Source organism: Mustela lutreola, chromosome 2 (assembly GCF_030435805.1).
Source record: "Mustela lutreola isolate mMusLut2 chromosome 2, mMusLut2.pri, whole genome shotgun sequence".
NCBI lineage: Eukaryota > Metazoa > Chordata > Mammalia > Carnivora > Mustelidae > Mustela > Mustela lutreola.
This window is the reverse complement of record NC_081291.1, coordinates 111,274,753-111,346,841: the sequence shown is the minus strand read 5'-3', so window position 1 is coordinate 111,346,841 and position 72,089 is coordinate 111,274,753. Positions and strand designations below refer to the sequence as shown.

General features: G+C 37.3%; 1 long non-coding RNA gene across 2 annotated transcripts; it reads left to right on the top strand.

Moving 5' to 3' along the window:
• The first annotated feature begins 18,086 nt into the window (after nucleotides 1–18,086).
• LOC131824723 (uncharacterized) lies at nucleotides 18,087–52,524 on the top strand. 2 transcript variants are annotated; one of them, XR_009350957.1, is made up of 4 exons: nucleotides 18,087–18,424; nucleotides 37,972–38,085; nucleotides 42,619–42,758; nucleotides 51,622–52,524. It is a non-coding gene; the product is annotated as an uncharacterized LOC131824723 (long non-coding RNA). The 2 variants fall into 2 exon arrangements; XR_009350958.1 differs by lacking the exon at nucleotides 18,087–18,424 and adding an exon at nucleotides 36,610–37,178.
• The last annotated feature ends 19,565 nt before the right edge of the window (nucleotides 52,525–72,089 follow it).

Here is a 72,089-nt window from a genome sequence, read left to right as displayed (position 1 = left end):
TTAGGATAGCAGTAGAGATTATATATAGGGAAGAGTTTTGTATGGCGAGAGAAATCTCAGGGGAGATGGTTTTACAAAGAGTATTCATCATAGAAATCTTTTCTAGTGATGTCAAATTTATAAACATGAACAATGGCAGAAGGACAGAACAATGGAGAGCCCTACATAAGAAAGCATGAAGCTGCTTCAGAATGGCTGTGAGCTCTGGAGAGAAAATACCACTTCTTTTCTCAGAAGACACTAGTGTGACACTGCTCTGAAGAAAAAAGGAAAGGCACTGATTCCGATGACTAAAATTGCATTTTGTCACTTTTCCTTTATTTCAGTGGCCATACTGCTGGCTTTAGATACAGACTTAGGGGATAACTGATCCAAATTCTCAACTATTCATGTTCTTGTCTAGAAAGAAAATTCCTGAGAGATAACATGTCCATATGGGTAAAGAAATAAGAAATAATCAATCCAAACAAATTAGGTTATAATTACAACCTCTATCTCTAATATTTGGTTAGAGGTTAAAAATACTATCTTGGGCAAATGAAGTCAATAGTGTTTTTTAAAAAAAAGTATTATTATGCAACTATATGAATTAATAAGACGCATATATTTTGTTAGTCTTTTATGGTTTTCAAAGTAGGTTCACATCCATATGCTCAATTACATCCTCAAAGCTTCTGAGATTATCAGGGCCTGGAATTTCAGCACCCCCCCCTTTTTTTTAATATGAGGAGACTGAGAATGAAATATTAAATAGCTTTTTAAGGAATCAAAGGCTTTTGAAGAGACCAAACAGCTAGTCCTATCTTTTCTGTTGCAGATACGGAAACAGATCTATAGAGGTGGTTGACCCTCCCAAAGACTCTGAGCTGGAAGTGATGAAGTTGGGTCTCATCCCTGCCTTCTAACTCTTAGACCAGGAAGCTTCCTGCCACACGTTACTGCTTCTTAAGTAAGAGCTTTTCTTTTGATCATTGCCTCCATATGACTCAGCAAATACTCAGGTTCTATTTCACAAGAATGTAGTCCATTCTATTAAACTTCCTGTAGCCAGCGTGCATCTGCACGGTTTGTTCCATTCTGCACTCTCCTAAGTGAATAAATTCTTCACCTACAGAGGAGTGACATTTAAAATAAAGCCAAATAATTTTCTGTTTTTGAAAATGTCAAAGATGATCAGGGATCACTTCCAGGCTTGGAGCTATGGTAGCAGTTTTTTCTCGAATGACTCTGCAATTTAAACACATACGGGTTGATACAATCTCTGGGCCTCTTCTGGTCAGTTGCAGTTTTGAAATTCAGTTACTCCATTGCTATCTTAGAATCAGTATCATGCCCTAGATGGGCCATCCAAAGTTTAGTGTTTATGGTTATATATATATAAAAATCATTGCAGGCTACAAATCAGCAGTGTACCCAAGTGCTATCTAACTGCTGGGAGAATTATTTCACAGGATGAAAGAAACAAGGGAAAAGAACACTTTGGTGCTTTACAGGCTTTAGATAGTCCAGATAATTTTGAAAATTCTTCCAACAGGGTAAAATAACATTCAGTTACAGACTTAAAGAAAGGGCTTATGACTAATTATTTATGACACACAAAATGTTCTATTTCCTAATAGGCATCACATGTAGACTATAATTTGGATATAGAAAAGATATGTTCTGTATTTCTGCCTTCCAGAGAAGATAGTAAGTGCCTTAAGGGCAATTGGAGCCATAGTTTCTTTTTCCACCCTCATTTTGTGTGCTTTTGGTAAAATAGATAAATAAGTAAATAATCTTTATGGTGCTTCAGTTTACCATCTTTTTAAAAAGGTTTATTTATTTATTTAGAGAGAGACCAAGCAAGCATGTGAGCAGAGGGAAGGGCAGAAAGAAAGAGAAAATCCCCCCAGCCAACTCCCTGCTGAGCACAGCACCTGACCCCAGGGCTCATTCCAGGACCCTGAGATCCCAGGAGACCTGAGCTGAAATCAAGGGTTGTACATTCAGCTGACTGAGCCAGTCAGGTGACCCTTAACATTTTTTATTGTCTTTATATATATATATGTATATACATACACACACACACACACACACACATACATATGCATATATACATACATATATAATATATATAATTTTATTGTATAATTTATTGTATAATTATATAAAATAACATATTTTTATTGTGTAATTTCTGTTTTCAACAAAAGTTTCTTCAGGATCTGCCAGATGTTGTGTTATAAAAACTTTACATCTACTCTTTGGTTAACAAACACTTCCCTTATGATTTTGGAAGAAGCAAGTTTTCTCTTTTATACTGTTTTATATATGTGCACAACTGCTCCGAAATGCAAGTCAGTCCTCTAAGTGACAAGATAAGTTTGTAGGCAGGCTCACATAGTACAGGACTAAAAGCCAGTCAGCAGAAAATGGTTGAAGGCAGCACCCTTTCCTCAAACCCAATGTTTGCATATTCCCTCATCAGGCTTATAATGTATTTTAGCTTATCGGTTTATGACATTTTCTTTTGTGGGGAGCATGGGATTTTGCCTTCATTTCATGAAAGCATATCTATAAATAATTGAGAAACTTCAGTATTTAGAAATCACAAGCTTTCTTCAAAGGACCTGGCATCAGGGTCTGGCCTATAGATAGCATGGCTCACAGAGGCAGAGGACTATCGTGGCAAAGTCCAAGTCAGACAAGGATTTGTTTCTTTGAGGTTTTAGGACCCTCATAGTGGCAAGTGATTGGCCCTTATCTAGAAGACAGCTGGAGTGAGAAAACTTTTGGGGGTCATTTGTAATAGGCTGGTGCTCTTCAACTTATAGCTCATGGATATTCCTTAGAGCAGATGAATTCCATGGAATGTTAAAAAAAGAAATTTATTCAAGTAAATTCAAAGACTTGATCTCCCAAATAGTCTCATACTATGGCAGAGCATAGCATAAAAATAAAATTTCCTCACCTCACCTCACCTCCTCCCTGCAAATCCACAGCAAGAGGCAATCTCTTTTACCTTTCTTTGATTTACAGTTTTCTGGTGGATACCTGGTATCTACCCATAACCATAGTAACTCATATAGTAACATAACATAGTAACCATAATGTTAAGTGACCATAAACATAGTAACTCCATTTTTTGATTCATCAATGTTTAACAGTAGCAGTTGATTCCAAAAACAAAAGATGCATTTGGCTCATATATAAATTATTCTTAACTGTCTCCCCTTCTTCTATCCCCATTTTCTAAGGAGTTTGCCATAACTTTCCATGGTTTATACACTTGAAAACTGTATGATTTGTTTATAAAGTTGTAAAAAATAAAAATAGTGTTTACATTATTAGGGTTATATAAATATTACTACTGCGGAACTAAGTTATGTGATTGGATCTGTAGAGAAAAGGGAATGTAATCCTAAAACAAATCTGAGTCACTTTCAAGAGAATTTTCTGCAAGTCAAAGCCAAATGAGTTCTCTTTTCTCACAGCCTATTAATTGCTCAAAGTCATGCCATATTTTAGATCAATTCATGTCTGAACCATGAGAAAATAAGTCTTTCAGAAATCTGCCTGGGAGACTGAGGAACCTTTTTTTAGATTTAAGGGGAAAGTGAATAGGTCAGCACAGTTTGAGCAATGAGGTTTTAGATGTCGGAGCAAAGAGGTCTCCTATAGACTTCATCTAGCTCCTAGAGAGGATGTGTACAAGTAAAATCTAAGATAATTATTTTTACAATTTCTTTAAGACAGTGTATAGGGGAGCATTGCTTTGTTAGTTTGATAACTGAATAATATACAAAAAGAGTACTGAATATTTATAGAACTCTGACCCAAAGTGAAATCTCTAGGACTTTAATAATACTTAGTAATATTGGCAATAAAACCTAATGGAAATTGTGTGATTTGATGGACATCACAGTCTGTAAAAATAGTTGGTACATGACAGAATGTAGTGAAAACAGCTACAACATAAGCTGCAGATGTGGACCCAGCAAAGGTGGTGGTGAACAGAAAGAGTTATAGCATCTACTAAAAGCAATTCATGCCGGGAGAAATGGGTAGCACTCACTAAAGTGGTTGTGCTCAACAGATAGTAATAGTTCCCAGAAAAGACACTTTAGTTTACAGGATGGAGAAGAAATGGTGGGATTTGTATGGAAGATGAACAGTTTGCTCATGAGATCTACCTGAGGACATAATTAAGAAAGAGGAGGTAGGGAAAAAGGCTAGTCAAAAATCAGTTATGTTCATTTGTTGTCTTTTATAGGCTCTTGATAAATATCATAACATCTGAATTTATATTTATACAAAGATATTTATCTATAGCAATATGACATCATGGATAATATTTGGTAAAAAAAAAAACTGTATTTGAGAGGATCTTGCACAATCTCTGTAAGATGATCAGAGCTTCATGTATTACTATATAGTCCACACTGTCTTGGCAGAATGTTCTGCGGTGAGAGTTCAAACCCCTCACTCTCAACCCCTAAGTGAATGTAGATAACCTAGATTCGTTAATAAACCTCTGGGAATTGTTGAGAAGTTTGAAAGGAAATTCGTGTTTGTTACTCTGAATTATCATTTGTATTTTTCCAATATTTTCTTATTGGGCTTTTGTGGGGTTATAAATGTGAGTTATAAATGCAAGGAAAAGCACTAGAGTAGCATTCATAAAAAGAGGAGCTCTTTCTCTTTCTGTCTGCATAATTTTGAGGACCCATCTGCCCCTCTGTGAGCCTTAGATAGCATCTCAAATAAATTATTTTCTGTTTCTACTAAGGACTTGTGGTATGGGGGACAGAGCAACTAAGTGGCAAGATTGCAGCATTGTGAGTCAGGATCTAAGCTTGCTGTTTCCTCTGGGGTTTTGGGCAAGACTTTCATCCTTTCTGAATATCAGGATTTTGTTTGTTTGTTTCAATTGCATAAGGAGGGGATCTTTGTAATCATTCTAGAATACTTGGTGTTCTTATATTTTAACTAATGTAAGCATCTGTGCTGGGTAGAGGAATGGTGCCCCAGAGATATCTGTCTTAATCCCCGGAATCTGCAACTATGTACTTTTTAGGGCATAGGTAACTTTACAGGTGTATTAAAGACTTTGAGATGGGGATATTATCTGTGTTTATCCAAATCAACTCAATCTAATCACATAGGTCCTTAAAATCAGAGCACCTTTCCCAGCTGAGTCAGAATGAAAAGGGGTGCTTATAGAAGAAAGACACAGACAAAGGACATGGATTCTCTCCTAGAGGCTCCAGAAAAGAATACCACTCTGCTGACATCTTGGTTTTTGCCCAGCGAAACCTGGGTTAGACTTCCCATCTACAGATCTGTAAAATAATAAATTTATGTTTTATGCCACCTATTTTCCCATAATTTGAAAAGGCAGCTATAGAAAATGAACACAGCATATGTATCACTCATGTTATTAGCATCTATTTAGCTCCAATATGTACTAGGTGCTGTAGAGGACCTGGTGAAGGTTCAGACATGCCCAAGGATCTTTAGTTAAGCAGAAGACATGCATATTATGCAAAACTGTGATTCAAGGGTAGGGGGAAATCCAAGTGTGAAAAGATAGCAAATGAAAGCTCCTTGGAAATTCGGAGAAAGGGGAAGAGATCCCTGTCTGGGGGAGGGCAGAAAAAGAGATGATTAGAAAAACTTCCACTGAAGTCATACTTTTAGAACTCAACCTTTAAGAATACATAGAATTTGAACATGCAAAGATGGGGCTACATTTGAAGTCACAGGAATAGCACATGCAAAGATTCTGAGGCCAAAAATCACGGCCTGGGTGTAAGAAATGGTGAATAAGTACCATTTGGCTTAGTTTGAGCCTGAGAAATTGAATGTTAAGCGGCCATTTTACATTATAATGACTATGAGGCAGAATGAGAAATGTTTCCTATTATGCAATGTAAAAAAGCCAAATGTAAAATTATATCTGAGCTGCACTTCAGCTTTGTAAATTATGTCTGCACATGAGCAAAGGCTGGAAAGAAATACCAACCACACCAACATTTATTAATAGGTGATATTAGGGTAAAAATGTTCCAGTTAATTTTTCTTCTTTTTTAATTATTATTATGTGAGCAATACTTAGAAATGCATGCAAGTAGTTTGTGGAGGGTTATATTTTGCAAATGTAAGGGTTTGGGATGCATATACATAGCTTAAAATAGAAATAACTTCCACATTAAACTTGGTGGTCATTGTGCCATCTTTAATTTCTAGGAACTCTGCAAAACAAAGACAGTCAACAGGTCTCTTTTCCCTTCTCATAATTATTAGCATTTGAAAGGAGGCATGAAATATATATGCAAGGTGTTCCTACCCACAGAAAAAGACTTATCTAAGAGGCAACCATCTGATAGGAAGGACTGATTTTGCAGCAGGACATTGTGATGACAAAGCTTAGCTATCTGCAGAATAAGTAAAATATGGGTTATTATTTAAATTAAAGGGATGAAATGCAAAGATTAAATAACATTTCATACAAGCCAACTTGTATTCAAGGGACTCTCTTATTAGGCAGTCTTGTGATAGAAAGTAAAATATATCCATCTCTCTGAAAAGCAATTTATTGCCCACCTCACTGTCTTGCCAACCTCAGCATTCTCTCAAGGTAGCTGGAAGCAGAATTAGTTGCAATAATACCTATAGGTGTATCCACCTCTATCTTATTGCCAAGATGAACTAGATCTGTTTGCCTAAAAAAAAGGAGATGTTATTAGTTGGCATGATTTATTCTAAAGCTACGTACTCATTTGGAGTTTTTATTAAATTAGCTTTTCTAATCATCAAAATGTGTGTGTGTGTTTGTGTATTAATATCTACTGATATTAATTCATTCACAGATGCCACAAACATTAATTAGAGTGCCTTACTTGACTAAAACATTAAATCCTACATCAGAATGAGAAAGATACTCAAAATCATTTATCAAACCACCTTATTTTATGGACTGGGAAACTGGGGACCAGAAAGGGCAATGTTTTCATGAAATTTCATAGGAAAAGTTAGTGGTAATGCAAGACTAGCAATAAGTCTTCCAATTCCTTGTTTCATAGGATTTCTAAGTAACATACCACATTTCCTTTGGAAACATAAGATTGGGTTAAAGGAAAACGATTATAAGCATGTTCTAGAATGTTCAAATGGGAAACTAAGTTTGACTTTGGTGGGGAAGAAATTAGGTTTACCTCCCTTTTAGGCGGGTGATAATTAGCATCTTGCCAGATGGTGGAAACAGGGGGCACTGTTGGAGAGTGATATTTGGCTGGTGGCGTCTTTCTTTTTCTTATGGTGCTTAGAACAAACCATAGCACGTGGAAATTACTCACTCATGTTTACTGAAATGATGGAGTCAATTAATAGTTAATACTGAAATCATCTATTGCCTTTCTGAGGACACTGAGCCTGGCCAGAGGCTCTGATGGGCTATGACACCATTGCAGGTCCTTATCCTTCCAGAAATTGATATCTAGTTGGAAGAATAGAATTTATAAATCAGCAACAGATACTGATGAGAAGAATTCATTTAATTGCAAGCTTATCTAGGATAGTTACTAAGAAAAGGGATCAGAGACAAGAATGATGGTAATGACCAAGAGTCATGATTTCAAAGAAAATGGGAGAGCTGAGCTGGATTTTAAAGACAAGAAGGCCTGGGGGGTGGGTGGGTGGGTGTTGAATCAAAGAAGATAATGAATCTCTTGGAGTTTTTTATACCATTTACTTCTGGAGTTCTTTTTACATTATTGCCTGTTTTCTTGTTTCCTTTCGGGCCCCTTAAATGTTGGTGTTAATAGGATCTCATTTCTAGAGGTTCTATAAATTCCCTTATTTCTTTAGTTTGATTTAGGTTAACTGTCATTTGTAACAGAACAATTGCTAACTCATCCATTGAGTTTGTCTTTCTCTCTCTCTCTCTTTTCTTTTTCTTTTTTTTTTTTTTTTTTTGTAACTTTAAACATGGTTTTCCACTGTTAAGATTTTACAATTACCTAAAAGGTGATCCCCAAATCTATTTCTTGAGTCTGTACTTTATTCCTAGACATTTGGCTCTGTCTAGAGACATTTTTGGTGAGCAGGAGAGGGGGATGCTATGGCATCTAGTGGGTTGAGGACAGAGATGCTGCTAAGCTTCCCTCAAGACACAGGATATCCCCTTATCTACCACTTCCAACACAGAATGAGGCAGTCCAAGCCATCACTAGTGATGAGGTAGGAAAACACTGTCGTAGAGCCTTTGACTGCTACAGCTACATCATACTACACCTTGGAGATCATCAACTCACCCGTTATGTTCTATAGTTGAGAAGCTGGAAACTTGAGAGACCTGAAGTAGCTAAGCTGAAGTCACATGGGAAATTTATGCCAGGGCCAGAACAAAATCCCACATCATGAAATTCCCATTTCAGTACTGCTTTACTTGTAGAAAAAGACCCAGAACCTGGCCATGGTGTGCTGGAGTGGTCTTATACTGATTTGTGAGAGTCAATTTTTAAATATTCAGAAAGTGTTCCCCTCATCAATCACAATGACTTCCTGTGCAAGCATCAAATACTGATACTATCAGGAAAATGTAGTAAAAATTTAAAATTGCATTGCTATAAATGAGTTTTCTTTTTCTATCAGTTTTTTCAATTACAGATTCAATTTTGAGTCTGCATTCTTCTCTGAAACAACTGTTAAGTTGGGTTGAAACAATTCCTCGTTTTTATTAGTTTGTTTTTTCCTTCATCATTTGTGCTTTCTCCAGTAAATAAAACATTCCTGTACCACTAATTTTTATATAATTAATCTGTTTCTAAAAATGGCCAATTTTTTCTTGATTTGATCTCTGTGGTATTTTGGCAATGCAGCATGAGTTTGATGATGTCACATCTGTGAGATTTCATGAAGTGGCAATCAGTGTAGGAAGTGAAGAATGTACTTTTTTATGCTGTTTTATCTAAATAGACATATGCTCCTATTCTTTATGCCATAAATAATTTGCTGGCATCCGTGACATTCAGATATTACCCTAAAGCCTTTTTTTTGGGTGAAGTATAATGAAGCCAAAGGAATAAGCCAACTATATGTACCCTCTTTCTGGTCAAATATAAATTTTCTGCTTAAAAGACAATTTTTCAGGAGAGACCCCGAATTGCTAAGGAAATGTTGAAAAACAAAAATAAAGCTGGGGGCACCACGTTATCTGATTTCAAGCTTTATTACAAAGCTGTGATCACCAAGACAGCATGGTACTGGCATAAAAACAGACACATAGACCAGTGGAACAGAGTAGAGAGCCCAGATATGGACCCTCAACTCTATGGTCAATTAATCTTCGACAAAACAGGAAAAAATATACAGTGGAAAAAAGTCTCTTCAATAAACGGTGCTGAGAAAACTGGACAGCTATAAGTAGAAGAATGAAACTCAACCATTCTCTTACACCGTACACAAAGATAAACTCAAAATGGATAAAAGACCTCAACACGAGACAGGAATCCATCAGAATCCTAGAGGAGAACATAGGCAGTAATCTCTTCGATATCAGCCACAGCAACTTCTTTCAAGATATGTCTCCAAAGGCAAAGGAAACAAAAGCGAAAATAAACTTTTGGGAGTTCATCAAAATCAAAAGCTTCTGCACAGCAAAGGAAACAGTCAAAAAAACAAAGAGGCAACCCATGGAATGGGAGAAGATATTTGCAAATGACAGTACAGACAAAAGGTTGATATCCAGGATCTATAATGAACTCCTCAAACTCAACACACACGAAACAGGCAAACATATCAAAAAATGGGAAGAAGGTATAAACAGACACTTCTCCCATCAAGACATACAAATGGCTATCAGACACATGAAAAAATGTTCATCATCATTAGCCATCAGGGAGATTCAAATTAAAACCACATTGAGATATCACCTTACACCAGTTAGAATGGCCAAAATTAACAAAACTGGAAACAACATGTGTTGGAGGGGATGTGGAGAAAGGGGAACCCTCTTACATTGTTGGTGGGAATGCAAGTTGGTGCAGCCTCTTTGGAGAACAGTGTGGAGATTCCTCAAGAAATTAAAAATAGAACTTCCCTATGACCCTGCAATTGCACTCCTGCCCTGCAATTGCACTCCTGGGTATTTACCCCAAAGATACAGATGTCGTGAAAAGAAGGGCCATCTGTACCCCAATGTTTATAGTAGCAATGGCCACGGTCGACAAAGTATGGAAAGAACCAAGATGCCCTTCAACAGACGAATGGATAAGGAAGATGTGGCCCATATATACTATGGAGTATTATGCCTCCATCAGAAAGGATGAATACCCAACTTTTGTAGAAACATGGACGGACTGGAAGAGATTATGCTGAGTGAAATAAGTCAAGCAGAGAGAGTCAATTATCATATGGTTTCACTTATTTGTGGAGCATAACAAATATCATGGAGGACAAGGGGTGTTGGAGAGGAGAAGGGAGTTGGGGTAAATTGGGAGGGGAGGTGAATCATGAGAGACTATGGACTCTGAAAAACAATCTGAGGGGTTTGAAGTGGCGGGGCTGTGGGAGGTTGGGGTACCAGGTGGTGGGTATTGTTGAGGGCACGGATTGCATGGAGCACTGGGTGTGGTGAAAAAATAATGAATACTGTTTTTCTGAAAATAAATAAATTTAAAAAATTAAAAAAAATAAAAGACAGATTTTCCATTATCAAAAGATGAATGAAATGGGGGCGCCTGGGTGGCTCAGTGCGTTAAGCCACTGCCTTCGGCTTGGGTCGTGATCTCAGGGTCCTGGGATCGAGCCCCGCATCGGGCTCTCTGCTCGGTGGGGAGCCTGCTTCCTCCTCTCTCTCTGCCTGCCTCTCTGCCTACTTGTGATCTCTCTCTGTCAAATAAATAAATAAAATCTTTAAAAAAAAAAGATGAATGAAATGGCATTGGATTTCATTTTGTTCCTTCTTTTTTAAAAGTAGGAAATACTGTAACAATATGCAGTGGGCCATTTTCCTTGATTATGAATTTGACACTCACAAAAGTTAAAATGAATTAATTTAACTAAAACTATCGGTTTCTTCTTAATTTCCTTTGTCGTGTAGCCCATGACAGAACCATACTTATGCATCCTAGAAGGCCAGAGCTGAGTCACCTTTTAGGTGTTATAATTGAATTTTTTGATTAAGTATTTGGAAAAACAAACTCAAAGCTAGCAAACGACTTGACCAAAATAGTATAGGAAGGGTCATGCTGCTCTTCCCACTCAGTCCCTGGACCTTTTCGGACTTATGGTATTCGCTTTTTTGATAACAGCAACATAAAACTAAAAAGCATTCTCATCCACCTTGCATACCCCATATGCCTTACTTTTTTTTTTTTTTTACCTGTTTATACTGAAGAGCCACCTGTCTCACCTTTTCTTTTCAGCAAACTTCATGTGAAAATTTGATCACACTCCTCTCTGTTTAGATTTAAATGACTTAAGATATAAGTGACTGGTAACAGATAAAAGAATACACCTTCTAAGCAGCATTTGGATTTTCACAGATATTTGAGAGACCTTTAGATTTTACTAATAAACTTTTTATTTTAGAAGGGTTTTAGATTTACAGATAAATTATGAAGATAATAGAGAGTTCTCATACCTCCACGCCCACTCCCTTCTATTGTTAGCCCCTTCCATTGGTATAGTGCATTTATCAAAATTAATAAATCAATACCAATATGTTATTATAAACTGAAGTCTATTCTTTATTTTTATTTCCTTAGTTTTTACCTAATCCCCCCCCCTTTTTTTTCTGTTCCAAAATTCCATGCTGGATAATATATGCTACACTTCTGTGGCATGTCTTCTTAGATTCTTATTGGTTAAGAGTTTCTCAAACTTTGTTTTTGAGGGCTATTATAGTTTTGAGGATTAGTAGTCAGGTACTTTCTAAAACATCTCTTAATTGCTGTTTGTCATGTTGTTTTTCTCAAGATTAGACTGAAGTAATGGGTTTGGGGAGGAAGAATGCAGAGGTAAAGTGTCATCCTCATCACATCATAGCAAGGATATATATTCTTAATTTGACATCACCATTGACATTAAACTTGAGCACTTGCTAAAGTAGTTTTTATCAGGTTCCTCCACTGTATTGTTACCCTTTGTTTCCACACAGTACCCTTTGCAAGGAATTCACTATGTGCAATGCACATTTAAGTAATAGGCACATGCCTCATCTCCCTTAAGATAGAGTATCAGCATAAGTCTGCACACAGATTTCTTCATTCACTCATTCATTATTCATTTATTGTGTCATATAGACTCATGGGGTATAATTGAACTTCACTAATTTTGTTGTTCAGATTATCCCAGAATTGGCCACTGGGAGTTCTGTTGGCTTCTGGGTACATTTGACATTCTCCCATTATTGTGTATTTTGAGCATTTCCTTATTTTCTAGCAAAAGTAGTTGCTCCAAGTTCATCTTATGTATCCCCCTTCCCAGTCCTAGAATCAATGATTTCTTGAAGGAACCCTGGTATCTTTTATTGGAAAATGGCATTTAAAACCTTTTAAATTTGTCATTTAAATAATATTTAAGACCATTTAAATTATTTTAAATTTTGTATTTATTTACTTATTTATGTATTCATTTATTTATTTACTTTTAAGTAGATTCTGTGCCCAACATGAGGCTTGAATTCATGACCTTAAGATCAAGAGTCACATGCTCTGTTGACTGAGCCAGCCAGACACCCATTAGACTTGATATTAAAACCAAGGTCTGTGCACTAATTGTGTTTATTGCTACGAGGCCATCATTGATTCTAGGTTCTCTTACCTGACAAAGAAAGGAAATATGTATGTGTGTGCTAACCAATATACATCTTTATAAATATTACTGTGTATAACCAGCTGTGTCTATATAAAGTTAAACATGAGTTCATAGCATTGTCTCCAACTCTATTCTACTGTCAATGGATCATTCTAGCCTCTTACTCCTGATTATCTATAACTTCCCACTCTAAGAGTAAGACACTTGGCTCTCACCATCCATTATCCATATACTTAATTGTTAAATTGCAGTATATATGTGCGATGGTTTCAGAACTGCTAATCCAACCCATGTAAGAAATGACTTTTGGAATAGAGTACAGTGCTTATGGACAGTTCCTTCTGACTTTTTCTTACAGAGCACACTCATTTCCAGAGTTACTCAGGTCAGCACCTTTCCTCCAGCCCCATCAGTGAGGTTATTTCATTAATTTGTAGCCCAGTTAGATTTTAGTCAGAGTCTGCACTCTGTCTTGTTATTCTTCAACCTCATAAATGCTTTGCTTGAAATTTCACACATTGATTCACACTTTCTAAATTTCCTTTGGTTTTGACAAATGCATAATGCCATGTATCCACCATTACAATATCCTACAGAATATTTTCATTACCTTAAAAAATTGCTTCTGCTTTACCTACTCAATCTTCTTCATCTTGCCACTCTACAAAACCCTGTCAACCACTGATCTTTTACAAACATCTTCTAGTTTTACTTTTTTTTTTTCCAGAATGTCATGTAGTTAGAATCATAAAAAATGTAGACTTTTCAGACTGGCTTCTCCCACTTAGAAATAGACATTTTAAATTCATCTGTGTTTTTGCATGGCTTGATAGGTCATTTTTTTAATCACTGTGTAGTATTCCATTGTATGGATGTACCACAGTTTGTTTATTCTTTTGCCTTTTGAAGGACATCTTAGTTGCTTCCAGCTCTTGGCAATTACGAATAATGCTGCTATAAACATTTGTGTGCAGGTCTTTGTATGAGCATAAGTTTTTAAATCAGTTGGGTAAATGCTTCAGAGTGAAATTGCTGAATAATATCTTAAGACTATATTTAGCTCTGTAGGAACCTGACAAACTGTCTTACAAAGTGGCTGTACCCTTTTGCATTCCTATCAGCAATGAATGAGAGTTCCTATTACTTTGTCAGCAATTGGCATTGTCATTTTTTAGGTGTTAGCTATTTTAATAGGATGTAGTTGTATCTCTTAGTTGTTTTAATTTGCATTTCCCTGAGGAGGAATTATTTATGCAGCTCTTTATATGTATAATTTCCATGTGTATATCCTCTTTGGTGAGGTATCTGCTGAAGTTTTTGCCCAGTTTTTTAATTGGGTTGTTTGTTACTGTTGAGTTTTAAGAGTTCTTTGCATGTTTTGGATAATAGCCCTTTATCAAATGTGTCTATTACAAATATTTTCTCCCAGTCAGTGACTAGTTTTCTCATTATCTTGACATTGTCTTTCACAGAGCAGGAGATTTTGTTTTAATGAAGTTCTAATTTATCAATTGTTTTCTTCATGGATCATGCTGTTGGTGCTCTATCTAAAAACTCATTGCCATAACCAAGGTCAAATAACTGTTTCCTCTATTATCTTCTAGAAGTTCCGTAGTTTTGCATTTTTACTAAGTCTATGATCCATTTTGTGCTAATTTTTGTGAAGGGTGTAATATCTAGATTTATTTTTTTACATGTGATTGTCCAGTTGTTCTGGAACCTTTGTCAAAGAAAGTCTGTGCTTCATTGGTGCCTTTGGTGCCTCTGTCAAAGATCAGTCAACTGTATTTATGGGGGTCTATTTCTGGGCTCTCTATTCTCTTCCCTCATTTTCTATTCTTTTGCCAGTACTACATTGTCTTGATTACGGTAGCTTTATAGTAAGCCTTAAAATCCAGGATGGAGAGCTTGGGTGGCTCAGTGGGTTAAGCCTCTGTCTTTAGCTCAGGTCATGATCTCAGGGTCCTGGAATCGAGGCCCGCATCAGACTCTCTGCTCAGCAGGGAGTCTGCTTTTCCCCTCTCTCTCTGCCTGCCTCTTGCCTACTTGTTATCTCTTTCTCTGTCAAATAAATAAATAGAGTCTTAAAAAAAAAAAAAAAAATCCAGGAGTGTCAGTCCTCCAGCTTTGTTCTCTAATATTGTGCTAGCTCTCCGGGTCTTTTGCTTCTTCAGAGTCAGTTTGTTGATATCTAGAACTCCATTAATCTGTGAGGATTAGTTCACAGATTAGTATGAGGATTTATTTAAAACTGGCCAGGAGTTGAGCTGTGTTTAATGTTTGTTTTTGTTGTAGGTACCAGAGGTTTTAAATGCCTCATGTGTCCTTGTGTTTGTCTCTCCTCCTTACTTTGTGGTTTCCCCGTGCACTCCTCTAAAGGGAGAGCTTGTGTTTCATAGGTTTTTCTGTTGTGACCACTATTATTATACAGAGCCCTGTTGGTGTGGCAGTAAGGTATGGTGGTGGGGAAGTGTCCTATAATGATCCAATTTGGATACACTTTTTTAGTTGGCCTATGCACTTGGTTATGACCTCTATAGGTGATTTTTCAGTTGGGCTTTTCTTTTCCTCCAACTTCAACTCCTTTCCTTGGCTGCAGAGTTTACAATCTATTCCTTTGAAGCCTGTCATTACTGACTGATTTCTGCCCCCCTTGGATTGGGTAGGAATTCTAGAGAGGATTTGAGTGGAGAGAAAGTCCATTTCCCCAGCTTGGATATGGTTTCAGAACTGTGCTTAGGCAAAATAAATTCTCCTGACATGTAGGACTTTGTTACAGAGATAACTATGGGTATGGTTCCTAATGGTTCTTCTCCCTTTCCCCTACCAAGACCCAATATTTTCTGGAATCCTCACTGTTAGAACTTTCTGGCTTTCCTGGAGGAAAAGCCCAAGACAGCATGGAGCTCCCATAGGACTGCATTCCTCAGATTTCCTCACTGTCATGTTGGTTTACAGTCAGCTTCCAGTCGTTTATCAACATGACCATTTAGGGCTTTCTACCAGCTTAGGGTCCAGTGGCTTTGGTTCCAAGTAAGCAGAATTGGTTGCTATTACTTTATGGATTTACCATCTCTCCAGATTTTAGGGGTAGCAATTTGCTCTATAACGTCAGTTATCTGGTAAATTTCAAGAGAAGTCTTTTTTTTTTTTTTTTTTTCAGTTTGTCCAGCTTTTTTCTTATTGACAGCTTCTAAAGGCTTAGCATGTCAAAGCTGATCCCAGATGATCTCTCTAGTATATTTTTGGAACTCTTGGTCATCAACTAATAGAGTTGCTATTTGAGAGTGAGCAGGGCTTTAGGGTATGCCAATGATTAATGTTACTGATCCATTCGTGTTTAAATTATTCTCAGAGGGAAAACAATGTCTCTAAGTCCTCATTTCCACAAGTTAGAATGAGACTTGCAATTTTCTACCATTAAGGGGGCTCTTGTCTTACATATTAAATCCTCAGATTCAGAATTCTCCTCTGAAGACTCAAAGTCATATGATAATTCATTGTTTCTCTCTAATGTTTGGTTCTGCCCAGAATTTTCAGGTATAAACAGGCCCTATACTGGTCCTTCACCATCAGGCTTTTTACTGGCCAGGAACAACATCCAGTCCAGCTTCAAGGGACAGGTTTCTATTGCTTTGGAGTCAGACAATGGTATTATATCCCACTGAGCTGGAGGAAGCCTGAACAATCTTCCAGTCCATATTCCTTTGGGAGACTCAAGAACCCTGTCCTTCAAGGATACCACTTGGAAAAGAATCAGCTGCTTTTCCAATCTGGCTCTTATAAATGTTTTATGGCTTTACTACCATGACCGTTACAAGCTATTATTTCTTGAGCTCATGCCATGTATAAAGCAGCATTATATGCTTTACTTACATTAACTCATTTATTCTGCATATCAACCCTCTAAGTTAGATGGATATTTAGTTTATTCATGGGCTGGTTATCATTTTGAGAGAATAACTGGCTCACCTTTCTACTGATTGTATTTACGTGACCTGGGATTTAGACTCAGGTCTGTGTCACTACCAGGCTTGGGTTCTTTCTCTTTAGTAAGTCATATGTGTTTTTCTTGTAGGCTTAAATTTGCATGTTTGATTATTTCCTAACTTCAACCAGACCATTTCTTTTCGTGATCTTGCATTCACATTTCACAACTCGGAAGGTTTGTTTGGTGGAAATATCATCCTTTATAACTAAATAAATAGAATGTCCTTCTGCTGGGTATTGCATAATGATACTGAAATAAAGTGTCAAGAGATATGAGTTGTGGTTTAGATCTTCTAATTACCTGTGTGACCTTGAGAAAGTCACTTTTTTGTATTACCCACCACTTGCCAGATATTGTTCTAAGTGCTTTATATATTTTAGCTAATTTCCTTCTGTCTCAACAACCCTGTAAGACATATAGTGTTCCTAATGCAATTTTACAGTTGAGAAAACTGAGGTACAGAGAAGTTAAACAACTTGCCCAAGGCACATCACTTGGTGGCATTGCCAGGATGTCACCCTAGCTAGGATGGTTCCAGGATCCAAATTTCTAACCATTGTGTAATGCTGTCTTATTTATGGACCAATTCATTATTTCCACAAAACTTTATTAAAAACCTACTGCACTGATGTTGTGTTAAATGCTGGGAACATAGCAAAAAAATGAGTCTTGGTCTGCCCTAATGGAGCTGATGGTCTTCTAGACCCTTGCTACTGGAAATGCTGATAACCACCAGCAGCCCAGCTGCACTTGGGAACTTTTCAGAAATGCATACGCTTGGGCCCCACCTCAGACCTACTGAATCTCGTGCTCATTAAAATTGAAAAAACACTGAGGTAGAATCTTTGGACACTCTATAGTAGGCTGTGGCCTTCTGTGTCTTCTTCTGGGCTTTGGTTTCTTCACTTATAAAAGGAGGATGGGCCTGGGCTCTCATATTCCTTCATGACACCCTCCAGGTCATAGGACAGACTGCTGCAAAGAGGCAGTGACCTGGGAGAGGGATGCCAGTTGAGTATCACTCTGTGTGTGTGGGCTTCTACCTGGGCGATGGAGTGGGTGCCTTTTGCAATAGAGATCAAATATTGATCCTGGGTTTCCATCTTTCTCCTTGTTTCTGTAGGCGGAGGAGGAGATTAGATTGTGTCCCAGCAAGCTGGGTATGGCCTCCAGACCCATTTATATGGCTTTCCTATTTATTTAGAGAGCAGGAAGCCTCGCCCAGCTCCTGCTGTATGAGGCAGTGACATGAGAATTTAGAATGGCTGTTTCATTAATTTTGGAGGGAATTTATTGCCGACAAAAGACTGCATTATTGATGGTGGGAGGACAGCACCGCCTGGTCTCCAGCGAGCTGCGGGAAAGCCGCCCCCTCTCCCTCCCGCAGCCTCCCCGGCGCTGCAGCCGGCGAGGGAAGCCCTGCGCGGGAGGAGGGAGTCCTGCTGGCGCCCAGCCCACCGGGCTGCGAGGGCACAGCCTCCCTCGGGCTGCACTGCTGCTGTCGCTGAACGGGAAGGACAGTTAGAGGTCGCCCAGCTTCATCCCCACCCTGCACAGCCCGGGGGACGACACCCAGAGAGGGCAAGCTGATTGCCCCACATACCAAGTCAGAACTCAGGTAGAAATCAGGTACAGATGCATAGCTTTGTCTCTTTGCATTATTTTGTGGAATTAAAACTGCTTCCTAAATGACAGGGACAGGATGTGCGTGGGCAGCTTCCTATGTATTCTTTGCACAGTGCTTAACTTTGTTTCTAAAAGAAAGACAATAACATTATATTTTTACATACTTCAAATCATGTAAAATGGGATTTATCTCTCACCCATCTCTTTGAAATTTGAGGAATGGAAAGGGCCTCCTGGACATTTTAAGAATTTCTTGGCACTTGTGATAGTCCATGCTCTGGGGTAGATACTTGGTACCTCATCATCTTTGATAAGGACCCTGCCCACATGTGTGTGGGGTGGACCTTACAGTCTTCCTTTACAGAGGCTCAGTAAGATTGGGGAGCTTCCTCAAGAGCTTAAAGATGGGAGGTTTGGGAGGGAGAGACTTCAACCAGCTGTATTTTTGTTTGTTTGTTTGTTTCTTTTTTATGATTTTATTTATTGGGAGAAAGAGAGAGGGTAAGAGCATGAAGAAGCAGGGGGATGGGCAGCAGAAGGAGAGGGAGAAGCAGACTCCCCACTGAGCAAGGAGCCTGATGGGGGACTGGGTCCCAGGACCTTGGGATCATGACCTGAGCTGAAGGCAGATGCTGAACCAAATGAGGGACTGACAGGTGCCCCCAACTGTATCTTTTTAACAGACTCATGAGCCTTTGGCAGTTCACCTTCAAGGATGGCAGAATGAGGTGTTGTAATAGGTGTCCATGCTGAGTTCTTGAAGGTGGGATGGTGGGTCTCTGTTGGGAACAGAGCAGGTATGGCAGCAACTGCCGTGACACCAAGGGATGCCCCCCGTGTGTGTGGGAACTAGATCAGCTCTGGAAACATCCAAGCAGTCTTCACTGATCTGGCATCTCGGGCTGAGAATGAGTGTGGGAGATGAGAGGAATAGGCTTGGCTGAGTGAGTAATGACAGAAGCCACCGCCTCCTTCCAACTTTCCGCTGCCAGGACAGAACCTGTCAGGGCTGACTAGCAGTGGTCTGGCAGTAGAATTGTGGTTTCATCTTTCCTTGGGTGCAAATCACTTCCTAGCTTTAAGATTTTCTGATTAAATCATTTAGAAAGTGAGTGATTTGCCTACTCTGGGACTTAAGCTCTCTAAGATATTGTGTCTGGAGGGAATCTTAGACCTCCAAATTCAAACATTTGATTTGGAAGATGAGGACTGAGCCCAGAGAAGGAAGGGAACACTGCAAAAGTTAATGGCAGAGTCAAGACCTAGATTCATGTTGCCAAAAACTATTGTAAAGTTCTGGGTACCACAACATGAGTTTTCCTTTTCATATTTTATATGTGTGTATGTATATTGTATATTTATGTACACTTACAATGTATACATACATCGTACATATACATGTGTGTATACACACACACACACACACACACACACACACACACACTTATTCCCCTCACCACCCGCACATTTATTTCACAAACTATGGTGATTTTACACCTACCTTGAATGCTTGAATGTGGTAAAAACAAAATTACCACACATACTCTGCAAACGCTCTACTGTAGAAACTTTAATTAGAAAAGTTATAATGATTGTAGTCAATAAAGCTGTGCTTAGAGTGCAGCTGTGCCTGTTTTTTCCCCATTAAGGATTTTACCCAAGGAGATTTTGAAGTTGGAGATAATTAGATTTTGGAGGTTGAAGGTCAGCGAAGAGGAGAGGAGAGATATCAACCCTCAGAACTCCTAAGCATTTTAGGAAAAGCAGTCTGGTTGGAACTGAACATTAGTTACCAACAACAACTAAATTACCACGAGGTTGTTTTGAGAAGACACCAGGATAATCTGCTTTAGTAGTAGGGGGAGAATTTCACTGGGAGTCAGAAGACTTGGGTCTTATTTCCTTAAGTGACTTGTTGGAGGCAGATGCCTTAGAAGGGCTTCTGTGTACCCATCTGTAAAATGAGGAAGTTGGCATCAATGATTTTATGGGCCAATGTCAAGAACTAACTACTAGTATAGTCATTTCAAGCTGAATTTTTTTTCACTGTGTTTATTTGTTTAATAAATATTTATTGACTGTCTAATATGTGGGAGATACTATGCTAGGTCATGGGAATACTGTGGAGGATAGAACATAAAATTCCATTAGGAACTCAAAAGTCTTGTCAGGATATTCTTAATTGTTATGCTTTTAAGTGTTCCTTTTGTTCTAGACACTAACACACTGTCCTCTCATCTAAAGTCAGACAGTGGGTAATAAATGAATATTGTACTGAGGTATTCAGAAGACTGAGCAACATACAAATAAAAGAACAGCAGATCCAGGGCCAAGATGTTACAGGGAAAATATGATAAAAGAGGAAAATTAACTGATTAAATGGAGCTGGGTATAAGCACACATCAAAGGTCTCATGGAGGCCAAAATACTCAAATGGTAAAATGAAATGGTACAGTCAGGCCAGTGTTCTCAGAGTGTGGCCATAGATTAGCTACTTTAGAATTATCGAGGGGCTGGTTGAAATGCATGTTGCAAGAATCTAGCTTTTCTCTGGAATCAGAATCTGGGGTTGGGAAAGATAATCTGGTTGGTAACAAATAGCAAATACTTAGATGTTTCTCATGCACACTACACTCTGAAAACTGCTGGAGTAGGTAATTGTACATATTGCAAATAATTAGAACAAGAAATGACATTTGGCAGAATATAATTAGCATTGATGAGTCTTACTCCTAAAATTCAGAAAACCAACTTCAAAATAAGTAACACAACATCTGTAAATTTTCCACTTTCAATTTGTAGAACAAGTATTGATTGGGATACTAGATAATACACGAACAATTTATGTTGCTCTGATTTATGCCTGACTATGGGAGACTATTAGAAATGAATTCCCTGACCTTCATTTTCTCCATTCATTTGCAGAAAAAAATACTATCCTTGTATCTTAGAAGAGGCAAGACAAGAGCTTAAAAGAATACTGAGAGATAGAAAAAGAAGATAAATATTTTGTCTGAATATAAAATTATATTTAAGTATAATACATAGATTTCTGTTTCATGTGGCCTTCATGATTAATATCAAGATGATTTAATTATGCTGAGAGGAAAATATTGAAAATGAGAAGAAAAATTCTCCAAATTGAGTTGCTTATAAACATACATATATATTGTGAAGGAATGATCTACTAAAAAGAGATTAATTTTTAAAACAATTTTCTTTAACGAGCTTAGAAAAGCTGGTTTTATGCTTGTTACTTTGGCAAGCCAGTTCCCTATTCTCTCACAAGATGGTGCTGTAAAATGTGACTTCCCTTTACTGCTTGAAATACAAGGTGCCTTTGGTAAATTTTGGAATAATTGCAAATTTAGCTGCCAAACCCTCTGGTTACTTGCCAATTAACAATAAAGTATTTGTCGGTGACTTTCTGATCACTTGTTATTGACCACAACAGAATGTGTAGGAAATGAGAAAAATATGACATCTATTTTACTCAAAAGACAGGGAGTGAAATCCTTACTGTCGATGTCTGTGTATCCTGAAGTGACAACTCTCTAGTTACAATTCCCGCAAGCACAACAGTGTGGCACAAACATGAGGACAGAAATCCTCACTGTGCTTGACTCATCAGGACCAAAGCCAGATTGTTTCTTGTCTTTTTTTCTTCTCCTTTCTATAGTTTTGAATATTATAATAAAAATATATAAAATCTCTCAGAACCGAAGGCTAATATTGTGTTAGATTTGTAAAAATCTAGCTTAATGTGGTGCTTTGGGAATTTGTGTTTGTAGTTGTGACTAAATTGTTGTGATAGTATATCATTATATACTTTTTGCTCATGAATATGTATATATATTTCTGATTGTTTAATTACCTTCAATGCATTTTTGTTAGTACTCTCAAAAAATATGTTTATTCTATTTATTTGAATTACCCATGGGAAAACATTTGCTATTATTTGCAGTTTAAGATAGAGTAAAATCTACAGAGAAGTCAGAATTAATGAGATTTATAGTTATTTTTGTTTCTATTTCTCTTTCTTTCTACCTAATCTTGGGAAATTGCATTAACATTGAGAATCTTTTCTTTTTGTGATAATGGTAAGGAATGGAGCCTAACCATTTTTATGCCATTTTTGTGTTGAGATTCATATAGCCCTCAAACATCTATACCAAAGTAGTTTTGTATTCAGTGGTACAGAACTTGACTTTAAAAACTGAAGTATAAAGGGTGCCTGGGTAGCTCAGTTGTTAAGCATCTGCCTTTGGCTCAGGTCATGGTCCCAGGGTCCTGGGACCGAGCCCCAGCATTGGGCTCTGTGCTCAGCAGGAAACCCCTCCCGCTTGTGTTCCCTCTCTCACTATCTTTGTCTCAGTTAAATAAATAAATAAATTCTTCTTTAAAAAGATACAGAAACTGAAGTATAAATAAAACTTAAGCAATAGCAGAATGTTTAGAACTAAAAGGAACATAGAGATAATCAAATTGATTGCCCTTTCTGATACAACAAAAATACATGTATTTATATTTTGTCCCTGGGTCCTGGCACAGAGCTCCTAAAACACTTGGAATTCCCTAGTGATAGGAGTTTCTTATTATGTATAGGAACAGCTTCTGACCATATCTGAGTTTATGCTGATGAAGTGAGTCTTGGGAGGCACTCACAGAGCTTCAGGATGGGGCTGGTTGCTGAAAGAAAAGCCAACCACTAGAATAGAGGATTAGAACTTTGAGGTCCACCTCCAACCTCTCAGGAGGGAAGAGGGGCTAGAGATTGAGATGAATCATCATTGGCCAATGATTTGATCAATCATGTCTACATAATGAAACTTGGATAAAAACTTTGAAACAACGAGGCTACGGGAACTTCCTAGAGAACACACGGATGTGCTGGAAGGCTGGTATGTTGGAGACAACATGGAAACTCTGCATACCCCTACTTTACTAATACTTTCCCCTTTGCAGCTCTTCCTTGTGGCTGGTTCCTGAATTGTAGCCTGCAGTGACTCTTGAAAAATTGCAGGGGTTTGCGGGACCAACCCCCTGCACAGCTAAGAATTGGCATACAACTTTTGATTCCTCCAAAACTGAACTACTAATAGCCTACTATGGATAGGAAACCTTACCAATAACATAGTCAATCAATCTACCATATTTTCTATGGTAGATGTATTATATACTGTATTTTTCTAATAATATAAGCTAGAGAAAAGAATAGGGTAAGAAAATCATAAGGAAGAGGAAAAACATTTATAGTACTGTACTGTTAAAAAAAAAAAAAAATCTGTGTTCAGATCCACACAGGCCAAACCCATGTTGTTCAATGACCAAACATATAGTGTTTTCCTAAATTTTGTTGAGTCATTCTAGGAAATTTTTGAACTCTGATGAGTGCATTATAGGAACCCTCCTGAATTTATAGTTAGCTATGGTGAAATGCAGGTAATCTAGGGACCCTCTCTGTAGCTAGCATCTGAAGTGCAGGCAGTCTTTGGGACCAAGCCCTTTACCTGTGGGGTCAGCACTAGCTCCAGGTAGTCAGTTCCAACACTGAACTGGACTGTGGGGCATACAGTTGGTATCAGAGAAATATTTGTTGTTGGAAAACCAAGCACCTTTTTTCTAGTCTCATCAATGATAGTGGAATGCTTCAAACCAAGACATGGTGGGTGGCACCTGAATTCATGCTGCAGACTGCACTGGGAAGTGGCAAAACCAACAGGAGCCTCTAGGTCTGCCACCTGTGGGTGCAGTGATCTTTTCTGTACATCAAACTACCTCTCTCTCCTACACACTTATTTCTGTATCTACTTTGATACATCAGTAGTGCCCAGGCTTCTACAGGAGGTAAGAGTTAAGATAATTGGGAAATTTATAAGGCGGAAGGAATTATCTCTACTTTTTAAACCACCTATGACAACAGAGGGTTGAAAGAATCAAATGATTATTCTGGATCCCCAAATTATCAGCAGATCTCCTAGGATTCTCAAAGAAACTTCCAGTGAGTTCTAATTTGGGAGGGGAGGATGCTCTCTTATAAAAAAAAGGCAAGTGTTTAAGAAAAGAGAGGAACTGGGTGCCTGGGTGGTTCAGTGGGTTAAGCCGCTGCCTTCGGCCTCAGGTCATGATCTCAGGGTCCTGGGATTGAGTCCCGCATCGGGTTCTCTGCTCGGTGGGGAGCCTGCTTCCCTCTCTCTCTCTCTCTCTCTGCCTGCCTCTCCATCTACTTGTGATCTCTCTCTGTCAAATAAATAAATAAAATCTTTAAAAAAAAAAAGAGAGAGAGAGAAGATAGGAACTGACAAAAATGCCTAATGATTCAAGAAATGTAATTTTATGAGGCTCTATGTTATCCATTACCTACTTTGTTATTAAGAAAACCATGAGATGAATGAGTGGCATCTACTTTGAGGAAACTGAGGCCTGGGGGATGTTTAGTGAAACAGTCTACCCAAGGTGAAGAGCTTTGAGTCCTCCACCGTAGTATTATATTTCATACCATCAGCATTTCCTGAGTCAGCTCTGCACTGGATGGTGGGGGCTAGGGAGATGAGTAAGATGTAGTCTCATTCTTCAAATGGTTTGTTGTTCAGTGTAGGTCACTGACCCATATAATAGTAGAATCTCATACAGTGTGATAATTCTGTGGTAGAGGTTCATTCAGAGGGCTGCAGGAACAACGTGACAGTGGCTCTGTTTCAGTTTGATTCAAGCCCCCAGGAGCTGGTACCTGAGCTACTAGCCTAACTTTCTGTCTCTTTCCCCTTCTTTGCTGTGGCTCTGCCACTCTCCATTCTCCTTACAGAAATTGGAGTCATCCTCTAAAATGTAAATTAGATTGTGTCAGTCCTCTATTTAAAATCCTTAAAAGGCTTCCCATTACTGAATTTGGAATAAAATTCAACCCCCTTTCTGGAACCTACAATATCCTGTAATATCTGACCTCTGCTTCTCATTCCAGCTTTCTATATTAGCACTTTCTACTCTGTTCACTATGATCCAGCCACATTGGCTTTCTTTGCACTTGTCAAATATAACAAGCTTATTTCAACTAATTTCCATCTTAGAGCCTCTGTGCCAGAAATATTCTGGGCCATTTGCTTTGGAATGCTCTGGGTTCATATTTTTGCCCAATTGTGTTCTCTCTCTTACTCTGTCTCTCTTCTCTCAATTTATTTTTGTCATTCAGGTCACAATTCAAAAATCCTTTTTTCAGAGAACTCCTCCCCAATGACCTTAATTACAGTACCCTGCAAACCTGAAAGTCTTCTATTGCATCACTTTATTTTCTTTATATCACTTAGCATTCTCTAAAATTATCTGCATTATTTATGTTTATTCATTTCTTTCCTCCCCACACTTTACCAACTGGTCCTTGCTCCCTTTACTGAAATAAAAGCTCCACAGGATTTGAGGACAAAACATCTTATATTGACAGTTGTATCCCCAGTGTTTCAAGTTCTGCCTGGCACATAGTAAGTGCTTGATGTGTATTTTATAAATACATATTTTTCCTAGGAGGGTTGGGGGAAAGTTTTAATTAGGAGGTAACATTTTGAAAACATGTTCCAGCCAGAGAGGCTTCCAAGAAGAAAAAGAGTTCGCCTTGTATATTGAATTTAAAATTAGATATTCTTAGGACATTATTCATCTAATCCCCAAATCTGGGACGGAAATCCCCTTTTCCGGTAAACAAGCCACCTAAGTATAAAGTAAGTTTTCCACTTTGGCTTCTCATTATTTTACTTTCTTCTGCTTGAGATGTAAACGAGAGTCTGTTCAAATAGGACATCTTTTAAACCTTTGAAGGAATTGTTGCTGATTTCACAACTAAGTGTTCAGTGGAGGAGTGGGCTTGCTGTACTCTGTTCTACCTCTGGGTTGCTTTCTCCCAGCTTCCTGATTCTCCTTCCATTCATTTCATCCTGCCCACCCCTCCCACCACAGCTCAGGTTGGCCAGAGACACCTAGAGGCTATCACTCCTGGAAGCTTTCAAGGACTATGCCTTTGTTGCTGTTACTGAAGGAGCCCACACACTGCAATTGTACCTGCCGGGTCACCTAAGTTAAAGCTAAACAGAGGGTAGAGGCTATTATTCAGGCAATTCAAATGAAATAAAGTGTTTTATTGCCAGGCAATTTTGTTTCTTTCACTGCTTTGTTCTGGCTATGGGGACAGTTTGAACTGAGCTTCTGAGAGAGCCCAAGGTACCACTGTGGAACTACCAGCTGTTCTTCCATTTTCTCTCCTATGCCATCTGTGACTTGGTAAAAAGAAAAGAAAAAAAAAAGTCCCTAGGTATATGATGGAGTGGGAATGAGGGTGATGTGAATGAAAGTATTCACTGCACCAAGCTGGCCCATATTTCTGACCTTGCATTAATGAAGTCAGGCAGTTTTATTACTGTAGAAAAGCACTGTAGCATATGCTCCTAAGTGTATTGGTATGAAAATACTGAGGCATCTTTTTAAGGTTTTATAGAGGTTTTGAAGCAACACTTATTGAGTACTTGTTATTATTAAAACCCCATGCTATGAGGAATGTGGAAATGAGTAATTGAATCTAGAAGAGATATGCAGAGCATGTGTGTGTGTGTGTGTGTGTGTGTGAGAGAGAGAGAGAGAGAGAGAGAGAGAGATACATAATATGGCAATATTTTAAGTAATCTCCTATAAGGAATTTAAAAGAGATAAAGATCTCAATATGGTAGTTGTTGCAAAATAAGAAATCAGCAGCTTCGGGACTGAAGATTCACTTGAGGTGGGTCTTATGTGATTCACTGAAGTTAAATAGGATAACCCTGGATTGGGAAAATCATTGTAGCCTTATGGTAATGGCCTGAAGGTGAGAAAATTTGGGGCATGTTCCAAAAATTGATTGTGGTACCAGTTCAGAATTGTGTGAAACGAGAATGAAAAGATAGAAATGAGATATTGCTGAGTTCTGTAAAATACAAGGAAATGACTATCTTATAGATAATGGGGAATCCAAGAGTTTTTGAGTAGGCAGTTGACATATTCAGAGGGAATGCTAAATAGATTAGTTTAGTACACTCTGCAGGCTGCCCTAGAAATGGAGAAGCCAGAATAAGACAGTGAAACCACAGAGGGTGTTTTACTTATGTAAAAGTAAAGTATTTACTTAGGTAATAATACTTTGGCTCTGGACCGGACATGAGAAAGAGAGTGGATCAGGAGGACCCAATCTTACAGAGACACTGCCTACGCAGGCTGCCCAATTTATGGTATTTAGAGAGGGAGGGGCCTCTCTGGAATCTCTGGATGGTGATAGCAACCAGAGAAAGGCAGAAATCATGACAAGGTGCTCATCTGAGGGTAAAATGGCAAATCCACTAAAAACAAAGACCCCTGGTAACTTGCTGATGTTCCATCTTGTCCTGAGACCCTTTCTACTGAGTAAGTGATTTTAAAAAGACTGTAACCAGTTTTTGAGACACGACCTTGTGCTCTGGGTTGCATAATTAGATCATACTGCAACCCAAATGGTAAATTTAGTGAGAAAATTCATTGACTTGGGATGGAATTCATTGTTTGTTCTACCTCTCAGGCAGATCTTAGTACTAATGAAACTAATAAAAAGTGCATGTGCTTTCGAGTCATGGACCTGAGTTTGAATCTTGGACCTGCTACTCAGTTGTGGTGTGACCATGAGAAAATCAAAGAAAGTATGTGAGCCAAGGCTCTTAAGAGTTTACTGCATATGATGTCTTTCTCCATTTATTTCACAAGATATTGACAATCTTCAGTTTTAAGTATAGTAGACTTTAGGTAGAATGTTTTGTTTTTGTTTTTAGTCAGGCTTTTATTGCATGTGGGCTTTTTTTCCTGCATTTTGTTTCCAAAGGATATGTTCTTGAGATGCCAAGATGGTCTTGCTATAAGACTATCTTCCCTGGAGCAGCCTTATAGCTGATAACTACTTTTACCAAAAGTGACCCATGTGAGAAAACATTGTCTAATCATGGCACCTAAAGAAATCAGAGTTAATGAAAATCAGGCTGATGGTTTGATACATTTACTAAAATGCTGAAATACTTCATTGAAGCCTTTGTTGTTGGAACCTGGAGATAATGTGTGTGTTGGAGGAATTGGAATGTGGTGCAAAGTTATCACTGACTCATAGACTGCTCTTACGAAATATGGATACTAGGTTTACAATTTAAGAAGGAACCTGGTATTTATAGAGAGCTGGGTATTTGTTCATATGGGTATTTGTTCAAATGAACATTGTTCAGGTACTTGGGACTGATGTAATAGCTTTATCACATGAGTGTCACAATTTAAGACTAATAGCAAGAGTTCTATCTAACAAATGATGCCTTGATTGAACAAAAAAATCTAACTATGGCAGCTTCCCAGACTTAGAATGAAATGTCTAAAAAGATACTGACTCACATTTAGTTCATTTGCTGGTTTGGTTGTAAAAGAAAGTGTGTATTTAGTAAAAGAAGGACTAATAGACTTCTAAGGACCTTTTCATGAATCGCTTGAGGAAACTGAGTTGCTAGTAAGACTTGAATGATAGGAAAAGGCTGGTCCTTATCCTTAATCATCTGTTTGTGCTTAAATTTACCTTTAAACTTCAACTAAAAAAAGTTGTTAGGTCTTATGGTTTAACAACTTTAGGAGATAGTCAATAAAATTATCTACTGTTAGGTTAATAAATGCCAATACATCTATTTGAAGTTAATCAGTTCACATTTACTTAATATTCCCTGTCTCATTAGATATAAATTAAATGCAGAGTTGGGAAACTAAGCTGAAAACATTTTCCAGAATTTATACAAAGCATGAATACAAAATATGTTAATGGCAGCTGGAGGCAGAGCAACTTCAATACTGTGATGTTTAGTAAAAAACATGTTTCTATGTTGGTGAGCAAAAACCAGAGTGAAAGACAATTAGACAACTCTATTAAATGTACATTTTGTTATTCTGTGAAGAAAACATCAAAGGCATGTGTGGCATTGTCATGGCAACGATGGGATTTTTTTCCATCTATAATCACTACATGCAGATTTAGTAACATTGATTTCATTTTGCCTATTTCTGGGGCTATAGTTCAGGATATTTCTGCCTGGTTAGTTCAGAGATCATTAATGTAAGTAATTGAAGATACAATATTCAGAACTGAATTGTGGCTAAAAAAAATCCTAAAGCTAAGAAAATATGGTGGCTAATTTTCAGAAAAGGAAAGAACAATCAACACATGTATACCATTTATTTCTAAACTTGGAATTTGAATTTAAGTGATATGTTTTGTCATGAACATGGCATTTTTGTGACCATAAATAAGTGCAGTCTGTTGGGAATTTATTAGGGTTCTTATTTCATACTAAGTACCTAGGGTCTGCAAAACAGTCAAGTATGACTTCTTCAACACATGTAAAGATTTTCTTCTAAATTTTCTTTTTAAATAAAGAAACAGTTTAGCAAAATGGTTCCTCCTTACTTGGTCTATAAGATTTACCCAGTAATTCCCTATGTTTTCGCTACCATGATTCTCTTTTTCTCCCTCCTGGTTTTCCAGGATTCCCAGAGGAGTGGGCGGCAAAACTGATAGCAGGATATTTCCTGCTTTCCTCATAGACATGCTCATCCTTTGTATAAAGGAGTTTTCCTTAGAAATTTTGAGAATTCTTCATTTGAAGAATTGAAGAACACAAAAGATTTAATTTGTCATCAACCTCCCATGTTGAACTCATTATTCAGTAGGTTTTTTTTTTTTTTTTTACATTCTATTTACTTATTTTAGAGAGAGAGAGAAAGAAAGCACGCGAGCGAGCTGGGGGCAGGGGAAGTAGCAGAGAGAGAGCGAAGATCAGACTCCTCACTGAGCACAAAGCCCGAAGTGGGGCTCAATCCTATGACCCTGAGATCATGAAATCAAGAGTCAGATGGTTAACCTACTGAGCCACTCAGGTGCCCCTATTCAGTATGTTTTATATTAGTTTATTTTTTAAAGATTCATGCTATTTATTTTTAGAGAGACAGAGCATGTGAGCATGGGGGCGGAAGGGGACAGAGTGAGAGAGAAACCCCAAGCAGGCTCTGTGTTGAGCATAGAGCACAACTTGGGACTCCATCCCATGACCCTGAGATCATGAACTGAGACAAAACCAAGAGTCTGATACTCAACTGACTGTACCACCTAGCACCCCTATTCAGCAACTTTTAGAAACATGCTGGGACAACAGGTAAGAAACAGAATAATTTTAATATTGAAGGATTAATTTCACTTGGGGTTCTTATTTTAAGAATATTGCAGTCACGAATAGGCTACAGAGTCATCGTGAACTAATACAATTTCTGGGACTAAAAATAGGTCCCCAGTAAATTTGACTTAGCATTTATAAATATGATAAAGATTCTGGATTTTAGATCAACAAGAATCATCAGGTGATAATGATCATACCAGTTTCAATGATTAGATGGCATGCCCTTGGTCTTATCACATGAGAAGATTGTTGCTTATCTATTTTCTAGATTAAAGTCATGACCTGGATTCAAAAAGGAAAACCAAACGAGGGATCAGGATAGAATAATAATAGAGTTCAGAGACTGGGCTTCTCTTCTGAGGGTACAGTCAATATCTTTTAAAAATATTCCTATATGTAGAATTATTGTGGATGTAGGTATTGACTTATGTGAGTAAAGAGTAGTAGATAAGAAATGGCGATAATTTGAAGCATTGAAATCTTTCCCTCATTTTTCCCCTCCTTTATTCCAGTTTAGAGGTCATTTGAAAGTACAAAAGAAGATGAACCAATGTTAGTAAGTATGCACAATGGGGGTTTATGAAGGCAGCTTGGGAAAAAAAAGTATTTTGTCAGTAAGTTAGCAATTTGATTTTTAAAAATATTTTATTTATTTATTTTACAAAGGGAAAGAGAGAGATAACACAAGCACAGGTGAGCTGCAGTCAGAAGGAGAGGAAGAAGCAGGCTCCCTACTGTGCAGGGAGCCTGATGTGGGGTTGGATCTGAGGATTCTGGGATCATGACCCAAGCTGAAGGCAGATGCCTAACTGACTGAGCCACCAAGGTGTCCCAGCATTTTGATTTTATCTACCATTTTTATAACAAGAAACTCATTCAAGACCATCTTTTAGCATCAGCTTCTCTGAAGGGAAGAGTAGAGCACAGAGACTAAAGCAGCCACCTTGGGGATGTAATACAAATCTCCGAAGTCCTCAGATAGAAGTGTGAACACCTGAGTTTTTGTCCCTTATCTGTTCAAGTTGAGTTATATGAACTTGGGTAAGATCTCTTTACATCTCTCTCTTTATTTTTAATATTTTATTTATTTATTAGAGTGAGAGAGGGAGAGAGAGAGCACAAGCAGGAGGAGCTGCAAATAGACGGAGAGGGAGAAGCAGGCTCCCCGCCCTGACACAGGGGCTCAATTCCAGGGCCCTGGGATCATGACCTGAGCAGAAGGCATGATTCTTAACCCACTAAGTCACCCAGGTTCCCCAAATCTCTTTACATTTCTGGTTCTTGGGCTTCATGTGTATGAAATGGTTTAGTTGGAAATGTCAGATGATTTGGTTGGAAGTGTCACCCACTCTGGAAACACAGATGACTATAGTACATAGGTTTTGATGTGTCTTTGCTTTCTTTCATTTCAAGGGAACTCGTTTGTATTACATTTTATAAAAGTATCAATCTTTGATTCTTGAGAAACCCTTACAAATGCTGGCTTCACTGTAGATTCATTGAGAAGCATTATTCTAGATGATAATGAACCAGCATTATTTTGAGTTCATGTACATTTAAACAAATGATGTTTCTTCTTAGTAGAGCCTTTCAGGCTTCCCCAAGTCTGGAATGTCAGAGGACACCTGCCATATTTGACTAACGTAATTTATCTTTTTTGTACTCACCAGTCCCTGCTACTGGACCCCAGGTTCCTCAAGGGCAAGATCATCTCTAAATGTCCCCCTTTCAGTAGTGTCGATCATTAAAGAGACATATAACTTGATGCATAAATCTCTTCTTAGTGATTTATTAGACACTTGCCTTACCTAGAAAAGAATAGGAACGATGAAGATCTGGGATATCTAGTGCTAGATGAATTGGCAAAGACAATGAGTCATTTAAATTTTCAAATTCCCTCACCAGGGGAAGGCAGCTCCCTTCCACATCCACTTAGCAGATGCTCAGTTGCCCTTCTTTGTGCTCTGACTTTGATGAGGGTTGCATGGTGTCTAAATTTAAATCTCCAATGTGTCAGTTATTTAACTTACAAGGTGGGGGGAAGTATCACTCCCATGACAGAAATATTTTGAGGAGCAGCATTTATAAGTGCAAGATTCTGAAGTACTTAACTTGGAAATGCCCTTATTTTGAATGTTTATTCTTGTTTATTCTTGTATTTTCTTGTTTATTTTTGAATAACTTGTTTATTCTTGTTTATTCTTGTATTTTCTCCCCATTGTGTGGGGGCAGAAGAGACAAACAGGAGAGAATTGGAATAGTTAGTATTGTAGATAGAGAAGATGAGAAGACCCAGAGAGAGCCAGTAATTTGCGTGAGGTCATCCACAAAATCAATCATAGAACTGACACCGGCCATAAGGCAGTCTCCTTCCAGTTGTGAAGTTCTTTGCTCTATGCTACCCTATTTATCTGAAGTAGTTTCAAGCCTCTACTTAGCATGCTGTGTCTAGTGTTCACATGATCCTTTTCTTAGAAATAGCTGGGAATAAAGAAATTATTTGATCTATTATCAGAATTGGAACAGTTTGTTTGTGATACAGGGACTGAAGATCACCATATAGATGAGAGCACTGTGTCACGCTCTGGGTAAGCAGCATCAGAACTGAAGATGCATCTTTGAAAGATAATCACTATCTGTTATAAAGTGATGCATTTATGCCAGCATTGTTTTAATTCCTTTACCTACTTTACCTTATCCTCACAACCATCTTATGGCAATTACTATTATTGTCATCATCCCTACTTTGCAAATGAGGAAACTTACAGGGGGTAAGTAATCTGGGTAAGGTCACACAGCTGGCAGCAGCTTAAACTAGAGTTAGAACCAGGTGGTCTGGCCCCAGTAGCTCTGCTCCTTCCCACTATGCCCTGCTGTCTCTCAATAGAAATGTTTTCTCTCTTTCTTTCTTTCTTTCTTTCTTTCTTTCTTTCTTTCTTTCTTTCTTTCTTTCTTTCTTTCTTTCTTTCCTTCCTTCCTTCCTTCCTTCCTTCCTTCCTTCCTTCCTTCCTTCCTTCCTTCTTCTCTTTCTGTTGTTGGGAAATATTTAAAATACAAAAAAAGTACAGAAAATAAAGTTCATTCTATCCTACCCCCCAGATGTAATTGCTGTTAACAATACTCCACAGCAAATCAAGGGACAGGAAGATATGAGCTAATACATTTCAGCAGCCCTATAATTGAATGCTTGAAGCTCCTTTTGAGTTCTTGTCATTGAATTGTTAATATATCCCGGAGCAAGGCTGCCTCAGATGGGTTTGGGCACTGTAAGGAGCTTCAGTTTGAAGGCTTACTTCCTCTTACCTTAGCCCCACACCGAAGTGCTTCTGGCCCCTTTGGTGTGCTGACAGTACAGATGGAAGTGGGCCTCCTAAATGAAGTCCTTACCACTAGATACATGGAAGCTTCCTATTACCTGGTCCCCCTTCAACCATTATTTAGGATAAAGGCAGGTGGGGATTGATGCGTCAGAGCTGGGGACACCCTAAATTAATGTGTCTGATGTTGACAAACATAAAGTTCTCTAGAATTTGTAATCAAAGTGGCTTTCCGTACATTAGCAGTAATGTCATTGTTAACTAATATCATGGTGATAGTAAGTCCAAAAGGAAGCATTTAAAACATAGACAGCCTTTTCTAATAATATAACACAAGCAGCTTCAAACACGTTAGGCTCACTCTTCTGAGTTAGCTCAGTAAGGTATCTGTTGATGGGAATCAAAGGAGCTCAGAATAACATCAATTCTTAGTTATGCAGGAAACAGGCATTTCTAGGATCTGGCTTGAGCATCTGAATGTTAAATGTGGGCTTCCTTACCAATATTCAGTGGCCTTGCGTCATTGTGTCACTAAGGAGAAAGTTTTGGGGCACACAAACAAAATTTATTGTGCTTTTTTTTCTTTTTGTCTCAGGAAAGAATGTAATATAAATATGTATAATCTCATGAGGAAGTAAAAAGGGGAAAGAGAGTTCTGATTTCAAATGCCAAAATCTTTTGGAGTCCAAGAAAATACACGTGGCCTAAACATTACAAATCAAATTTCTTTGCTGAAATTGTGATATTTGTGATTCACACATTGTCTTTTACTAGTTTATTATACAACCTGTTTTTGAGGAGATACTACTGAATTCTGTGGAATAAATTCAGTGTGTGTGTGTATGTGTGTGTAGAGTGTATGTATGTGTAGAATCCTAATATAATCCTTTTCACTTTAGCTTTCTGTAAATTTCTAAATAATCTGAGAGGTAGAATCTTTTTTTTTTTTTTTTTTAATTATATGCAAGTAGACAAACTTCTGGCATTTATTCTCTAATTAAATCATAATTCTTACAGCCAAGTGATGATGCAGTCATTGTGAGTTACATAAGAAAAAAGGAAAACGAAGTAAAGTAACCACAAATTTAATAAGATATTTCTAAATGGTAATTCTAGCAAGTTAAAAATGCCAAAAAAGGGACGCCTGGGTGGCTCAGTTGGTTAAGCAGCTGCCTTCGGCTCAGGTCATGATCCCGGCATCCTGGGATCGAGTCCCACATCGGGCTCCTTGCTCGGCAGGGAGCCTGCTTCTCCCTCTGCCTCTGCCTGCCATTCTGTCTTCCTGTGCTCACTCTCTCCCCCTCTCTCTCTCTGATAAATAAATAAAATCTTAAAAAAAAAATGCCAAAAAAAAAAATCTATTAAAATGTTTTTGGAGAAGGCCAGAGCTTGTGCTGGAAGTGGAGAGGAAACAGACTTCCATGAGGTAACGACATGGAACTCCTGCCCTGCTTGGATAATGAAAAATAAACACATAAGAGAGAAGGCTAAACTCATAAATTACAGTTCTCATAAAATATAATTTTATGCATACAAGGTAAATTTCCTTGCTATATGTTTTTAATTTTTATTATTGCCTTCAGTTATGAAAGGATCTCAAAGAATTTTATAATTTGAAACTAGTATTCCCATTTTGGGGACTGGGAAATTTCAGGTGTTAACAAATTGAATAACTTGCCTTATCAATGATGAAGAGAATAAATTTCCTGAGATTTAGGCCTCAAGTTTTCATTTACTTTCCCATCATTTGCCAGTCTAAATAACACACTTTATTTATCACAAAATCACAAGGCCACAGTCCACCCTACTTGACACCTGTGGAGTCACCTGACCCTTCTTGATAGAGGGAAAGCATTAATGCATGACTTTAAATTAAGGCAATAAAATCATTTCCATACTCGAAAATGAAGGAATATATGATGTAGAGATACTGTAGAACATATTTTCCTGTGGGGAGCTATACAAAGAGACTATGTAGACTTTTAATGTAGATACAAAATTCACTGGAAGACGGGGAAATGGAACTGGCTGGAAGACATTCAAACCACTTTTCAACCTTTCATGTTTGTGGTTTCTTTAAGTCTCCTCTATAGTTCCATGAGTCTGTGAGCTAATAGAATACTACTATGTGGATAGAAACAGAATTTTTTTCCTTGGCAAATCTTTATGAAGGTGAACCTTTTGAAAATGATATGATTTGTTCACAATATTCTTTGCCAGTGGTTATGACATGTAATGCTGTCTTGCAACAAAGGCCGGATTTCAACCCTGGAAAGGACACAGCTAGAATAGAATCAGCTGACATTGTTTGATAGTCCTGTCCCAAGAGGAATGGTTACCAGTGAGGCTCTGAATTGGAGGAAGAGGAGAAATATAAAAAGGAAAGTCTTTAGCTATCTTTTTGAAGGCTTATTGTCTACCCACTTTGGTGTAGATGCCCAGTGCTTGAACCAAACTCTTACTTACAGATCTATGCCATCTTCCTTCTTCACCCCCATAATATGTATTCTTATCAAATTCTTTTTTTTTATTAATATAATTTTTTATTTTTTATAAACATATATTTTTATCCCCAGGGGTACAGGTCTGTGAATCACCAGGTTTACACACTTCACAGCACTCACCAAAGCACATACCCTCCCCAATGTCCATAACCCCACCCCCTTCTCCCAAACCCCCTCCCCCCAGCAACCCTCAGTTTGTTTTGTGAGATTAAGAGTCACTTATGGTTTGTCTCCCTCCCAATCCCATCTTCTTTCATTTATTCTTCTCGTACCCACTTAAGGATTCTTATCAAATTCTTAACTTCTTATCAAAATCTTATCTATTTTAAAGACATTTTCCAAATGTCATCTCCTTTTAAAGTCCATTCTGATTAGGATCCAATCTCCCTTCAGTTGAGCCTGTAAAGCACTCAGTATTTTCTGTATACCTTGCATTTCTCTGACTTGCATTAAAGTCACTTATGTTTGGCTTTCTTCATTCTTCTAGGCCCTGAACTTTATGTGCAGAAGCTATCTCCTACTTCTTCTATGTCTTTCTGTATCTTCTCAGTTGCCTAGCAGAATACCTGGATCCTGGCAGGTGCTCAAAAGTGAAAAGTGAATATTTTTTTTTGCATTGAATTAAGTATAATTCTAATGAAATCTATCTCCATTTTGAACTTAAGGGATGGTTCACTTAACAGGCTAATAAATATAAGTAAGTATATATTATTTACCACAAAACATAGTGTTGTAGGTTATTAAGAACTCAGGCTTTGGAATTAGACAAAATACAATAAAAATCTTACCTCTACAACTCAAATTACTTGAATCAATCATGCAGTCTCTCTTTTCCTTAATTTTCTCATTTGTAAAAATGGGATAACGATTGTACCTCTCTCAAAGGTGGTTGTCAGATAATCCTGGTAATATTTAAGGTATAATTTTAAACAAGATAATTCATGGAACAGATTTTATTTTCATTGTGTCACATGCCAGGGATATATTGGTATAAAAATAGCAATTAGTGTCCTCCAGGATCTTGCAGTTTGGTTGAGAGGACAGAGAAGACCAGAGACAGTTGGGTTCCATTGCGATAGGTCTGTGTTTAAGTGGTTTGCTGACAACAAGCATTTTCTCTTTAGCTGCCAGTCTCATATATGCTTGCCAATATAAGCTGATCAGTCGGATAAGGAAGATACCTGGTTTTCTGCCCATCAGTTTAACAGCAGTCTAAACTTTCAAAGAGGAGCTCTGTAGAGGCTCTGAATTTATATTAGCACTAAATGAGTGTAACATATAATCCCATGGTCAGAGAAAACCATTTCCCCTAGACGTTTAATGTATTTTATGAGCAAGGGGAGTCATAAAAGTGTTTTACTTAGCAGTTCAAGAGTCAAACTTCTGTTAAAAATTTTCCTTAAATAAAGCAATCTGAAGGAAAGTGATAGTCATAGAACCATAACAACTTTAAAGCTTAGGGTTAATATTATCCATGTCTCACTCTGCAGATGATGACAGCATAACCTTTAGAAGGAAAGTAACTTGCCCCAAATTCTACAGTTCCTAGCTGGGAGAGCTGAGGCTCTGAGGACAACTTATATGGACTTTTACAATGTCTTAAGGTAAAATCTATACCTTTAGTTTGTTAAACTTAAGAGAATTGCATTTGTTTAACTTCTTATACAAGAATAAATTGCTTCAGGCACCTGCAGTGGATAGCACCTATCTTATGATTTATCATGTACAGTGGAGGGGAACTTACTACTTTTCTAGACCACTTTCACGATTAGACAGCTTTAAATGGTAAAAGTTATTTTTTACTTGTTCAACCCCTTCCCACCTCCACGTACTTAGAAGCAATAAAAATAAAATATTGTACTGTTCAAAATGACACTGGGAGCCTGGCAAGAAAGGGAAATTTTCAAGTGTCAGGGAGGAAGATTGAATGCATAGCTCTAAAATGAGTCGGGATACTAACTTCATTTCACGAAGTATACAGGATCACAACCACGTGACTAGTAGCATATTAAAGTCCGCACAGAGACCACAGCCATGCCCATTAGAAAGTTTCAAATTGGGCTCCCTTCATATATCAGGAAACTATAAAAGATGCCTATAATAATAATAATTATTATTATATTGAATTATATTATTATAATTTATATATAATTAAATTATTATAGTAAACATAATAACAATTATTATTATTATTATTACTACTACTACAATTGTTACTAGTAGTATATCATTATTATTTACTGGTACTAGAAAAACCGAGCCAAATGGGCTAAAGATAGATTCCTGGCCTGTCAAATAATCAAAAATAATTATTTGAGGGGTATTTGGAGCCTCAAGCTTGCATTGAATGAAGATATAGGGCAAGAATTCCACTAACTATACATGATGAGAACAACAGAGAGAAAAATAGAAATTGAAAATTTAAAAGATGTTATAGAACTAGGGATGGTTAGAAACAATTACAAACCACCCTTCAATGTGGAAGAGAGTGATCACTACAAATAACATTATAGGCAAACATTTTAACATAAAGAGACCATACATAGTTGTGAAAAGCAGCCAGTGTATATAACAGGTATATTAATATGCAAAGGACCAGAGAATATGGATTGATCTGACAGGAATTTTAATTAAGTAGGTTTAAATACTGAAAAATTAAAGAAAAAAAGAAGGGAATCCATGAATCATAAAGATTTCAAGGAGTGAATGGACTTACGAAATAAATTTGAGTAAGCCTAATAGGAATCCTAGGAATGACAAATGTAACTGTCAAAGTAAAGATAAATGGAACAAAGCAAAAAATCCTTATTAATAATTTGATAATAAAATTACCAAAAGTTAAATAAGCAATAAGAAAAATCCCTTCTATGTAATTCCTGATTATAATAATTCTTGATATATTTGGGCCAAAAGATATAGTACATTCATAATTCAAACCTCCTGGGCTCCAAACATTTAGCAACAGAATTGTATATAATAGGTAGATAGATAGGTAGATAGATAAGTGATAGGGACAGAAAGACATGAGAGAGAGAGACATAGAGATAGAGACAGAGATAGAAGAAAGAAAATAAGACACACAGAACAATGGAAATAACATCACTATCTCATGGATCAGACTCAGAGATATGCAAAATTAACGGTAGAGCAGCTATAGCAAATATTATCTTATATAAAAGCAAACAGTAACTGAGGGCGTGGTTCCTGAATGGTAAAAAGGAATAAGTCTTCCATGCAAATTGGGAATTTGGAGCCATCTTGCTATTTGTAACCCAGAGATGGGGTGTGATATTCTTTCCTTATCTAAGTATGTTGTATCTAACAATTGTCCATGGCTGCCTGGGTCCATATCTTATATGGAATCCAAACTTGGGTGGTGAAGGGTGGATTACATATATCACTGTGAGAATAGGAACTGAATCAAGCCACTTTGTGTCTGAATGTTCTGCAGAGTGCCTATATCCTTGCAGGCTTGGATCTGGGACATGCTATCATAATGTGGTTCTAGACTGATGTGATAGAAGATACAAGAAGAAATTGCTGGATAGTGAGATGTGAGTTCAGAGTGATAATAGGGAAGTCATAGAAAAATAAACCAACCATTTCCCTTAAAATGAACCTGGAGTTTCTAATTGCATTAAGTTATTTAATGCTAAGAATTACAGCAAGGAAATTTTAAAAATTTGATTATTAATTTGCTCTACATGAAATTAATTTTATCAAGCATTTTTGACAAAGGCTAACATAAGCATCCTATTTAGTTCTAAAAATTCATTATGATAGTACTAATACATTCATTCAAAATAGAGCTGATTAAGAAAGAGGTTAAAAAAAAAAAAGAGTGATTGATGATAGATTGAGAGGATCCAATATATATTTAATCAAAGTTCCAAAAGAATAAAGAAAATATTACTGAAGCCACTTTAAAGAGAGATTGAGATTCTGGCTGAGAATTTCTGAGGATTGAAGAAACCTATGATTCATGAGGTTTAAAGGACAATAACAGCCAAATAAGATAAATAGAAATACCAATAAATATACAAACTAGGTTTTCTGCTCAGGGTCTTATTAGATTGAAATTAAAATATTGACCAGAGCTGAGATTTCATCTGATGCTGAGTTCTCTTCCAAACTCAACAGTCATTGGTAGAATTCAGTTCTTCATAATTATAGGGCCAAGAATTTCCATCTTTTTCTGGTTGTCAACTGAGAGTTGTTGCTCTTTGAAGCCACCATTTAATACCCTGACAGTTGGCCTTCTCTACAGCTTGGCAGTTTGCTGTTTCCAGGTCAGCATTAAAGTCTCTCATCCTTCCCGTCTCTTTGTTCAGGAAGGGCCCAGTCCCTTTTAAGGATTAGGTCAGGAGAGTCTCAAGTCAGGATAATCCCCCTTTTGATTAACTCAAAATCAGCTGATTTGGGAACTTAATTACAGCAGTAAAATTCCTTAACTTCTGCATATAACAACCTAATTCTGGACTTGAAATCATCATTCACATAGTCTTGCCCGGATTCTGTTGGTGGTCTAACTCTTAAAAATAATGCTTCTATATATTAGGGACAACCAATTAGAAACCTTCACAGAAAATAAAAGTTACTATTCACCATACCTATAGAAAATATGAAATGCTGTGTTGGTCAGGATTCTAAGACGTCCCCCCGTATTTTCCTACTCCAGTATACATGCCCAGACCATGAAAATTTAAAATTTTACTTTTGTAATTAGATAAGGTAATATGGTACAGCTGATCTGGTCTGGGTGGGCTTGATCTAATCCTATGAGCCCCGTAAAAGTAGAGTTTTCTCCAGGTGGTAGGGGAAGAGAAAGTTAGAGAATCACACTCTACATGACCTGAAATAATATAAACAAACACACATGCTATGGACTGTCAGTAGAGAGGGGCAGCCTTAAGGAGCTGCAAACTGTCCAGCACCAACAACCAGCAGGAGAATGGAAATATAAGGCCTAAAACCCTAAGGAAATGAATTCTACCAACAACCTGTATAATCTTGAAACAATCACAGGTGACTTAATTTAGAGAGTCAGAATTAGAGCAGTCTTTCCAAACTTGAAATAACCTGCTTGTTTAACAGAAGACAATCAGGGCACGAGGCTGTAAAGCCACCATTTGCTGGCAGGCTATAGGAGAATCAGGCTATGCATCCCACAATGTTGGCCATTTATTATTTTGAACTTTTGCTATTGATATAGCGTAGAAGCTTGTTTCCATACTTGCAAAACAGAGACAGGGATGTGCAGTCTCTCAGAGCACCTCTACTTTAATATGGGAGTTTATAAGGAGTACAAACAAATTATCTGACTTTTCTATAACCCACCAAATCAGTCTGCCTTTTAATATCTGAATCTACAAAGCAGCACTTAGGCTAGGTAGAGGACAAAAAGTGATGTCTAGAAGTAAACAAATAAGATGCACTGTGTAAACAATTCCAGATGGATCTCAGGAAAACAGCTTGAAGGGCAGCCTTATAGAATCACACCTCTGCAGCAGGAACAAGCACTTGATAATGGGACAGGCTTTATTTGCCTGCACACTCTGCATTTGCTTTCAATCAGATGAGAAGGCGAAGTTTCTGTCAGCCCAACAGAACAAAACTCTGCCTCTGTTTATGTTTTAGTCCCCTAGGTAGAAGCTTAACTTTGGGGATGACAGATGAAATGCTTTGGTTTGTCATTTATACCACTGTGCACAGATGGCTCTCAGGCATCTATATGATCTTTCTCCATACTATTTACTGCTCCTCCATCCGGTCCCAGGAGACCAGGTGTGAAATCCAGCACTAAGCAGTTTTTGCTAGCTGTGAATTGCATTGAGCCAAAGAGGCCATGTGGCTGGACTTTGGAATGTAAAATAACGTCATTACTTATACCATGAAATTAAACTGCATGTTAACCAAACTCCTAAAATATGCTCCAGGGAGAAATTTTGCTCTTTTTTAAAGATGATATCACCAACTTGGCTTATCATATAAAAAATATGACAACTTACACATTTTAATTCTCTTGGTAGAAATATGAATATTTTTAAAATTTCTTTTTCTTATTTGCTAATGTAATTCTTGAGTAATGTGTTTTATTTCAACCCATTAGATATTTGTGGATATCTTACTATATATAGGTAATGCTTAAAGAACTACTAAGGATTCTGTGATGGGAAAGTTACAGTTACCATTTCCAAGCATCCCACAGTTCTTGGGAAGGAATATGGCATGAATGGAAAAAACTGTATAAGAAATGCATGAAGTGCCTCTTTGGAAGGTAAGAGGATGGAGAGATGGTTAGTTGAGTGATATCAGGAATAGTTTTGGGTGAATTGTATTAAGTCTGCTCAGCCTTAAAAGATGGTAAGAATTTCAACAAATAGAGATGGGAGAGAAGGTCATTTCATATTCATGAAAGTCAGCTTGACTGGGGAAGGTATAATGTACAGAGCAAGACATGGCATATAGTTCTATATAGCTGAAACCTTCAAATTGGAAGAGTTTAAAAAAAATTGTTGCATGGAAACCATTCATCTTTCAAATAGAACTATATTCCCCATTTCACAGAAAGTGGAACTGACAATGCAGATATTAAAAACTGTAATTAACACTTTGCTGGGGCATCATGTGCCAGACACTGTTCTCAGACGCTTTCCAAGGGTTCCTTCACTTAATCTGTAAAACAGCCTTATGAGGTAGTGCTCTAGTAACTTCACTTTACTGCTGGGGAGCTTAGATACAGAGAAGTTAAAACATTTTTCCAGAGTTACAGACCTACTCATCATAAACTGAGCACTGGCTTTCCCAGTCTGTATTTACTGTTTACTTCTTACCATTTCTGAGGGGAGAAAGTGGAAAAAAAAAAAAAGTTAGGCTCAGAAACTGGAAATTAATCAGACCATGAATGAGGCATTAAAATTTTTGAACAGAAAGATGCTCAAAGCTAGGTTCAGGCAAAATTGGAAAAAAGAGAGAAATAATAGAAGAAATGATTTAGAAAGCCATTACAAAAGTCAAGGTTTTTGTGGATGAGATCTGTATTCGAGCTGTTCTAGAAAAACCTCTAGCATGGCCAGGCTATGGATGGCTGACTCCTGAAAGAATCTGAAGGTACTCTCAGAAGTTTGCTCTTTATTCATCAGGTCAAAGTTGGGCACAGATCCAAGGTTCTTCATGTGATTGATAGACTTGTGGCATTTTCTGAGTATTTTAATTTGTTTCTATTATTAGTTTTAAAGAGATTTATTGGCATGATTTTGCTTCTGTGGCCAACTGAGTGCATTAACAGATTTACTTTGCCAGAGATAGCAACTACAAAATCTGGAAAAAAATACAAAAATGTAACAACTTAAAGGAGAATGAGAATGAGGAGAATCAAAACTTGGAGGAAGGGGTTTGCACTTGGTGAGTTTTTGCTAGTTTAACTTGAGAACAGGGCAGCTGACATTTGGTGTCACACATCAGAAATAAAGCTCTAATAATTTGCAGACTTTCTGACCTGAAGAATTAGAGAAGAGAGTTCAAGGTGATTGATTACTGGTTCAAAACGGTAAGGACTGAACCTTGAAACAGATACAGCCAGAGAAGAGGACCCCAAATCTTTGTATAAACTTTTCTCAAATCTCTGGCTGGCCCTGAACTGTTTACATGTGGGAAAACTCTAAGCAACCTTATCTAGATAGGACAAAATAAATAAACAAAAAACCAAACTGAAATTTGACCTACTGCCTAGGAGACAAGGTTGCTGTTTGTAGTCAACAAATTATTGCCTATTAACCAAAAATATTACCTACTCACCATTCTTTGGAAGAACAAATGTGACCCATTGTCAAGAGAAAAAGCAATGGAGGCCAAATCTGAGAAGACCCGAATGTTATAAGTAGATAAGTCCTCTGTCAATTAATAAACTATGCTCAATGAAATGTAGGAAAATATACTCACAATAAATGAAAAGATAGGATATCTCAGTGGAGAAAAAGAAGTTCTAAGAAAGGACCAATGGAGATTCTTGAACTAGTCATTATGCACTTCATCCTGTAGTGGGGGACAGACCCAAAATACGATGAGAACAGAGTAGACTAGATGAGAACAGAGCAGAGTAGACTTGAGAATTATGTTTTCAGAAATGCCTAGAAGACCTAGTAACTATAAAACCTCTCAGACTTACTCCAGTATGCCTACAAAACAGTGCGGACAAAGTTGTAGCCCAATTTCAATGGTAGAAGAAATTCTCGAGTGTTTCCTAATGAAATCCACTGTTGGAAATTTCACCATTAGCAAAATAATTCTAGGGGCTCCTTTGCCTCAGGTCATAATCTCAGGGTCTTGGGATCTGCCCGCATCTGGCTCTCTGCTCAGCAGGGAGCCTGCTTCCCTCTCTCTCTCTGCCTGCCTCTCTACTTGTGATCTCTCTCTCTCTGTGTCAAATAAATAATAAAATAAAATCTTAAAAAAAAAAAGAAAGTAACTCTAAAAAGCTGTTGTCTTTTGTACCATATTTTGAAAGCAAAGCACATGTCACTAGAATAAAATGAGAATAAGGTAGAACAGGATGGTGTACCACCAAAGACCATGCATATTTTGAGAGCAAAGCACATGTCACTAGAATAAAATGAAAGTATGGGAGAACAGGGAGGTGTACCACCATCAGATAAGGACAATAGAATGAATAATGATTCACTCATTTCTGCCTGTCACCGCCTTTGTCCCTCACCTAGAACAAACTCCAAGCATGTGATCTTTAGGATATGTCCATTTGCTTGCTTATCTCATTTAATTATATGCATCCTCCATACTTTCAGGGATAATACTTAATTATCTTAATACTTAAATTAGCACATATTAATAAGAATGAGGTATAGATATCAATATAGTTTTCAGAATTCATGCAGAGAAATAAAACAAAATAGTAAATACTCCCATAATCTGTGGTACAGTGGTTTTAAAATTGTATATTATATTTTCTTTTGATTAAAATTTAAGGGCAAGCTTCATGGATAATAATAAATGGTAATAATAAATAATTATTTTTGTCATTAAAATCCTAATTATGAAGACTTTGAAGTAATATGGAAAATGCTTTTGCTATGACTGACATGCAAATTACAAAACAGTTTGTGTACTTTAATTATAACTAAGTTAAGATCATCCTTGTTAGGCAAGATATAGAAAACAAAGAAAAAAAGAGGAATTTCAGAACTGAGGAAATAAAATTAGAATAGGTTTTTCCCAATTTCTGTCATAACTATGTATATGTAATAAATAAACTTCAGCTTTGCCCTCTAGAAACCAAGAATATACAGGAAACAGCTCTGGTTTTATTTTAATCATTAGGTAAGTGGCAATCTCTGAATAAAAGAAGCTATTAAAATCATAAGAGTTAAAACAGCAACAACAACAAAAATATAAGGGTTTTAGAATTCTTCTGGACCGAGAGGATCCTTGAGATTCACAGTGTGTGGATGAAGCTACCCTGAGGTGCTCTGATGACACACATGGGTTTGGAAGCCCCACATGCCCCTATCCCTTCAGCTTCTGGAGAACTAAAGACCTCAAGATGGATGTAGAATACTTGAACTGTTGTGTTGTTGGATGAAGCTAATGAGACCTGGAACTTTTGTTTTGTTTCTTTCAAGATGTTCTTAAAAAAAGATTTCTCATGAAATCATCTCTTGTGAGATGACTCTCATCTCACAAACCACTTCAGCACAAAGGCAATTTAAATTGCATTTTTAATCAATAATGCAAATCAAGTGTTCCTTTTCAAGCTCGAGAGTAGGAAGATAGCACACTATAAATGACGTCTCAAGTCTCCGCTGGAATCTGCAGATTTTTGCAGTTCTTGGAGAATATGAGAGGATGGCAATTCCCACAGTAACTTCTTTTCTTCTCACTAAGTGTGTGTAAGTCCCAAAGGCAGTGCCACACTCATAATTCAATTGGTAATTTGACTAGCATAAGAGAGAGCTTGAGGAGATTGAACAAAAATCCCCTAAGACACAGGGACTTGATGGTACTTTTATAATAGTTTGGTTTACATCGTCTGAGATACTACTTGTTTTTTAAAGACTTCTATGAATCTGTACCAAAGAGGTCTCTCTCATCTTGTGATCCAACAGTTCTTAATTTTCCACATTCTTATGGTGCTTATCATGTTCTGACTGCCATTATTCTTGTGCAAGGCAATAGGGAAGACATCTACTTTGCTAATAGTTGGATATCATATGGCCTCAATCCTCTGATTAATATTTATATGATGTGAAATCATATAAAATCAGAATATTTCTCATTAATAAAATAGAGATACCAGAACTCCTATGTTTTCATGAGGATTACATAAAACAATATACGGAAAGTGTTTAGCGGAGACCTGAAAAGGAGTACATGCTCAATGAACTGTAAGCATACACTTTTCTTATTTCTTTTACTGATTTTTAGCTTCTTGAGAGTCAATCTTTTTCTGCACAATAATATTGGAGAAAGTGAAGAAATAATACTGACACAGTTTCGTAAAAGAACATTCCTGAATCATAAGCACACATTATAAAAAGAACTTGTTAACTGCCCTCTATGACATCTAATCTCTCTGTCTCCATGAGTATTATGGTTAAAGATTTTATTTATTTATTTGAGAGAGTGAGCAAGTGAGCACAAGTTGGGGGGGTGGGGAGCATAGAGAGTAGAAGACTTCCCACTAAGCAGGGAGCCTGACAAGAGGTTTGATCCCAGGTCCGCAGGATCAGGACCTGAGCTGAAGGCAGATGTTTAACCAGCTGAGCCACCCAGGCACCCTCTATCTCCATGCATGTTGATCATGGAAAAGTTCTTCATCTTTTCTGTTGGATCATTGGTTTGTTTGCTTCCTAGGTTTTGCTCTGGTACATCTGATAGATGAGCCTGTGTGACTCCTAGGAAGCAATTTGTCTCCTACACAACAGAATAAGCAGAAAGGCTAGAAAGTGTGACTGGGTTATTGAAAGGAGCACTTGATATCTGTTTCAATTTGTATATATATATAAAAAAAGAAGCACATCATTAAAGACTACTCATACTTTATTATTGTGCCTAAATTATTTGTAATGTACTTCACAACTGATCAAAAATCAGGAATGTGTCAAGACTCAGTGGTTGAAAGCTGCTTTAATGGTTTCCTCACTTCCCTCTATTATTCTTTTTAGAACATTCTAGTAATTACTTTGATTATCCAGTAAGATCTCTTTCCTTTTCTAATTCTTATAATCATATTTGAGGATGTTTCCTCCATGGTTAACACACTTGCATTAATTGTGAACTTTTAAAAATTTCCGTATTTTAAATGTTTTGTTTTTTCTACATGTTATTACAACTGCTTAGGTCAACCACCTCTTCTTTATATTCATTCTCCTTATAGGAAGAACCTATTTATTTTATCACTTTTCCTCTTATAGTCTCCTACATAGTAACCTTTATTTCATAGTATTCAAAAGTCGGTAGATGGAAGATTATCCAGGAAGGTCAATCAGGCATTGAGAATTTACCAGAGACTCACATCCAGTCAAAGGTATTGTTCCTTACACAAAAGCTGAAACCTTTCTCTTTAGTACAGCGGAATGATTCAAAACTCCAGAAAAATTAAAAATTTCATAAATTGGATAGTTTCCATCATGTTGTTAACTTATCTAGCTGTTAAGTTGCCTGTGTATTTACTCACAGTGGAAATTTGGCTCATTCATCCTTCAAGGATAGATCTAGTAGCCCGAATTTCAAGATGTAAAACAATGCAAGAACTGAGCCAGAAAATAATGTCTTTTTCTGTAGTCAGTGCATTCTTCTTCAGGGGCGACAAAACAGTATACATCGCTGAGAAGGTGACTTTGAAATCCAACTCTGAAGGAAAAAAAAAAAAAAACAAAAACTGCTTTAACAGGAAATATATCTAGAGACTGCAGGAACTGCAGCGTCAAAACCCGGCCCACATCCTTTGCCTAACAACTCCAGCCCACGGACAAACTCTGATAACCACACAGGGGGATTTAATGATCCACACTCTGTGTCCATCTATAGTGTTTCCAAGGAACAGACTCTCTGCTGAGAGAGAAATCTACCCAGTCCAGATGATGGACAAAACTGTGGGAGGTACAATTAGCTTCACAAATTGTCAGGGGCTTTTAAGACTTATTCACTCTTAAAATACTTTAATGATTAGGTATCTCAGGATTCAGAGCCTTTATGGAGGCAAAAATAAATGTCAGTTTTAATCTCCCAATCAGTAATTTCTCAAAATGAGTCTGGCAAACCACCTCCCATCTATCTTCCGCCTTGCCTGTGAGGAAGAAACTGGAGCAAATAAGATGGAAATCCCAGCAAGGTAGATGAGTAATGATGATTGCCTCTTTCCCATTTATCTTTTCTCTCATAAAATAAGTGCCTGGAATTTGAGATTACCATGGAGCTGTTTGTTAGTGGTGACAGCTGTATGGTCTTGGTGTAGAAAATGTGTTCTGTACAGGCTTGTTGATTCATGTAGGTCACTTGCAGTGTTTTTTCTTTAAAAAAATATGACAGAATGATCATTTAATTTCTGAAGTCTGATGGCTACCGAGAACTTAATGACCAGTTCTGCCTAGATTTTCCCTTTTGTTGGACAAAAATATCAAGTCATAATTTTTTGAGTTTTTATTTAAATTTCAGTTAGTTAATGTACAGTGTATATTACTTTCAAGTATGCAATCTAGTGATTCAACACTTCCATACAATACCCATTGGTTATCATTTAAGTTCCATCCCCTCACCTACCTGGACTTAGGTGTGACAGCCTTAGGATACTGCACAAAAAGCATCTTGCACAGCTAGAAAGAGGGGACAATTAAGCATAGGAATAGAGGATCTATATTGGCAGCAGTGATTACCATAGTTCATAATTATGTATCTATTTCAGTACAGAACCTATCCCTGATTGATGGCTTTTCTCCATTTTTGAGATGTTTTTCAACAATTGAAAGTTATTTCCTGGCAAATACAATTGTTTCTTATAAGATATTTTCCATGTAGTATATAATACAGCCAATATTTCATTGGAGAGCACATGGAGTCCAAAAGGAGAAGCTACATGAATGTCACGATGAGCAAATCAATGTTGGCATTAATTTACATTGCTTATACAGTAATTTTTATTCATAAGACTTCTAAAAAGTTTTTACAATTTGAGTCACAAGCTCATGCTCTCGTTGATCATAATTTATTTAAAATCAGCTATTATTGTGACTTCCATAGAAATAAACCATGACAAAGAAAAAAGAAAATGTGAATCAGTCTTTGTATGTTATAGGACAAGTAGTAGTGTCTGCAATTAGTGGAGGGTAAAAGTGGCTATTAGAACTGTATTCGGACACCTGGGTGATTCAGTTGGTTAAACCGCTGCCTTCAGCTCAGGTCGTGATCCCAGGGTCCTGGAATCAAGTCCCACATTGGGCTCCTTGCTCAGTGGGGAGTCCACTTCTCCTTCTACCTCTGCCTGCCTCTCTGCCTGCTTGTGCTCTTTCTCTGACAAATAAAATAAAATAAAGTAAAATAATAAAATAAAATAAAATAACTATATTCACTGAGGCAGGGAACAAACAGTCAGCATTCCAGATGGCTGTAAGAGGTAATGGGGGTAGCACCTTAAGTGGTGGTAACTGTGTATTTGTTTCCTTCCCTTCTTGAAATGTTTTGTTTGTTTGTTTGTTTTAATTTGCCAGAGAGAGAGAGCAAGCATAAGCAGGGGGAGTGGCAGACAGATGGAGAAGCAGGCTCCCTCCTGAGCAGAGAACCCAATGCAGGACTCTATTTCAGGACCCTGGGATTATGACCTGAGCCAAAGGCAGATGCTTAGCTGACTGAGCCACCCAGGCATCCCTGGAATGGGCTTTTATAGGACATTTATTAACTATTATGTATCAGTGCCCTGTTAAGTAGGTCATCTGTATGCAGATTTAGTGTCTGATGTCCAGGAGAATTTCCTGAACTTGGAGAATATCTAATAGAAAAACCTGAAATAAAAAAAAAAAAATGGTGAAGCAGAGATTAGGCTTTGTGACAATAGTACACCAAGGTTTAAAAGGTATATTGAAATTTATTGTTGAGCCATTTGATTGAAATTGCTATTGTTCAACCTTGTCTGCATCTTAAAAATATGTAAGAAAATTTAAAAAATTATTGATTCCCAGGTGACATACAAGACTAATTACATCTTTGACAGTGGGATCTAGGCATTGATATTTTATAAGGTAATTTCAGTGTATATCTTGAAACGCTGGTCTAAATGATAACAAAAATGTTGTTAAATCCTCTGACAGTTCAATTGGCAAAGATATTTATGAGTAATTAAAACAAATGAAAAATAAAGGCTTATGGCTAGTGAAAGTTGTATAATAGGTGAAATTTTTCAGTGTCATTGTAACCAATGATTTAGAGGTAGTGAAGTCTTATTTCAAAAACATCTGAAAAGACAAAGTAAGACAGTATGAAACATTTTTATACTAAGAATCTTTATCATTTTAGTCCATGTGTTTCTGGAATCATCAATATAAAAGCTAAAAGAAATATCTTTTTAGCCTTTCATGGGGAGCAGGAACAAAGGACATAGTCATTGGGATTGTCTGGAATATGCAGTCAATAGAGATAAATGTAGATATCAGAAAGACATAAATATATCTGACCTCTTTTTCGTAACCTTTAGCTATAGAGACTAAGCTGCTTATTCCCTCCATTCCCTTTGTCCTCCATTCTAAAGTCATCTAATAGGAAATGGAGGGACACTTTTTCATTAGCTTTGACAAAGGCCTGTCATTGCTGCGAAATAATAACAAATTAGTGTCTACATCTCTATGTCTTTTTTTTTTTGGATTTTTCAACATTTATTAAAATAGTATGGAATATCCTAACATATTTATGAAAGTAGTTTTAGAACAACTGATCAGAAGTATCTTTGCAAATAGCCAGTCAACTTTGACATGGTTTCTAATGAATTCTGAGACACTAATTAGTACCATCTGTTACTGCAAGCTCTGCAGCTTTCTTTGTTGTTGTTTCTCATAAACAGAAGCTTCTAAGACTTTGGAGGTGATGAAAGTATTTTTCTAATTACTTCCTCTTTTCTCTTTTATTTCATATTTCTCAAGGAAGAAGAGTAAGATACATTACATTCAAGACCATGATGAATGCAAGTTTTTCCTAGGATAATTTAAATTCAATAAGTACTTTTTAATTTCTTTTATTTCTTTTTTATTTCTCAGATATAACTGATAGTATGCTCCTTAACTTCTTAGTTAATCCACCTGGAGCACAGGAGCCTCCTGAGTAATATGTATTCCAGCCTTTTTGTTGTTATTTTCTTGTTTTCTTCCTGTGATGATGTCTGGTCTCAAATTTTCACCCAATCATCCTGAGGTCATACTGTTGTGATATTCTGATCTTCTGGCCAGGACTTCCATGTTCTCCCTGGAAAGGAAGAGATATTGCTATGTCTACGTAAACATTGAAAGCCTGAATAGTCCTAAATTTATCTTGGATGGCACAGGATTCATTCGCTGTTATTAAAAATATCCCATAATGTACACAGACCTGTACCCCTGGGGATAAAAATACCCTATATATTTATAAAAAAAATTTAAAAATAAAAATATATCCCATAATGTGTCGTGTAGAGCAAAGAATGCTCATAAGAAGAAGTTCCTTAAAGAAGATGTTTGGGTGCATATGCCTGGGTGGCTCAGTTGGTTAAGCATCTGCCTTCAGCTTGGGTCATGATCTCGGGGTCCTGGGACAGACCCAGTGCAGGGCTACTTGCTCAGCAGGAAGCCTGCTTCTCCCTCAGCCTGACTCTCTCTCTCTCTGACAAATAACTAAATTTTTTTTTTTTTTTAGAAAGGTGGTTGAGTGAATAAAATTCTCAGACCGCCCTCATACATTATCTTTCGTAGAGATTCATAAATCCAAATTCACACTCTGCAAAGACCGCACTGTGAAATGCTAATCCATTCACGGCAGACCTGGTGAGCAAAGCGAAGCAAATGCTTTTTAAGTTCAGAGGGAAAGGCAGATGACACTGTCTGTACTAGAAAACTGGCCTGAATTGGTTAAGCATAAAAAAATTGTCAGGAGAAAGACAAAAAAAGTTCCTACTATACATATAGCTCTGAGAAAGGTAGTGTGAATTTTATGGAAGTGAATTATACATGCAGTCTTTCCTTACATAACTTATCATCTAATAGAAGATATAAAACATGTCTGGAAAGGGACACGAAGTGTGTAAAATGGGCCACAAGAGAGGTACAGGATACTATGGATATTCTGTGCTAGTAGAGATTATTACTACCTGGGGATAGAATGGAATTACAGAAATCTTCATGGAGCAATGGCCTTAACTGAGCATTAAAGGATGTACTTTAAAATGGAATGTGGGAATGAGTAAGTACAGAGGTAGGAGGCTAGAAGGCTTGGACCATGGTTGGGGGTGGGAATAGATGGTGAAGTGTTAGCAAGAAAGTGGTTATATTATTTTCAATTTTATGCAAAGAGTCCTAAATTTCAAGCTCAGGAGTTGGCTTAGGAGAAAGTAATTTAATGAAAATTAGGTCTAAAAAAACAATTTTTTTTTTTTCTCTCTGTGTAACAATTAAGCATACATGGTAGGCAATTTACTCTGGTTTTATACTCTGGTGCTTTTCACGTGAAACTTGAGAGCAATGAAGAAATGAAGAATTGGGGATAGTTAACAATGCCCTCCAGTCTTTAGAAGAGCAATCTACAACCAGGCTCCTCACACTTTGGTGCACATGCTGATTACCTGGGATCTTGTTAAAATGTAGATTTTGGAATGGTATATGTATGGAGTCTGAAACTAAATTTTAGCAAACTTTCAGGTATTAGGATCTGTTCAGTTTTTGTTTTGTTTTTGTTTCTTGTGGGGAGGAGGCAACTCTATAGACCACATATCGAGTTGTGAAGATTTCAGACCAGTGAACACCCAAACTGGGCTACACAGCAAAATCACCTGTGGAGCCTTAAAAACTACCCAATGCCCAGGCCCTACTTACAGAGATTCTGATTTAATTGGGTCTTAGGTGGGGTCTTGGCTTCAGTATTGTTAAAAGTCCTCCAGGGAATTCTAATGTGAGGCCTCTATTGAGGAGTACTGCTCTAGGCTACATCTTAAGTTAGGGTTTCTCAACCCTGGCTGCACTTTAGAATCACCCAAGGAGGTTTTAAAAATCCCAGTATTCAGGCAGCGTGCCAGACCAATTAAATCTGACTCTCTGGGGGAGGGACCTGGGCATTGGTACTTTTCCAAAGCTCCCTAGGTGATTCTGAGGTGCACAAGGTTCAGAATCAATGACCTGGAGGAATATAGGAATTTCTCTCCTCTATCCCTGGCCAGAAGCCTGAGCCTCTGTTGCTGTTTATAGAGCAAAGAGCACATGATAATCTGTTGTTAAATCTATCAAGTATTTACCATCTGTATGTAGCTCATTAATGCAAATAAGACCAGTTGTCTAGAGATCTTAGTTTGGGGGTGAAGAAACAAAGCTGATTTTTTCTGAAATGAAAAATGTTGAGGAATAAATAGAACAATGAGGAGTTGAGCCCATTACTTTGTCAAGAGCCAGTGGGCTTAGTGCAGGGGTCTCTGACTGTGCAGGTCTGCATTATTAACACATGGCTCCAGATAGTCTCACTGAAAACCCAGAAGAGACACATAAAATCACTGTAAAGTGGTGAAACAAAAGTGGGTGTTTGATTAGCAGGACAGGACTAGGCAGAGAGGGGGAAGGGTAGAAATGTGCAGAAGGGGACTCAGAGGGTTTGGCCCTAGCCCTATTACTGGCTCTGTTATGAGCACCTCAGCTTCACAGTTCACCGACTAGAAAAAACTGACACCTATTTATGGGGTTATTATAAGGCCGTAATAACACAAGTATTTTGCTGTAAACTGAAATGTACAACCAAATGTCAATAATGAAAGGCACAATATCTCCAGAACCACAGGAATGAGGATGAATAACATTCGTGTTGTTCAATTCTCTTTTTTTCCCCCCTGGAATTATTGCTCTCAAGCATGCAGGTGCTCTGTATTGGCACTTAAAACTCTCGATGTTTGTTTGGGGTTTGATAAACAGTTCTCAACATGAAATGATCATTTGGGAGGAAATGAGAAACAAAAGAAAAGTTGGAAAAAAAATTCCTGTCCTGATCCAACTATATTTTTTAGACAACATAAGATGATGTTATTTTTAGGGCTATAGGACATCATTGTGTCATTAATAATAAAAAATTGAAGTTATTATTCAAACATGGGTTAGCAAGAGCAAATCTGTGCTATTTATACTGAATAGGTAGGTTAAAACTTAAATCCTAAATTGTTTGTGAATGTCGACACAGACTGACTAGGAAATCCATCTGGACTCAGATTTAACAAACATAAGAAGTATTTAACCTTGAAATATCATTATAAAGTCTCAGAGCGACTAAGAGAAATAAAGGTATGCACTTGAATTATCCATGGTAGGTAATTATGTACTAAGTTGTCATTTCAACTGCTTAGTCAGACATAGAAAAGTCACTGATGACATTGAATTCATAGAAAAACAATATAAAATGTGGGAAAGATGCTACAGATTCATGGTGGAGAGTCTTCTTAATTTCTTTTTGCTTTTGATTCAACACTTTTCTTATTCTGCTAATTATAAGATTCAAAGAATAGTCAGAATAAGAATGACATACTGTATAGCCCACATTTACTCAAATGACTGGAATCACTGAGGTGCCCAATCAGGGGTAGGAGAAAAGACTTGAATGTTAGACTTCTGATCTACAACCATTTTCTAGATAGAATCAAATGATATAATTTGTGTAAAAATCCATTGCATTGTGCTTGACACTTGTTATGCAACCCATTTTGGGATTCTTTCCCTATAGTAATAGGTCAAACATTTTTGAGCTTTTATTATGTGCCAGGTAATGCTCTTAGCTCTTCAGAGATATTGGTTTGTGTGATAGTTATAAAAACTACATGAAGAACATATAATCATTTCCATTTATTTTATGGGGAAATTCAAGTACAGTGTTTAAGCATTTGCCTATAGTCACATAGCTAACAGGTGACAGAGCTAGGACTTGAGCCCAGGCAGTTGGTCTCTAGAGTCCAGATGCTTTCCAGTAAACACACTATCCTTTCTTGATTCACATATTTTGCTGACAATCCCTCACTCCATCCCTGGTCCACATGTTACTAATGAGGAAAATAAGGTCCAGAGAAAGAAATGTACCAAACTATAAATTAAACAGAGCTCTCGGAGCTTCTATTAGCTTAAAGTGTTACAGCCACTCACAGAGTCAAGTGTCCTTTGCTCCAAGATCACATCCATGTTCTGTGTTTTAGTGAACTTATCTGAAATCCCACCTCTTTTGCTCTTTGGATCTCTGAGAATTCCAGATTTCAGAAACTCAAAAGGATTTCGGAACTTCTACTTTTGATAGTGTTTTTTTTTTTTTTTCTTTCTTTCTTTTTTTTTTTTTTTTCAATTTTTTATTCACTTGACTTTTTCTTTAGTCTTGTTTCTGGAAAACCACATATCCTTGGCATCTCTCCTGGTTAGCGTTTGGCACCACATATCTATTTCTTGCTTTTATTATCTATATTTTGTAAACCAAACCTTGTTAACTATTTTCTGAATTACTACTTGGTTAGGTTTAGTGCAAGTTACTGGGGATGAGTGTAGCAGACTGTCATAGTTAACATCCTCACAGGGCTTGTAGTTTAACAAGACACTCAAGCAATTAAACAGGAAGCTATCACTTAGGGAGATAAGTCTATGATGGGGGATGTAGACCCAGGTGAACTGGATCCAGAGAAGTCTTCATAAGGGAGATCTCTGAGATGAAACATAAGGGAGGAGTAGCAGTCATCCAAGTTCCATAATGTCAGGGACAGACATGTCTAATTGATCTTAACAGAGTGTCTGCCATATATTTAGAATTCTGTAAATATTTTTGAATGAAGAGATGAATGCAAAGTGAAGAAGTTGAGAGAGACTCCTTCTTTGATCAAACTTGATTCAGGTTCCCTTGAGCCCTCTCTTTTTGGCTAGGCTTCATCCATGGGCCTAGCACTTGGCCTACTGAGTGCAGTTTTAGCAAGAAAAAGCTAGTTTATTGAGAATACCCCTATCCTTGGTATCTAATGACCTTAACTTGTCTTTATCAGGAATCCAATTTAGCAGGAATCCTCCTATCCTTGATAAATAATCAAATTCCTCTTAATTTTTCCTTCATTGACCTCTCCTCCTCCCCCTTCTCTGCTCATTGGATATAAATCCCCAGCTGTCTTTGCTGGGTTTGGGATTAAATTTAACCTCTGTCCCTCACTGCAACAGTCTCAAGTAAAATGGTTAACATTTGAACAAGTGTCAGAATAATTTGTCTTTAACAAGAGTAAATATACTATGAAGGCTGAGATACAAGCACCCTTAGTTCATTTACTTTCCTCCTGTTCTTTGGCAGTTTTTCTGCAAAAGAAGACATTTTTTAATAACACGGATTATTATGGAGATTAAAGGAAATACTGTATGAAAGTGATTATGCAAAATATTAAAATAATGCTAGGCATATAATAGATGTGAAATAAGTAGTAGATATCATCTTTTTTTTAAAAAGATTTTATTTATTGATTTGACAGAGAGAGATCACAAGTAGGAAGAGAGGCAGGCAGAGAGAGAAGGGGAAGCAGGCTCCCTGTTGAGCAGAGAACCCGATGTGGGGCTCGATCCCAGGACCCTAAGATCATGACATGAGCCGAAGGCAGAGGCTTTAAGCCATTGAGCCACCCAGGCTTTTTTTCTACTGGCATTTCTTCATGCCATTAGTTATCCAAAGTAAGTTTTGCTTCCCTCAGTTTACATAGAATCAATCAAGTCTGAGCATCTCCTAAAATTATGTGCAATATGGTGTATACACTCTCCCCCTTATGTAATACCCCTAATCCTTTCATATCTCCTGTCTCAACACCTGCCCCAAATTGGCTTCTCTTTCTAAAGACTGTATTTTTTCTCTGTGGTATTATTTTCCCCTTAGTCTTTCAAGGTACACACCTTGTAATAAACTTTGATGGTTCTCTCTACTTTACCCTTTTCCAGTAGTTCTGCAATTAAATGTCAACAGTGTTTCTCTTAAAATGCTATGTTTAGTCATTTTTTTCCTACTCTCACTTTGGACCATCTTCACTTTGTGCTGGGATTTCTGTAAGATCCTTCTAGCTGGTCTCCTGGCTTCTAGCTCTTCTTCACAGTGAGTCCAGCCTTCATGGCATTGCCATATTTTACAATTAATGGATTATTCCTGTACTCCTAACTCCATATTGTTTCTTGGGTGAAGCCCCTTACGCACTATGATGGCCCTTCTGACACATGCTTTATTGTTCAGTGCATTTGCTATACTCTGTCATCAAGAGTAAAATTAATTTTCCTGATGGATCCTCTTCCCAGTAATTAATAATTATTAATAAGTACTTAATCCAGGCAACAAATGATCCGAGCATATTCTGCTTGTTTTTCCCAAGAACGTCCTTCCACTTTCTCTTCTGCCTCTCCAAATCCTAGCCATCTTTCAGGCTTTAGTTCAAGTCTTGCCTATTTCACAGAAGTCCCTAATTTTCAATATTTTTCTGTTCTAACCTCTGACTGCATAGATTGTTAGTTTCATACCATTTAGCCCTTTGTACTTACTGTATAATGTCTGTGCACTTGAGCACGCAGACATATGCACCACTTTCTCTTCCTGTGCTCATGACTGGAACAGGACTTGTTTTATATTTCTCAGTGTTGCCATCACCAGACTACTTTAAAATGGTAAAATTTACCAAATAATTGTAGTTGATAAGCAATTTTAACCATATACATAGATAAAATTTTAAACCTAATTTCTTAAATATTTTCAAAAGTAGAAAAAATGTAACCATATAAATTTTAGTTCTTTAGAGTAACAGTGTACTCTGAACCATTGCTTAACAAGTAGTCAATTCTCCTAAGTATGGAAAAAGATACATAAATCAATAAGGAATCTGTTATTTTCAAGCTATGTGCTCCTGTAAGACATTGTTTATGAATAAGTTTCACATTAAATCAGAAGTCACATCACTCCTTTTGATTATGTCACAAGTTATTATCTGACTCTGCAGTCTTGGCTGTTATTTCTCCAAAGGCAAGGATCTGAGCTTAGTGCTTTGCAAGGGTCTTTGCCATCTGAAAATTTCTTTATTTTTTTTAAAGATTTTATATATTTATTTGACAGAAAGAGACACAAGAGAGGGAACACAAGCAGGGGGAGTGAGAGAGGGAGAAGCAGGCTTTGTGCTGAGCAGCAAGCCTGATGCGGGGCTCCATCCCAGGACACTGGGATCATGCCCTGAGCTGAAGGCAGACGCTTAATGACTGAGCCACTCAGGCACCCCTGAAAATTTCTTTAAATAGTTCTACAGAGATACACTTTCACACATGCATTGAAGGTCTTGAAGGTTATTTTCCTTCCTGAAATTTATATGCAAAGTGTACTGTAGGCTAAATGAAACATAGACAAAAATGCACACACTATTTTTCCATTTCCTAATTCAGAGAAATGACTGAGTAAATTTAATTTTAATCTTTAACAACATCTTACCTAAGAGAAATGACAGACAAATAGCTAAAGCAGTGATCATTTTAGACTGTTTGAGAGAAAGAAAGCAATGAGCCAAAGTGAAATAATAATAATAATAATAATAATAATATTTATTTATTGCTTACTATGTTCCCAGCTTTGGTACACAATTGATATCAACTTTTTGTTCTTCAATTCCAAAGTGAAAGATCTTCTGAGCCCATATAAATAATAAAATGTGAAACTTTATGGGACCTTAGAGATCACCTAGTCTACCTTCTAATTTTATGGATAAGGACACTGAAGTGAGGAAAAGGGAGTTAAATTGTCCAAGGTCACAGGGCTGTTTAAAGATAGTCTTACTAGAATTAAAAATACAGTTTTCATGACCTTCTCCCACCTGATAATTTTATCTTAATCCTTCCTGATGTAAAGGGATGAATTTTACAAATATAGACTTACCTCACATTGAAGTCTGATCTCATATCGATAAGGATTCGCTATACAGCCTTGCATCCGCTCTACGATATAGTGTAGGATGCAATGTTGTGTACTTAAGAACTTTTTAAGAGGGTAGATCTCAGGTTAAGTATTCTTTAGAAGAAAAAAAAAAGGAAAAGGAAAAATAAGCAAGGAGACATAAATCCTTTGGAGATGATGGATGCATTTATAACCTTGAGTGTGGTGATGGTATCACAGGTATATGAATACATCCAAACCCATCAAAATGCATATACAGTAAAAAGGTATGATTTTTTGCATATGAAGTATACTTCCATAAAGCTAGGAAATGTCTTGCTCAAAAAATAAAAAAAAAAAACATATATATTTGTATTAAATGTTAAACAAGTATTAATTCATTCAAATTATTAAATAAAAAAAATTGGGAGTTTTTACATAAGACCTTGTTTTCTGGGTGCTTGTTTCCTGTGTCTGAACAGAAGCAGTAGCTGAAGTTTTGCTGAGGTATGTGCTCTGCAGTTCAACCTGCCAATCTCACGTTATGTGACCTTTCTGTTACCAGTGGGACTTTGAATTTCAGATATTCATTCTCAAGCTTTTTTTTGTATGTACGTACCCAGGATTCTTCAATCCTACTTTTTTCTTCCCTTTTGTCTCTGCCATCCTTCAGGCCTTCAGCACTTGTTCTTTGGACTAGTTAGAAAACTGGTTTTCTTGTCTCTCCTGACATTTATTTGATAGTTAGCTTTCAAGGCTCATTAATCGACCTCCTGCCTTCAGAAGTAGCAACGAGTGGAGCCACAGAGAAGTAAGAAACAATCGCTCACTTTCTTGTTAAGGGATCATTTAAAATTCTTTTTCTAGGTAATGTGATGTGATACACATTCAGTTGGTGAGACACAGAGAAGGCTCACACTGGCCAAAAGCATGGCTGCCCACCTGCCTCCCCGGGGCTTACTCTGGCTCCTGTTCTCTGTCTCTGTCCTGCAACCCAGTTACACATCACAGTACCGGGCTTTTCTTCTCACTGTCTTTTCTAGTCAGTAGGTCTGCAATTACGTTTTCCCTGTGCCTCTAATGCCTTTCCCTTCCTATCCCCCCCCCCCATTATTTATATCTGTACCTTGAGCTTGGGAAGATCAATAAAAAGATGTTTCAGGTTTTTAAATGTTTTTCTTATCAATGAATTTATCCTGGGCATAGTATTTCAATTTCAATTTCACAAATGATCTAGGAGTATCTCTCCATGGAAATGATCTCAGGCATTGAACTGAAAGTATAAAATATATGCTAATGATGAAAAGAAAGGGCAAAAGGGACATTACAGGCAGAAATATTTTATGACCAATATAATGGCATAGCAAACCATTTTTAGAGTAACTAAGCATTTCTGTTAAAAAATATAAGGTCAAATAGCATATTTTAAATTGCTGAAGAAATTCATTCAATTTTAAAGTTGTTCTTGCATTACCCAAAGTTACTTAGAGGACAAAATAACTGAGGTTAATAGACTTTAATATATCACCAGCCTAAGTGGCTCATCAAAATATAAATTTAAAGGAACAAGGCAGATATTTCAAGCCTATAAAGAATGTCATCAATCTCCAAAATGATTTTTGTTTCCAGTTAGTCCTAATACGATGACAGTTTTAATCCTGCATATTTTCCCATCAAAGGTGCAACTTTCAGTTTCTTTATTATTTTAACTTTGCCATCATCCTCGTAAATAGTGAAACCCTATTCAGCACTGACTCCTTTAAAATCAGTAATTTCGGATGCTGCTTGCTGGAGTTTGAGGCAGGCAGGAGTTTGATTCTGAGGGACAGCTACTGGCCTGACTCCATTAACTAGTTTCATCCCTCACTTAAGGGAGGATTTGCTCACTTGGAACTGGCAAATAATCAGTGTTCTGGGCCACTATTAACTCTCTCATCATATAGCACTTGGTTCTTTTTTATTTTATTATTTCATTTTTCTACAATTTCACATTAGATTGCTATATTGTTTTTTTATTTTTATTTATTTATTTTTATTATTTTTATTTTTTTTAATCTTTTTTTTTTAATTTTTTATTTTTTATAAACATATATTTTTATCCCCAGGGGTACAGGTCTGTGAATCACCAGGTTTACACACTTCACAGCACTCACCAAAGCACATACCCTCCCCAATGTCCATAATCCCACCCCCTTCTCCCAACCCCCCTCCCCCCAGCAACCCTCAGTTTGTTTTGTGAGATTAAGAGTCACTTATGGTTTGTCTCCCTCCCAATTTTGTTTAAGAGGAAGATAGCTAACAGTGAGTGAGCAAGATACCAAAAAGGAAGTTTACTCTTTTCAAAGCTCTTACTAACAGTACAGTATTACTGGTCTCAACAAATGTCTTCTTGGAGACTTTCAGAACAACAGCAACAACCAACAAACAAACAAAAAAAAGAAAAAAAAAAAAGAAAGGGTTTCTTTCATGATGAAAACATGGAGATTCTGATTACTTGAGACAGAAGCTGTTATTGTGCACCAACTCTTTTGACAATTTTTCCCCATCAGGTGAATTGAGGTAATTTGTAGGGAATTTCTGGTAAAACAGTATAAAAGTCTTCACATGTGCTATTCCCTTTGCCAGGAAAGCTCTTCCCCAGATGTTCCTCCTCTGCTCTTGTGTTACCTCATCAGAGACATTTTTCTTTTGGCTAACTGATCTAAAGTAGCACAGTAGTTCTCTTTCTTCCCTTGCATTGATCTATTTTTCATCATAATCATTGTCACCTACAATAAGTCATACATTTCTTTGTAGATTATCTACTTAGCACATTAATTAAATGAGGGCAAGGATGTCATCCCTTTTGTTCATGGCTCTATTCTCAGAGCCTAAGACAGAGGTGTGGCACAAAGCAGGTTATCAGTAATTATTTGTTGAAATTATTAATTAGTAAAATATGGGTCCTGTACAAAAGATTATTTTATTTTAGGACTATGCACTGTGTGATTACACCATCATGATGAATATCCAATCTTCCGTCTTTCTTGAAGTTCCAACACATTTGTACAAATATATACTCTAGTTCATCAGATATATTTGCACAAGTAACAAGTTATAAAAAAACAAACAATACAACATGGTTAAGCCAAGAAGTCAATTGGAAAACAACAACATCCTTTATCTAACTTTATTTCAATTCAATTAATTTAATTTATTATATTTAAATTTAATTAATAAATTTAATAAATTTAAAATCTGTTGTTTGTTTTGTTTTGGTTTGGTTTTAGTGACAAAGAAATGGAGACAGGAGGGCAACAGTATTCAGGGAAGTGGTTTTAGAGCAAGAGATGGTCAGTTGCCATTAGCATAACATGCTCCTCTTATTTTTACCCTTTTTCTCTAGCATGAGAACTTAAAATATATTTGATATATAGAATACCTGCAGTTGGTCTATTTGATGACACTGAGAAGAACCTTGAGAAATGTTCTTGTTTATCTGTATAGTCAGAATAACATTTTATTGATATTGAAATGCATATAAATTTTCTTTTCAATAAGTGTTTCAGTTAAGATGGAAATGCCAATTTAGTTGTGTCAGAGTGTCCAAAAGTACGCTGAAAGAAAAGTTACAGTTTGATTTTTAAACTGAGCTGGATTGAGCACTTGCCATATGCCATCTCTTCTGCTACCTTCTGGGATAGCAGAGGTCACCCCATGATGGGGGCTCTCTCAAGGATTGCACAGAACAACGTGAGAGATTATTTCTTTGTTTATTCACACATTTATTGATTTATATATACTTCATCTTGCTATGAAAATGATTTACGCTAATCTATAAAAGGTTAAATGCTGGGATGCCTAGGTAGATCAGTTGGTTAAGGTCTGCCTTCAGCTCAGGTCATAAACCCAGGGTCTTGGAACCGAGTCCTACATCAGGCTCCTTGCTCAGCAGGGAGCTTCTTTTCCTTGTCCCTCTGCCTTATATCCCCCATGCTTGTGCTTGTTCTCTCTTTCTGACAAATAAATAAATAAAATCTTATAAAAAATGGTTATATGCTACGAAACAATAGGAGTTGGAAGCATGACAGAAATATAAGATGAAGAATAAATAAGGAGAGGACAATAAAACATGGCTATGGAATATTATATCCTTGTGAGGGATGTATATGAATGGATAATTATGTCTCAGTGTGTGAATAAGTGTACACTGTAAGTATGTACATGGTACAGTTTTAACAGATAAGGGAATGAACAACTGTCTAAATATTTCTCAGGAGATTTTGATGAATCAGAGAAGATGCCCTAGAATTAATGGAAAGCCTGAATTCCTGAGGAGGAATAATAATTGTTCAGACAGATTGAGTGGGGGGTTACAGTACTCTAGGCAAAGAGAAGAGCATGTGGCATGTGCAAAATTATAGAAGCATGCATAATTAAAACAGCATGGGACGTTTGGGAAATTATAAGGATAAAAATGAAATGGGAGAAGCCAGTGATGAGGGTAAAATGGAAGGATGGCTTCCAGCCAGTTCTTATGCTGCATTAATTTGGTGTCAGAAAAACACAGGTTATGGAGCACCTCAGTGAACACAGTTTTGGATGGTGGTTCCGTTGTTTTTTGAGGAGGAGATGTTGTTACTCATTCAATTTTTAAGTATGCTGTCATGTTGACTGTTGGCCAGAGAGGTGAGCTGATGGTTCAGCTGTGCTCACCTGTGGATAAAATGAAGGTATTCCCAGCAGAGCTGTGTGTACTCTGTGTGAGGATCAGGAAGTGATCCTCCAAATGCAAATCCTTTGGAGCCGAAATGATGGGGCTAAGGCTCAAAGGGTACTTACAGAATCCCATTTCTTTTGTGGTTGCCTTAAACATTTTTTCTCAGCAGCAATATTTCAAAAAGATGCTGCCACACAAATATTCCTGACACCTTACTTCTTTTTTTGGGGGGGGGCAGGGGAACATACTTCCTGTCAGATGGGAACCAGTAATGATTTAAGAAGGACAGAGGCCCGACAACACAGTGTCTTTATTTTATTCTATGTTGTCTGCATCTCACATCCATTCCTTTATTGGGCCATGGTTTCCACCCAAGGTGAGTCTTTTCCCCTTGTATGGCATTACCACAAGCCAGGTGTCTTCCTCTGGCCCCATGGTTGACAGAACAATCCTTTAAGCTCTACTCTGTATCATTAGTCCTGGTCACATGACTCACTTTTGCTCATTAGGTAAGTTTTAACTGAGTAGGTGGACATTGATAGCCTTGCACTACCTGGGAGGTCCACAAGCCAAGTTCTAAAGCTATCCTGGTCCCTAATCTCAGGGTTCTTTCAGACATAATCTCTCTCCTCTGCCCTGTGTCATATCTTTAACACACATATCTCACTCCTACTTAATGAAATTCTGAACATTTTTCAAGGTCCAGGTAAAGCATATCTTTCTTCATCATGCCTTTCATCCTCATTGCCCTGGAATCAAAATCCTCATTATTTTGGCTTCAATAACAATTTTTTGTTTGTTTGTTTGTTTGTTTTGTTTTTTCAGTGCTCTAAGATCCATTTTTTATGCACCATACCCCGTGCTCCATTCAGTACATGCACTCCTTAGTACCCACCACCAGGCTTACCCAACCTCCCGTCCCCACCCCTCCAAAACCCTGTTTGTTTCTGAGTCTCTCATGGTTCATCTCCTCCTCCAATTTTCCCCAACTCACTTCTCTCCAACTCCCAATGTCCTCTGCGTTATTTCCTTATGCTCCACAAGTAAGTGAAACCATATGATAATTGACTCTCTCTGCTTGACTTATTTCACTCAGTATAATCTCCTTCAGTCTCATCCATTTTGATACAAAAGTTGGGTATTCATTCTTTCTGACAGAGGCATAATATTCCATTGTATATATGGACCATATCTTATCTATTCGTCTCTTGAAGAGCATCTTGGTTCTTTCCACAGTTTGGCAACTTGCTGCTATGAACATTGGGGTACAGATGGCCCTTCCTTTCACTACATCTGTATCTTTGGGGCAAATACTCAGTAGTGCAATTGCAGGGTCATAGGGTACCTCTATTTTTAATTTCTTAAGGAATCTCCACACTGTTGGCTGCACCAACTTGCATTCCTAAAATTTGGATGGAACCAGAAGAGACCCTGAATTGCTAAGGAAATGTTAAAAAGAAAAACAAAATTGGGGCCATCACGTTGCCTGATTTCAAGCTTTACTATAAAGCTGTGATCACCAAGACAGCATGGTATAGGCTCTAGTAACAATTTATTTATCTTATCTCATTTGTGGTATTGTGTGTTTTTTTCTTACTAGACTCTGAGTTTTATAGACAGCAAATTATGTGGCCCTCTTTGTTTCTTCTCATTTCGACAGTCACCTTCACTTCAGACTTCATCCACAGTGGTTGGCCTAGTGCCTGGTGTGTGTGTGTATGCTTTCAAATTTGTGAAAGAATTCCCTCCACACCCTCATCTAGTTAATTAATATCTATCACCTCATATATATATATATATATATATATATATATATATATATAAAGATTTTATTTATTTATTTGACAGACAGAGATCACAAGTAGGCAGAGAGGCAGGCAGAGAGAGAGGGGGAAGCAGGCTCCCCGTCAAGCAGAGAGCCTGATGAGGGGCTCGATCCCAGGACCCTGGGATCATGACCTGAGCTGAAGGCAGAGGCTTAACCCACTGAGCCACCCAGGTGCCCCTCATATATATTTTTAGTAAGTATATTTAAGTTTTACTCTTTTAGCAAATTTCAATTATATAATAAAATATTGTCAACTATAGTCACCACATTATAAATTAGATTCTCAGACTTCATTAATCTTAAAGCTGAAAGTTTTTAACTTTTGCTAACCTCTCCCTTGCACCCCCCGCCTCCCTGGCAACCCATTTTTTCTATTCCCTTTCTATGAGCTTGACTTCTTTCTCCCTGATATGAGGAAGTGGTGATGCAACATGGAGGCTTAAGTGGGTAGAAGAAGAATAAATGAAACAAGATGGGATTGGGAGGGAGACAAACCATAAGTGACTCTTAATCTTTTTTTTTTTTTTTTTTTAATATTCCACATGCTAGTGACACAAGACAGTATTTGTCTTTCTCTGACTTATTTCACTTAGCATAATGCCTTCAAGGTCCACTCCTATTGTCTTAAAGAGCAGTATTTTCTTCTTTCTCAAGGATGAATACTCTCCCTGTCTCTGTCCCTGTCTCTCTCTCTCTCTCCACACACACACACACACACACACACACACACACACACACACTGAATCTTCTTTATCCATTCACCTGTTGACAGATACTCAGGTTGTTTCCATGTCTTGGCTATTGAACATGAGAGTGCTCCAAAAGTGGGATTGCTAGATCACATGGTAGTTCTTTTTTTAATATTTTGAGGAACCTGCATACTGTTTTCCATAGTGGCCACCAATTTACATTCCTACCAGCAGTGCCCGAGAGTTCTTTCTTCTACATCCTCACCAACACTGGGTTGTCTCTTGTCTTTTTGATGATAGCTATCCTGAAGTGATATCTCACTGTGGTTTTGATTTGCATTTCCTTGATGATTAATGATGTCAAACATCTTTTCGTGTACCTGTTGACCACATGTCTTCTTTGGGGAAGTGTCTATTTGGTTCCTCTGCCCATTTTTTAACATTTTTTGTATTTCTTTTTTTGTTTGTTTGTTTTGCTATTGAGTTATGTATTTTTTATACATTTTGGATATTAACTTCTTTTCAGATTTTTGACTTACAAATCAAAAATTATAGGTTGCTTTTTCACTTTGTTGAGGCTTTCCTTTGTTGCATGGATGATTTTTAGTTTGATGTAGTCCCACTTGTTTGTTTTTGCTATTGTTGTCTTTGCTTTTGGTATAAATCCAAAAAATCATTGCCAAGATTGATATCAAGGAGTTTACCTCCTGTATGTTTTTTCCTAGGATTTTTCTTTATTTTATGATTTTTTTCATTAAAGTATAGGAGGATACTAATCAATAAAATAAAAGCAAATAGCCTCTTTGGAAACAGCTGCTTTGGTGACAGGTAACATGCAAGAGTCACACTGCATTGCACCAGGGAGATCATTAAGAGGGTAGCAAAGGCCCAGCTAAATGACAGTTCAAACAAATTAGCCCCCTACATGGGGCTATAATAGACTTCATTTCCTCCTGCTTGTCACATGGAAAGAAAGTGCCTCACAAGTAAAGCCAACAGCTTGTTGAAATGTTGGAAAAATGTTGTAAGGACATGGGTTGAGGCTACATAGGAATTAAGAACAATTATATAATCTGCAGTTCTGATGACATCATCTGTCTTTATTCACAAAAAAGAAAACATAGCTAAGAATTTTTTTCTGTGTATGTTACTCTTTATAAATTAGAGAATATTTCAACATCTGTTATCTCATTAGAGATATCTGATTATCTCACTTCTATCAACAAATCAGTGAATGAAGAGAGATTACATTTACTTGTCCCAATTACAGGTAGAGGAGCAGAACCTTAGAGTTCTGAAGTAAGTTACTAAATTTCACAAATTCACTGACTTGCAAAGCTAAGTCCAGAGTGCCAAATTTTCACTTCTAAGATAGTGTCCTTCCTTTCTAAATAGGAAGAATATCTCTGATTTGGGAGGAAAAAACAACACTGGGATAGAATTCTAGAAGATAAGAAATCTCTTACATTCTAATCCAGAATGAATTTTTCTTTTTCTGCTTGCCTTAGAATATGTGGTGAATTCATATGTACCAATTTAGTTAAGCCCAGAGTATGTTTTCCAGAATTCCCTTCTATGCATAGTTCTCAGCTAGCACAGCTCACCTGGATCATCCTTTGGTTTCTTTAACTCCTCAGTCAGGTGTATATTTAGCTCCAGTTTGAAGGGCATCTGCATGTCTTGGAGAAGACCTGCAGTGTCAATGTTGGTGGCTAGGAGATGGTGAGGGGCTAATTTGAGTTCCCCTTTATCCTCATGGGATCTAGCTTGTGTTCGTGGGTTCCACTTTGTCGCTGTTTGCACTAACCTCACATCCACCTGCCCTTCCTTGCTGCCTGTTGTATAAACAGCCCTTTCATTGACTATTTAACCAGCTCCCACAAATTCTTATACCTAATCCTTTGTTTGATGGCATGGATGTATGTATGCATGTGTATTCATTATATATGATAAAATTATATATACACATATATGATTTTATATGCTGCTACTACACCATGGGGATGAGAAGAATATGTCTATAATAATCTAGAGCAATCTGCTGGGATGCCTCTCTATACTTGCATATCCTGTGATCAAATTCTGAAAAACTTTGATGTCCTGACACAGGCAGTTCTGCTAATGGTTCAGACCCTTTGAGAATGAAGGTATGGGACCTATCCAGCAAGTAACTTACCAGCTGATATGCTTGCTGAGGATAAAGGGAACATGGAACAGGTAGTGGAAAAAGGCAGTTGTAGATACCAGTTAGGATGATGTGACCAATTATAGAAATGGTCACTGTATTACCCATGCACATTTCTTCTTTACTTTGATACAGATTTGTATACATAGTAACTGTTTTTTATCTTCACTTGCTCCATTTCCCTACTGTCTACGGTAAAATGTATTAGTAGTAGTAAATTTTATATCTCAGTGTTTATATTTCAGAATATCAAAGGGGGAATGTGACTCAGCTAGAAAAGTTATGGATAAGCATCACTCCAAAATAGATTAAGGCAATTTATAGTCTATTTTAAGGAGATAGTTAGCATGTTTTTGGCTTTGTGTGGAATTGTTGCATTATGTTAGGTGGAAGCATGATTGTCTTTGTTTGTAAGTTCAGTTCAGTATGGCTAAAAGAACTGTAAACGGATGCCAACTTGACCAGGGGTGGACTATGGCAGATTTGTGTATTCTTTCAATTTAGCAAAGCTGAAATTTCATTTCCAAGAATCCCCTTCACTATAGAATTCCAAGTTAGTGGGACAAAAAAGTTATTTGTATTAAACTTAGTGAATCAACAGGCAGTTGGCAATGGAAGATGGATGGGAAATGGTGACAGTGAGGGCAAACCATGAGTAGTGACTGGATCTAGGATGGACTGAGTCTGCACTGGTCTGGTCTCTTACTACCTTCCAATTTCCAAGCCGAGTGATACGGCTGTTCTTTCCCAGGTAAGTAAACAGTACCTGAGACAGAAATCAGAAAAACTGCAGGAGGACCTGGTGAGAACGATGGCAGCCATTGGCCAGCTCCTGACCTATATTAACAAGGTAGGACTGGCCATCAGCAGCAGTGTGAACCAGCTACAAACCTACATGGGGGCCCTGTGCCAACCTTCCCAGTCTAACAAATATGTCTCTTGCATCACTTCCCTTTCCCAGCTTAGGCTCTGGCCCCAACACAAAGGTGACAGCCTTCCATGCACATTGAATCAGCTCCCACAAGTTTATATACTATGAAATACTTATATACTTACCATCAGTCAATTTGCACATGTGCATGTGTGTGTGTGTGTGAATGAGATCCCTGGTGGTACAGTTTCTTCTTCAAACTACACTGATTTATTACTCAAACACTGTTAGATTCATACAAACAGATACTGTACTTTAATGGGCAGGAGTCTTTTCGTTGAGGTTATGGCTAATAATGGTGATCATAACAATAGCTAAAATTTACTATGTCCTTACAGTGTGATAAGACTAGCTTTTTTTTTTTTAATGATATCACAATATCCTTGGAGATAGGTACTTTCCTATCATCATTCTTTTTATACAAATCAGACAACTGAGATATATGGCATCTGCATTGTGTGATCAGAAACCCGGAGTAGGGCATAAAGGACCTGCTCTAACTATTGTGGTATGGGGCCGTTTGTCCAACTCTCTAAATGATGCTCATTATGAATGATCTGATCTGATTCACCTGTATGTCCGATAGTGGGATAGAGGATGGGGAAGTAAGATAATGGAATTATCTGTCTAGTTAACTGGGTTTAGGGATTCTGGTAAAAGGAAAGGAAAAGATGTAAAAGAGGAGGAAGTGGGAGCAACTCTTGTACTGTGAACACACAGCTGTTTTGAACCACTTTGATAGTCATCTACTGTCTTGGGGGAAATCAAACCTTTCCTCCAGTGTGCATAGTATTTTATCAAATAACACTCCTGTTTAGTGTGCCAGACATCTGGCAAAAGATGCTATGTTCTAACTTTCGTTGTCCTTGATCTTACCAGAATTTCAGAGTCATCAATTTTCATTCCATATTTAGTATAATAAAATGATCATAACCTATATTTAAACTTATAATCAAATTGTTTTCTGCTTTTATGGTAGAATTTAACTTAAGTGAACAATAGTTTCAGTGATCAAATCAACAGGATTTTTTCATCTAGTATATTTGAATTTTTTATTGAGGAACATTTTATATAACATAAAATTAACTATTTAGAAAATTTATTATTTGAGAGAGAGAGAGAGCATGAATGAGAGAGCTGAGCAGGGGGAGGAGAGGGGAAGAGAGAGAGGGAGAAGCAGACTCCCCGCTAAGCTGGGAGCTCCATGAAGGACTGGATCCCAGGACTCCAGGATCATGACTTGAGCCAAAGGCAGATGCTTAGCTGAGCCACCCAGGTGCCCCCAAATTAACCATTTTAAAGTGAACAATTCATTGGCATTTAGTACATTTACAATGATATACCACAACTATTCTTATGTAGTTCCGAAACAGTTTTATCACCACAAAAAGAAACCTCATATTTATTAAGCCATGGATACCTATTAATATATTTACATATTTATATTCTATTTAATTTAAGATACTTTAATGTTTTATATATTTATATCTGAATATCTGAATATATTATGTTTTCTTTTTTTTTTTTAATTTTTTATTTTTTATAAACATATATTTTTATCCCCAGGGGTACAGGTCTGTGAATCACCAGGTTTACACACTTCACAGCACTCACTAAATCACATACCCTCCCCAATGTCCATAATCCCACCCCCTTCTCCCAAACCCCCTCCCCCCGGCAACCCTCAGTTTGTTTTGTGAGATTAAGAGTCACTTATGGTTTGTCTCCCTCCCAATCCCATCTTGTTTCATTTATTCTTCTTCTACCCACTTAAGCCTCCATGTTGCATCACCACTTCCTCATATCAGGGAGATCATATGATAGTTGTCATTCTCTGCTTGACTTATTTCGCTAAGCATGATACGCTCTAGTTCCATCCATGTTGTTGCAAATGGCAAGATTTCATTTCTTTTGATGGCTGCATAGTACTCCATTGTGTATATATACCACATCTTCTTGATCCATTCATCTGTTGATGGACATCTAGGTTCTGGGAAAATTGGACAGCCACATGCAGAAAAATGAAATTGGACCATTTCCTTACACCACACACAAAAATAGACTCAAAATGGATGAAGGACCTCAATGTACAAAAGGAATCCATCAAAATCCTTGAGGAGAACACGGGCAGCAACCTCTTCGACCTCTGCCGCAGCAACATCTTCCT